Source organism: Rattus norvegicus, chromosome 15, assembly GCF_021556685.1.
Source record: "Rattus norvegicus strain SHRSP/BbbUtx chromosome 15, alternate assembly SHRSP_T2T, whole genome shotgun sequence".
NCBI classification, from domain to species: domain Eukaryota; kingdom Metazoa; phylum Chordata; class Mammalia; order Rodentia; family Muridae; genus Rattus; species Rattus norvegicus.
The window spans coordinates 89,661,082-89,733,170 of record NC_141548.1 but is presented as its reverse complement, the minus strand read 5'-3'; the positions used below and the strand labels follow the sequence as shown (position 1 = coordinate 89,733,170).

At 37.3% G+C, this 72,089-nt stretch overlaps 1 long non-coding RNA gene across 1 annotated transcript; it reads right to left on the bottom strand.

Annotated features, from left to right (window-relative positions):
• Positions 1 to 32,426: 32,426 nt before the first annotated feature.
• On the bottom strand, positions 32,427 to 71,584 carry LOC148001120 (uncharacterized). Its single transcript, XR_015639148.1, has 3 exons — positions 71,423 to 71,584; positions 53,812 to 53,948; positions 32,427 to 32,916 (listed from the first exon to the last, which is right to left on the bottom strand). It is a non-coding gene; the product is annotated as an uncharacterized LOC148001120 (long non-coding RNA).
• Between the last annotated feature and the right edge of the window lie 505 nt (positions 71,585 to 72,089).

Below are 72,089 nucleotides of genomic sequence, written 5' to 3'. Positions count from 1 at the left end.
CAACTGGTGAGAGAACAGGTTAGACAAGAGATTGGTCCAAACCCAGTCCTCATGGATCAAAAGCCCCCTTCCTGACCAGCACCGGCACTGCCCCCGGTTGAACCCCCACTATGGCTAAACACCACTCAGAACTCCCGGGGATATCTTGACAACTCCCTCCCCGACTAGGGACCCTTCCACACCGGCCCCTTGGCTGCTAGGAACGGGGACCGGCTAATCAACTTAGTGACCGGGGCATATTTGGCACTCAATTATTCAGAACCTGACAAGTCCCAAGAATGCTGGCTGTACCTGGTCTCTAGCCCGCCCTATTATGAGGGTGTGGCAGTCATGGGGAATTATACTAATCAAACCATGGCCCCGGCCAGCTGCACAACCCTCCCTAGCCATAGGCTGACGTTGCCGGAAGTCTCAGGACAGGGGCTCTGTATAGGGACCATGCCCCCCACTCACCAGGTCCTCTGCACTATCACCAAGAGGATCCCCACTGGAAGCTACTACCTAGCAGCTCCTACAGGCACCTATTGGGCCTGTAACACTGGATTGACACCTTGTATCTCTACTGCAATCCTCCGCAGATCCTCCAACTACTGTGTACTGGTAGAAATCTGGCCTAAGGTCACCTACCATGGGCCCGAGTACATATACTCACATTTTGAGGGGCTGACTCGATTCACGCAAGAACCCATCACCATGACCCTAGCTCTACTCTTAGGAGGAATCACCTTAGGAGGAATGGCTGCAGGTATAGGGACGGGGACCACCGCCCTCATCGAGACGGGTCACTTTCGTCAGCTACAAGTGGCCATGAATGCAGATCTAAAAGCTATTGAGGAATCCGTGAGTGCATTAGAAAAGTCCTTAACATCTTTGTCTGAAGTAGTCTTACAAAATAGGAGAGGGCTAGACATGCTGTTCCTTCGTGAAGGAGGGCTATGTGCTGCTCTAAAAGAAGAATGTTGTTTCTATGCAGACCATACAGGATTAGTGAGAGATAACATGGCTAAGCTCCGAGAACCCTTGGCCCAGAGACAGAGCTGTTTGATTCCCAACAAGGCTGGTTCGAGGGGTGGTTTAACTGATCCCCTTGGTTTGCTACCCTGGTGTCCACCTTGATGGGACCCTTAATCATCCTCCTCCTAATCCTCCTCTTTGGCCCCTGCATTCTAAACAGATTGATGCAGTTCATAAAGAACAGACTCTCAGTCATTCAGACGCTTGTTCTCACCCAACAATACCAGAGGGTAAGACAGCAGGAAGAGATTCCTTAGAATTCGATTTGAGTAAAGGATTTTACTCAAGTCCAAAAGAAATGGGGGAATGAAAGACCACCTCCATGAGTCTTAACTCAGAGCTGCAACAGGCTTGAACAAGCCCAGGCACGCCCAGATACCTAGGGCCTAGTCACCGTTAAAACTAACAGACCATAAAAGGAAAGGAATACAGAACAGACTAGGAATACCAGATCTGACTCACAGGCCACCTGGCAGGAAGGGATAAGCCCCTAGCCCCCGACATTCAGGACGTCCCAGCCCGCACGTACTCTCTTACCATGTTACAACCTCATTCGAATATGATTCAAACCTGCCAATGTGTGTAGCTATACCTTATTACCTCATCATGTGAAATAACCAATCATATGTGAACATGTCTATATGCCTCGTTTAAATCCACCAATCCCCGTAACTATGCATCTGCTTCTGTACGCCCGCTTCTGCTTCCCCAAACCCTATAAAAGCCCCATGCTGGAGCTGCTGGGCGCGCAAGTCCTCCGAAGAGACTGTGTGCCCGCAGGTACCTGTGTTTTCCAATAAACCCTCTTGCTGATAGCATCCGAGTGGCCTTGGCTCGGTCATTGGGCGCTTGGGGTCTCCTCCTGAGGGAAAGGTCCTCTCCGGAGGTCTTTCAAGAGGAATGGGACAAACAGCAGTTATCATTCACCTTCTCATTTTTCGTAATCATGCTGCCATTTTCTCTTCATCTCTTGAGCCTAATAAAACCACAATTTCATCAAATGTACTAAAACTCTGTTTCTAGAGATGCATACAGTGGCAAGTGGACGGTTCTGTCCTTCTTCAGAGACCGGCATGTCTGCTTCTTCTGAGTACATTATCACTGTACAATGTTCTCTCATGTGCTCACAAAGGATTGCCCAAGAAATCTTGGTTCCTTCTCAGGTAACCTATGCATGGGTTTTAATACAGATCTCCATCTTTCTTGAATATTTTGTGCCGATTTACTTGAAGACAAGGTCATGCCATATAGAGATGTCTCATTTAACTGGTTACTGTGATTTTAATGTACGGTTTTCCATTTTCTATGTGTCATATACTAAATAAAATGAATTCTCTCAAAATAGGCCAAATGTGAAATTAATATGTAAAATAAATTGTTTTCAATAATTAATGTATTCCAAGTCTACGGTTCCAAGTTCATGAAAGTCTGTACTTTCAAGACTTTGAACACCTGAATAAAATTAATCCCTCCCTCTTTATTCTTGTCTGTTTTTTTTTATTTTGTCCTGTGTTCATTCTTTGCGCTAACCAATTCCTTCACTGGGCTTATTCCTGTGAGACACACACCTACACCCAGGGACTGACTCTAGTCTTCAGTGCATAGTCCCACAGCCCGCATACCTACAGCCAACTCATGACTCAGATCTGTATATCCACAAGAAGGAACAAATAAAATTTATTATCCCAGTAGGAATCTTCTCAAATAATGATTCCCTTCAAAGTTGTATTTACCTTCAGGTTTCAAAATCTCTTTCACTATGTAAAATATATATATTAAATTTTCATATTAAAATATGTATATAATTATTACCTAATCTTGAAATCATCATATTAAGGAGTACAGTTCATTGAAGGACTTAAAAATGTACATGCTTTTGATTTTAAACCATTAAACAATATATTGTAAGATACAAACTAACTTGTACTCTGAGGTATTCCTCAATTAAAACATGAAATCTGTTCTTTTACATAGTCAAAATAATGTTTTATAGAATTTCTTCTTAATTTCCTCATAGTAACACAAATAAGTACCAGAAATATACTACATATTCATGCTTACTTACATTAAACTTTTTTCAGTGAACATATTTTTGAGAATAACAATAAAACGGTAAATGAATGTCTCGAGAGATTGTGCTACAATAATTTAAGTTGGAGATCTGATATCAACAATTTGTTGCTGGGGCTGGCAACCATCTTCTCACCTTTGATCTTTTTAGGCAAAACGCACTTTAATCTTAGATCGTGTTCTTGGCACATTGTGTACAGAGGTTTACATATGCTACTGTTAAAAGTGTGAAGGAGTTTCTTTATCAAATTCATATAAAGTTCCCAAAACATCTATCATCTCCTTGTTTTATCTTTGAATACTGTGTTGAGAATAGTTCCAATGCGACTCCCCTGAAATCACATTAAGAAGTAAACACTAAGTTAGGTGTCAGTAAATCAGATTTGCTTACAGTAAAGATGCAAAGGGGTATGATACAGTCTGTCTGTAATTGAAAAACTCAGGAGTCGAAGGCAGGAGAATTATATATTTCGAGTTTGAAGGCAGCAAATACTACAATCTCTGACGAAACCTGGATCACAAAGTAAGAAACAGTCTCAAACCCTTAAGAAAAAAGCAAATGTCACGCTATTGTACCATGACCTATCTGAGTTTCATCTTTGACTCAGTATTTATAAATACAACATTAAACTATGGTTTATACAGTAATTCTAAATCTATGCTCAAACTTTATAATTAGAAATTATTTAATTTACAAGTGTACACATTTATGATAGCCTCAGATTAAGGTTATTGCGTAATGATATTTCCATGTATGCTCAGAGTTGATAAGATGAATCACATTAGAGTACTAAATAGGTCATTCTGCTACAGTATAGTAAAACTTTTGTGTTCCCCTTTGCACAGGGGCAGGCTTTGAAAGTCAGGTACTGAACTACAATCTTAGGGAAATTCCAAGGAGATAATCTCTCACAAATATTCAGTAACATTTAGGTCCAACACAGAACATGTGAGAGTCTAAAAAAGGAATAAATGTCAAACTGACGGGTAAGCTCCAGAGACACCCACTCACTTCCTATTTTTAGCCATTTTCAGAGATAAAAGGTTGCTAAGAATAGATGCCTTCTTTTGGCAGTCCTCATTTTTGAATTAGCTAGATATCCCTTTACCCTTTTAAAACACATTGTAAGACTTGTTCTTAGGGCACCTCCTTTTGTAATGTAGATTAGGATCCAAGGTGTAAAATAGGTCTGTTGATTAATAAATGATTAGAAAGACTCTGGTAAATGGTGGGTGGCTATTATAAACCAGTTACTTCTTTTTCACCCAAGATGTCTGTATCTTGAATCTTGTAATAGTTTTCCGTCCTTTTAAGTACATTTGGAAGACAAATAAAAAGGAAACAAATAAAAGCCACTTAAGTCACTGCGATGGTAATATCTTCATCCCTCACATGCAATCTCATTTGTTAGTGGCAATCTCAATTTGGCTAATAATAGAGCTTCCCATTTGCTACTATAAAATCTTGCAGAATATAAAAAGATATTTAAGAGAATCACTGTGACAGAAATTAGAATCCAGGTTTCTGTTGGTTCTGTTTTTGTTTTTGTTTTTTGTAGGTAAATGCAGATGTTTACTATGGGAATGAGGTCCACATAAACTTTGTGCCTTGGGACAGGAACTTTTGTTGATGTCATTTACATTGCTTCCCTTCTCTACGGTTCACTTTTCACCAATAAAGTTCTCTGAAACCAACTACTTGTCTAAAATAGTCCATGAATAATTCCCCCAAAAAGCAGTTCGTAAGGTTTAAGTTGTACTCCACTCTGTGCAGAATAACATAATTAGCTGTCCTTCTTCCCAAGTGGGGTGTAAGTTGTCCCTACAGCTAACATAACCAGTGTCTGCACCCTGCGTATGCCACCCCTCCACAGTCAGTGAAGAACCATTTGTGTTTCAAACGTTCGTAGATTATAACACTTGTAGTCTAATCATGTTTACACATGGTTCAATGCCGTGATATAATGGCTGTGCCTTTCACTTCACTATACTGTAGTATGCAGTCCCTGTATATCTGGCATAATTGGAGGAAATATAATATGGCATTAGATATTTTATGAGACAAGCATAGAGAACACAATCATGCAATCTACTTTTTTTAATCTATTGCTGTTGTTTTAACCTCTTATTGTGCTGAACATAAACAAGCCGTTGTTGAAGGTTTGTGTGTATGTGTGTGTGTGTGTGAGAGAGAGAGAGAGAGAGAGAGAGAGAGAGAGAGAGAGAGAGAGAGAGAGAGAGAGATTATGTTTGTATGTGATTTGTATTTTGGTATTTTGCATAATTTAGACATTTAGTAGATATCTAATTCTTGGAATGTATGCTGCACAAATAAGGGACTGTAGCATTTTCTTTCCTACAATCTTTATATGGTTTCAAACTCATGAGTAAACTTTGTTCTTCTATCAGGAACTTTATATTGGTGCTTAGCGAGAGCCCCCTGCCCTTGCAACCTTTCTTTCCTCATTGCTACTGTTCTCCATGTTATCCTTAAGTCATTCCGTGTTTATTGTTTTCATTTCCTGACTTGGGACCACATGTCTTCTCAGTAGGCTGACACAAATCCTTTAAAATAGCAAATATTTAGTTTAGCATGAGCATTATTAGTATTATTTTCCAAGGAATACTGCATTTTTATCTGTCATTTTATATGAGATATCTTGTTTGTCTAAGAAGTCAAATCCCTGAGGGTAGGAAACATTCCATGTATTAATATCTACATAGTTTCTCCTACTCTGTTTGAGTTGAAGAAAGCCCAAGGCTATGCATGAAATCAATGAATATATTGCTGATTATCATATTGACATTGTTATTTTTATGATTATTTATTTTGATTTACTAATGGGTTGAAGCAGATGATAAAAACATTGGTAAACCTGAATTCCCTGAACACCATTTAAACCATAAAACAATAAAGGTTTCATTGAGAAAAAGTCATGCCAAAATAGGACAAGATTGACAAATAGTATTATATTCATTTTTTCTTAGTCTCTTTTACATTCCGGTTGTTATCCCCCTCCCATTCTGCACTCTCACAGCTCCTCATCTCATTCCTTCTCCCCCACCCAGTCTCCAAGGTCTCCAAGAGAATGTCAGCATTCAGCCACACCCCCTACACCTCACCAGACATTCCTACTCCCTTGGATATCAAGTTTCTCAAGGGTTAGGTGCATCCTCTCTCGCTAAAGCCAGACCAGGCAGTCCTCCCCTATATATGCGTCTGGGGCCTCAGATCAGCTGGTATATGCTGTATGGTCAATGTCTGAGAGATCTCAGTGGCCCTGGCTAATTAAGACTGCTGGTCTTACTATTGGGTTGCCCTCCTCCTCAATGTATTTCAGCCTTTCCCTAGTTTAACACACCTGACTTCAGTCCATTGGTTGGATGTAAGTATATGCTTCTGGCTCAGTATATTTTAACTGTACATATTAAAAAATATAGATGAGTTAGGGAGATAAATAACTTTGTAAAGTATTTGTTGTGCTAATGTGGGAATCCAAGTTCTAATTTCACAAAGAAAGGAAAATACAGTGTTATATGCACTGTTGTGCAGGGGGTGAGTGTTGAATACTTTAAAACCAATTTGATTGAGAAAGACAAACATAACAACCCTTTCACTCCCATGGTTGGCTATACATTTGCTCCTGTACCTAAACACACACACATGCGTGGGCACACACACACACACACACACACACACACACACACAAATATGGAATAAACAGTTATTTAATGTTATTCTTCCTTGGTAATGGGTCATTGGTAAAGATAAAAAAATAAAATCATTTCAAAACACCAGATAAATCTGTTTAAAACTTTAGTTAAAGTAGAAATATGTGAAATATTTCCAATATGATCCTCACACGTGAGTTGATAGTTATTTCTTATCACTGTATGTTCCAGTTATTATTCTTCATAGATAAAGCAGACAAAGATATTCAAAGACTTTTTTTTAACTAAGAAAGATTACTGTTCTGAAATTGCCTCAATTGCCTCTAAGGGAATATGAAGTGAAATAATTAAAAATCATATCATAAGCCATACATGCAGGTGCTCTCAGCTATCGGGTGACCTCTACACTTTGTGGAGCTGTGTGGTTTTTTTTTTTTTTTTTGTTTGTTTGTTTGTTTGGTTGGTTGGTTGGTTGGTTGGTTTTTTTTTTTTTTTGGTTTTGCTTTTTTATTTGTTTTGTTTTGTTTTTTTTTTGTAATGTTCCCTTGTTATAGAGCAGTAGTTTTTAACCTTCCGAATGCCACAATCCTTTGATAACTCATTTTGTGGTAACCCCCCAACCATGAAATTATTTTCATTGTGCTTAATAACTGTAATTTTGCTACTATTATGAGTCATAATGTAAATAAATATCTCTTTTCAAAAGATCTTAAATGAACCTGTGAAAGGGTTGCAAACCACAGGTTAAAACAAAGAACCACTGCTGTAGAGACAAGTTTCTTTGAGCAAAAAGGAAACCTATGGTTATCTATAGTATGAGTTAAAACTTAGATAGCATTAGAAATTATACTATTCTAGAATAGTCACAGTAGCAGATTCTCTTCTAAGATCAATGTCCTCACTAACCATGGTGGGTTAGCTAGGTTTCTAACTCTAGGCATGATTTCCTCATGTTGAGGTCCTTAAATCCAATTAAACATAAGCATTATTGGCAACATGTGAGAGCCACTATTGTGTCATGAGGAATTTCTTGCCATAACTGATCATTGTTTGTGGTTCGTAAGAGTCACATATAGGTGACTTGTTTCCCTCCCTTGGCTGCTTGTGTTGTACTTTCTGATACTATAGAAGTTAGGCCACAAAAAGGAGGCTTTCAGGTTAGATCCATTTCAAATCCTGCAGATCCTGTGTTCTAAGTATTCCGTGTCTTCAGCAATAGGGTCTTTCAGCTTCAACCTCTGAGAAATAACCATGAGTAATAGAGATAGCCTATATTATCTTCAGAGTCATTTGGATGACCCTCCAAAAGTTTTCCCATGCATAGCACTGGGTATTTTATTAGTTTATCTTCTTGGTGGAGGACATTTTCCGCCAGAGTCCTAACCTTGTTGAAGATAATTATTTATTGTATATAATTTTAGGTGAGTATAAAATAATGTTTATTTCAAATTGTATTGAATATCCTTGGTTTTATTTGTGCCCACTCTGTCCTTCTCCTTCTTTATTGACATCCTTCTTCCTCCATTATTGAAACTTTCCCCCCTATTTCCCATTTTCCTCTTCTTGTCATCCATATCCTGCTACTCCCCTCTCAAACCCTATGTTCATCAGGAACTTACATCCTCCTCTGCACCATTTATTTAAATCTTCCAAGATCAATTCAAGCTATCTGTAAAGGAGTAACACCTGCAATGCTGACTACAGTCCAGTGGAAGTCTAATATCCAAGAGTCTTTGGGTAAAGATTAGTACTGACATGTCTCCTACCCTGGGGATAGCCTGGAGATGAGTCTCATCACAACAGTAGAAGAAACCCATTCAAACACAGGAAGATGACACAGTAGATTAAAGCAATTGCTGTCAAGCCTGCCAACTTTAGTTTAGTCCCAGGAACACACATGGCAAAAGGAATGATCGATTGTGCCAAAATGTTTTCTGACCTCAACATATATGGAATACATGTGCACATGCATGCATGCGCATGAGTGCACACATACACACACACACACACACACACACACACACACACACACTCATATACACATACACACACTCACACAATGTTTTTTTTTAAGGATTGGCCAAATCACTGACAGAAAGATCCCAAAGATGCTAGAGAAATGATGTTTACCATAACACTCATAAGTAATATTTTACTGAACAAAAAAGAGGTCTATAAAGCCACACAGATAATAAATATCAATATATAAATAATAGTGATTGATAGATATGATAATTCATTGTGATGAAAAAGAAGATAAACTGATACGTAATTGAAGCAGATTGCTTATCTAAGATGCTAAGAGTCATGTGATTTATTTCTAGTATGATACAAATCTCTATTTGAAGATTATACACTACTATAATCCAAGTGTCACAGGAAAATCATGTTCAGTTTTAGCCATGGCTCCATTGTGAGTTTGAGACAAGCCTTAGATACATGAAAACCTGGCTCAGAAGAGGGAGGAGAGGAAAGAGAGATGGTAAAGGGGAGAAAAGGTATTGAGCAAGAGGAGCAAAAGAAGCAGGAAAGGAGAATGAAGAAAACAGAAAAAAGTTATTAATATATTCTGTATACAACAATATAAACTATTGGGATAGATAGAAATAATGGACCTCACCCTGACACTGTGGCCAACTCTTTTGGCCCCCAGTTCTGGTAGACACCATGTGCTCAGGTGCAGAACACAGCAGTCAGAAGAACAGAGATGATCTGTTCCATCAAAGGTTAAGTAAGTTCTCAAAAATCAAAGCTCAAAACTGGTCAGAGGCTCACGAATGTCTCATAGGTGAAATAGGTCACTAGAAATCTGGGCCACAAGGATCAAAGAAGAAACAGAAACCAGGGAACAAAACACTCATCTAACAAAGAAAAGCTCAGAAACCAGCACATAGACCTGGTTTCCAGACAAACAATCATCCCAAACTCAGATGCCTAAGCAGCAATGTAAGAACACAGTCAACAACAGCCGAGGCAATATGAAACCACCAGAGCCCCTCTGTCCTACGACAGCAAGACTTGAATAGTCTAATGCAGGTAAGGAACAAGAAAACTATCTTAAAACCAATTTTTTCGAAGATAGAGATCCTTTAAAAAAAAGAAATGAAAAAAAAAATCCCTTAAAGAATCAAGGAAATCAATCATGTCTTGAAGAGTCTAAAAAACCAGAGATGCCAGGCCAGAGTACTATGCCCAGCAAAATTTTCAATTATCACAGACAGAGAGATTAAGACATCACATGACAAAACAAATTAAAACAAAATTTATTCACAAATACAGTTCTACAGTTGATGCTAAAAGGAAAACTCCAACCCAAGGAGGTTACCTACATGAAAAAAGAAAACAACAACAACAACAACAACAAAAACAACAACAACAAAAACACATGGAAATGAATAATTCCATACTAGCAAAAAAAAAAAAAAAAGACAAGAAGCAACACACACACACACACACACACACACACTCAAAATAACAGCAACTAATAATCATTGGTCATTTACAATTATCAATATTAATTGTCTCAAACTCCAACCTCCCAAAACCACAAATTAACAGAATGGGTGTGATAACAGGATCCATCATTTTTCTGAATACAAGAAATGCACCTCAACATCAAAGATAGACATTACTTCAGAATAAAGGGCTAGGAAAAGATTTAACAAGCAAGCTTCTGTGGCCATTCTGATATCTAACAATACATACTTTTAATGAAAATTAATAAGAAAGTGATAGGGAAGGACACTTTTTTATTAAATATATTTTATTTACATTTCAAATGTTATTCCCTTTCCTGGTTTCCTGTCCATAAGCCCCATATCCCCTCCCCTCCCCCATATGAGTATTCCACCCATTCTACCCACCCTGTAAAAATCCAGCAAGATGAGATCTCAATTCTGAACTTCTATACCCCAAATGCAAAGCCACCCACATTCATTAAACTAACAATGCTGAAGCTTGAATCATACATTAATAGAGATTTTAGCACCCCATTCTCACCAATGAGCAGGACATTCAAACAGAAATAAGCAGAAAAATAATAGAACAGACATTATGTCTTGAGTGGGCATAGATTTCTACAGAACATTTCATCTAAACATGAAATATAACATTTTCTCAGAACCTTATAGAATCTTCTCAAAAATTGATCACATAGTTAGTCATAAACCAAGTCTGGACACATAATAGAATACTGAAATGACCCCCTGTACTTTATCAGACCATCATAGATTAAAGCTAGGCTTCAAGAACAGAAACAACCGCCTACTCTGTCCTGGAAACTGAACAATTCTCTACTGCTGAACACTGGATCAAGAAGAAGTAAACAAATAAGAATAAATAAACAAGCAATATATCCAAAGTTATTAGACACAATGAAAGCAGTACTAAGCAGTCAGAGCACTAACTGCTTTCATAAAGTAATTAGTGAAGTCTAATTTTGGGGATCTTAACAGCACACTTGTAAACTCTAGAAGAGAAAGAATAAACACACTGAGGAGGAGGAGACAGTGAAAACAAAACCAACACTCCCCTCAAAACAGACAAAAAAAAACAAGGATCAAACAAACACAAAACAAACTCTGGCTGAAATAAATAAAATAAAAAGGAGTCAGTGAAACCAAAAGTTATATTTTTAAGAAAATCAACAAAATAAACACTTATCCAAATTAACTGAGGCAGGAAAAAAATCCAAAATCACAAAATGAGAAAGAAGAAAGTGGATTGTGATGGTTTGTATATGCTTGGCCCAGGGAATGATGCTATTAGTGGGTGTGGCCTTCTTGGGGTAGGTGTGTCACTGTGGGTGTGGGCTGTAATATTCTATCCTAACTGCCTGGAAGTCAGTCTTCCACTAGCAGCCTTCAGATGAAGATGTAGAACTCTCAGCTCTGCTGCACCATGCCTGCCTGGATGCTGCCATGTTCCTGCCTTGGTGATAATGGATTGAACCTCTGAACCTGTAAGCCAGCCCCAATTAAATGTTGTCCTTGTAAGAATTGCCTTGGTCATGGTGTCCACAGCACTAAAACCCTAACTAAGACATGGAGAAAGCAGCACACACAGAGAAAATCCAAAGAATGAACAGGTATTACTTCAAAACCCTGCACTCCACAAAATTGGAAAATATAAAAAAATGATGATTTTCTCAATAGATAGATATCACTTACTAAACTTAAATTGAGCAGATAAACAATTCACATAGACAAAAATAAAAGCAATCATAAAAATTTCACACCACCACCACCAAAATAATAATAATAATAATAATAATAATAATAGTAATAGTAATAATAATAACAAAACAACAAAACAAAACAACAAAAAAGAACCAGATGGTTTTACCACAGATTTTTAATGCATTTTCAAAGAAGAGTCAACTGTAGTTAGGGACATCTCTAAAATGGGACAGTATCCTAGAACAATGGAAACACTCAGGAATTAATGAGGGTGACCCGAACTAAGACTCCTAGCATTGGTACATATGGAACAAGGAGCTGACCTCTGAAAGTGTCTTTGAAGACCAGAAACTAGAGGTTGAAGAACCCAGAGATACATGATAGAATGCAAAATGTGTAGCAGATGATAATGATGGTTGAGGAGGAGGAGGAGAAGGAGGAGAAGAAGAGGAAGAGGAAGAGGAAGAAGAAAGAGGAAGAGGAAGAGGAAGAGGAAGAGGAAGAGGAAGAAATGATCCCTACATTGCCATCTAGCCCAATTACCATTAGAGAGGCTTCACTTGGGAAATACCACTGAAGAGGAAAAATGGTTGTATTATTCAGATGGGGCAAGGACACCACAAGAAAACTCCACCTGAGTCAAACCAACTGAGCCCACATGGCATCACAGAGACCAAATAGCCAACCAGGAAGCATGAATTGGAATGAACAGGTTCTCTGTAAATATGTTAAGTTGTATAGCTTAATCTTCTTGCTGGACTCCTAACACTGTGAGCAGGCATTATCTCTGATTCTGTTGCCTGTCTTTGGGACTGAGTTGCCTTGTCTAGCCTTAATAGAAGATGATGAGGTGCCTAGATTTACTGTAACTTAATATGTCATGACTGCTTGATACCTGTGAAGACTGACCCTTTACTGAAGAGAATTTAAGGAGATGTGGGTGGGGAGGACAAGAAAGGGTAGATGAAAGATGGGGAGAGAAATTGAGAGGAGAAAAGGGAGAGAAAACTGCAGGCAAGATGTAAGTAAATAAAATTAAAATTTAAAAATCATAAGAAAAAAGGAAATAATGAACTTAAAATCACTGTGGTTTTGAAGACAGTGTAATAAGAGATTAACACAATAATAAGCAATGGGTGGTAAAAAATCTTTATACTAAATATTAATGCAGATAAAATATTTAGTTACTATGCATATGTCTATATGAGACAGAGAAAAACTTAACAGTGTAATCAAAGTTTAAATCTTGGTCAATAAATATGTTGATGGTCTTGATATTTTTATTACATGAATTATTTTAATTTTCATATGATCAAGGAAATGATAAGATGTGTTCCATGTAATGTGTACAAGTGAGATCACAGGGGTCGGATGGTATCTTTTCCATACATTAAGCTCAGGAACCTGGGTACAAATTATTGCTGTTAACAAATACTACACCTTTATATGATACACTGCTGCCGTCTGTGCATTCTGCATTATCGCTAGCCCTCACCAATTTTATTTTAGTTTGTTTTCATTTTTTCTTGAACCAAATTCTTTTATCTTTCTTGAATATGTATATTATATGCTGTTACCCTGACATGACTTTATATTATTACCTCTCACAGTATTGCTGACAAGTTATTTGGAATTGTCTTTCTTGACACGGACTCTTCCTAGAGATATATGGATTGAAAGATTGAAAATCCTCGTATCTATTATGTTTTAATTCAAGTCCATTGTACATTTTCCATGAAAGGCTTTATTTTCCACGTATATTTTTACTAACTTCAGTAATTTGTAAACTACTAGGCAGTGTTGGGGAGATGTCTCCGTTGGCAAATATCTGGGAGCAACCACAAGGTGCTCCTTTCCAATTCTGTGTACTCATGTATCCAAACATACATGTGTCCATCTGTAACAGTAAAACAGGATGTGAGAGCAAATTTTTGGGATCCGTGGAAGTTGAACACTGGCAAATCTCCACATTTGGTGAAACTGACTTCACTGAGAGATATAATCTGAAAAAATAGGAGGGAAGAAACCCACCATAAGCTTTATCCTCCACATACACACCTACATGTGCACACTCAGACACACATGTACTGCACATTCTCAACACAAAATGTTGGGAAAAAAAGATAAGAAAAGAGAAAACACCTGGAATTCAGAACAATATGAGATTTTGAATAAGAATGTCCTCTTTAGGCCCAGATGTTTCAATCATTGGTTCCCAATCAATAGCGCTCTGTGGCTCAGTTTAGGAGGTATGGTTTAATGGGAGAATTATGTCATTGGTGCTGGGCTTCAAGGTTTCAAAGCCATGTATCCTTTCCAAATACCTCTGTCTCCTTTCTGCTTGTGGCTCAAGATTTCACATCTGAGCTACAGAAGGTGCCAAGTTTTCCTACCACTGGCCTTCCCTGTTGTGATGGATACTCTTTCCTCTCGAAACACAAACCAATATAGAGCCCTCCTCCCATAAGTTACCTTGGTCATGGTGTTTAACCACAGCAACAGGAATGGAATTAAAACAATAACTAAAGATTCAATAACTGTGGTTGTTTGAAAGAAAATGGCTGCTATAGACTCAGAGGCCTGGCACTATTATATGGTGTGGCCTTGTTGGAGTGTTGCCTTATTAGAGGCAATGTGTCACTAAGGGTGAACCTTAAGGTTTCAAGTGTTCAAGCCAAGCCCAGGGTCTCTCATCCTGTTACACGCCTGGCCAGATATAGGACTCTCAGCTACCTCTTAATCACAATGTCTGCCTGCACATTTCCAAGCTTCCCATCATGATAGTCATGAACTAAACCTCAGAACTATAAGCCAACCACCATTAAATGTTTCTCAATATAAGAACTGTCATTGTCATGATGGCTTTTCAGAGCAATAGGACACTAAGAGACTAACTTTAATAAAGTAATTAATACATTTATAGCTTCAAGACCATTTTTATATTAGCTATTATGCTTTATAACTGATATAATTTTAAGGAAGTTAATTTTCTGACTCATGAGGTATATCCTGTGTTAGGAGCACAGAATTATTTAATATGCTTTACAGTTACTATGAAGAGTAGAATCTAAACAGAAAAAAATTGCATCTTACTAATTTTGTATTTATTCTTGATCCATCTTCCCTTCAGTTGTAAAGTAAATTTCTATGTTGAATAAGGTATGCTGTGTGGAATCCTTGCAGATACTCTGAAATATATTCGTTACATCATCCACTAATTATCAAGTAATAATGTCTAATTAACCATTCTCACACTCAAAGGGCAATGGTGCACTGAAACGTCTATCCTACAAATCTGCCATGATTTGCACTTATGTTCACCAGTTTCCTTGTAAATATGCAGGAAGTTAAGTGAGCCAGGAGCATCAGATGTTCTTGACTGCAAGGTTTTGACTTCACCATATGTGGTCATTCCGAACCAGTGGGAAAACCCAGGCTCCTTGTTGCAATGGTAGTGATCCAAGTCACTGAGAAGAACTGAAATCAAATCAGTAAGCCTTTGCTTTCATCAAATTTGCTTTTATCTTTACAGACCAAAAAGAAATCAAAAGTTAAATTTTTAATAACTATTATAGTAATACAACACCCCCGCAAACCACATACACAGCAAAAGAACACAGAGTTGAATGAAAAAGATAGATCCATGCTTACTATTAGACTATCACAATCCCTTACTCAACATCTTCACATGCACAAGGATAAGAGACAAAATTAGAGTCAGCAAATGCAGAAGTTACTTATTTTATTCTGCCCTTTGAGATTTGAGATTTGCAATACTAAACTTTTTAAATTACCTAGCGTCCTGAGTTCATGGAAATGTAATCTTTCCACATACTCAGATTGTTTCTGCAGTTTCTCTAACTGAGCGAAGAGGTAAGGGAGGTAATAGACTCAGGCTGTTCAAAGCATGGATGTTGCGAGATGATACAGAGAACATCCACAGGCAAAGATGACTGAAACAGAAACAAAAGAAATGAAAACAAAATACAAACACTTTTTTTTTTGCTTGTACCAAACCATTAGGTTCTCGAAATGTGGTTCACAGATGAGCAATTAGTGAAAGATGTTATTGGCTATAAGGCCATTTTTTTTCTTAACGTACAAAGGTTCTCTTTATGTCTTTTTTAAAAGGTTGTAAGCATATTGTGACAGTTAAATACATTGTTATTTGGCACTGTTCCCAGGTGAGCCTCATTACCTGGGTTTTCTACTAAAATACTAACTCTGAATGCCATTTTCGGTAAGGATAACTTATTGTCAGATAAAAATAATAAAAGTTTACGCATGGAGCTTCTGGCAACATTAATGATACCACAAATAGAAACATCAGTGTTATATAATTGTAAATGAAAAAATAAAACATTTTAAAAATTGTTGAAATAAAAATTTCAGGGAAAAACAGCCACTCTGAATTTATCCAATATTAGTATCATGCAAATGCATTTATATTGATTTCTCAAGCTTTCATCTTCAATTTTTGTAAATGAATTACATTAGTAATTCTGAACATTAACAACACCATTGTACACAATGTGAGAAAGCACAGACCTTTTCAATGAAACTGAAATGTGTTACAGGGTTGAACAAAAGCTTTCTATTGTTCCAAACATGAGAACGTGTACATCTAATAAATATATCTCTTAAGATATGTCAGAAATCAAATGCTGTTATGCACCTTTTTTTTGCTATAACCCATTATTCCCTGTTCATTTATTTTTATTTCTCTCCTCTGTCCTTTTTGCTGTAAAGCAGCCCAAAATTTCTCGAAGTCTGGGAAAGCATTTAAGCAGCCCCCCATAATGTTATGCATTGTTTACATGGCTTTCACAGCAATTCCAAACACTTTTTGTATATCTATACCCAAGGTGCACCTTACAACTATAAAAGATAATAAGGCTATAGAGATGCACAGTGCTAAATGAAGATGGTTTCTAAGCTCAGGTAAATAAGTAGGGTAACACAAGTGTCTCTCTGTCTTATGTGTTAGTCCACACAGTGGCTATATGCTAATTTTTTAGAACAATGCCATATATATATATATATAAATATGTGTGTGTGTGTGTGTGTGTTTATATTTCTAGGTTATATAGTTAAACACAGGTAATAACCCTGGAATTGATATTAATACGTGAGGCAGAGGTGGATCATGTACTCAGTAGCTTTAGTTTCATGATATGGAATGTTTATGTGTAAAGGGAGAGCATTAATTAAAACTACAGATGAGAATGTTACTATAGGATTAATGTGACAATTTTGTTACACAAACAAGTGGTTATACTTCTAATGAGGAGGGCAATTGAGAGTGCATTTACTGCTAATACAAGAGAGAGGCTGGACTGAATGTAGAAAATTGCTTAGCCAGAGAGTTTCCAATCATGGGGAAAATGGTGATAGAGTTGCTTTTTAAAATGTAGTGCTAATGTGAAATTATGAGTGATGAAAGTTTCTAATTTGGATTTAACATGGCATGTGTCTGCGTGTTTTAAAAATGGCCAACAAAAACAAAAATAATTGCCTTTATAAACTTTATATTCTTGATTTTACAACCTAAGCAACAACTTGAACAAATGGGCAAATTAAATCAACTCTAAATCAAAGAGAGTAGAAGTAAGTATATTTAATGACTTCTCAAAACTTCAGCTAATTTGATCTAATGACTGAACATCTAGGAAATAGAGCTAAGAGAGTAAAAGAAAAGAAAACTACCTATTAATTAAAGCCTAATTTATAGCTCGTTTTAAGAGTACACATGTTGCTTGTCCATTTCCAATCCACTTACACATATCTTATGTAATCCATTGGGAATAAATAATGAGCAACCTTTGTGTCAGGACCATTAGAGTCAAGACAACAGAAATAAAGGAATTACCCACAGCAATTCAAGCATATTGTGCTTCCTCATTAATGCTCTTTAACATATAAAAATAATTGAAAGAGAATAAAACACAATATGCACATGTAAATGAGGGAAAACAAATTCATTATTTTTCATTTCATGTAAGTTTATTGTTTTATGCTTTAGCTGCCTAACAGGGAAGCATCATAACTAATGTGCTGTCAGTGACATCTTTAATGGTCTCATTGATTCCCCCTACTATTATTGCATAAAGAGCTTGAGACACGGGAAAGAGCTTAACATCATTAAAAAGGGTTCTCTTTTTGTGTCAGTTGTGATCATGTCTAAAGCCTTAACAACAGAATGGAAACAGGAAGTGGTGATCCCTATGATCACAGTCTCGATGAGGATTTTGAATGAAAACATGAACAATGCCAAATTCCAGATCCAAAACACCTGTCTTAGTTAGGGTTTTATTGATGTGAAGAGATACCATGACAATGGCATCTTTTATAAAAGAAAGCATTTTATCAGAACTGGCCTACAGTTCAAAGGTTTAGTCCATTGTCAAGATGGCAGGAAGCATAGTGGTATTCAAACAGAAATGGCACTGGAGATGGGAGTTCTATATCTGGGTCAGCAAGCAGAAGGAAGTGAGAGAGAGGAACTGGCATTTGAAATGTACTGGTTGGTTTTGTGTGTCAATGTGACAGAAGTTGGAGTTATCACAGAGAAAGGAGTATCAGTGGAGGAATGCCTCCAAGAGATGCATCCAGCTGTAAGGCATTTTCTCAATTAGTCATCAATGGGGGAAGGCCCAGCCCATTGTGGGTGTTACCATCCCTGGCAGTCCTGGGTTCTATAAGAAAGCAAGCTGAGCAAGGCAGGGGAAGCAAGTCAGTAAGAAACATCCCTCCATGGCCTCTGCATTGGTTCCTTCTTCCAGACCTGCTTGAGTTCCAGTTCTGACTTTTCTTTGGTGATGAACGGCAATATGGAAGTAAGTGTAAGCTGAATAAGCCCTTTCCTCCCCAACTTGCTCCTTGGTCATAATGTTCTGTGCAGGAATAGGAACTCTGACTAAGATATGAAACTTCAGAACCAGCCCCGCAGTGACACACTTTCTCCAACAAGGCCATGACAAGACACAACAATAATACACTCCCTAGTGACCAAACATTCAAATCTATGAATCTAAGTGGGACATTCTAGTTCAAACCATTGCTTTCCATGCCCAGGCCCCACAGCCTTTTAACCATCATAATGCAAAAATGCATTCAGTTCAATGTCAAAAGTTCCCACAGTCTGCAACATTCTCAGCCCTGTTTAAAAGTCCAAACTCCAACGTCTCTTCTGAGACTACGCTCAAACTCTTACCTGGAATCCTCTACAAAATAAAAATTAAAAAACAAACAAACAAAACAAACAAACAAAAAAAAAACAGATCACAAATCTAAAACATAAAAAGGTGCTGGATATACATTACCATTTCAAAAGGGAGGAAAGAACACACTGAGAAAATACTATGGAAAATCACCTGGGTAATTTCCAAATTCTGCAGTTGGACTATTCCGATCTTCAACTTCTTTAAAGCTTTGATGACTGCAACACACTTCTCACTCTTAGGGTGATCCCAAACCCTGTCAGTAGCTTTCCTCAGTGGGTATCCCATGATTATGGCACGTCCAACATCTTCGTGTCTCTAATAAAATCCAGGCTCCTTCACTCTCACACCTCCATGCAGTCACCCCTTCCTCAATGGCTTCACTTTGTCATCAAGAGGAATTCCATAACCATTTTGGTTATTTGGGTCTTTTGTTTTGTTTTGTTTTTGTTTTTGCCAAAGGACATACTTTATTAGCTCCTGAACTCTAGTTTTCCTTCTCCTGCACAGTTTTGATTCCATGTAGCCATCCTGTCTGGCGGGCAGCAATGAGACTCACTTTGCGCCCAGCAGGGGTATATCTTCGGATAGTGGAAGGTTTCCCAGTGTGCTGCTGGTTACCACCTCCAAAGGGACGCTCCACCAGATTCATGACAACACCCCACACAAGTAGTCAGCATTTCCTCTTTACCTTGTACTTGTGGTAGGCAGGCCTTAACCGCTTTCTTGTATTCTTGACTCTATACCCAGAACCACGTGGTTGAAGCCGCCAAGTTCTGCTGCTTGCTGGAGCTTTAACGTGATCCCCTCTTTTGAAGACATTTTTACAGTTTTCCGGGTTTGATAGTTTCCTTCACTTTCTAAGCATGGCTGCACCAGAACTCACTCTTGTAGTTCATGCAGACACTGAACTCAAACATCCACTGGGCTCTGCTTCTCTGTGGCTAGGATTAAAGGCCTCTGCCACCACGCCTTGACCTAAACATTTCTTCAATTCTTTTTCACAGGTTTTAAGTAAAGCTGGGTGGGAACTTACCCTGAGATAACCACTCTCTTTATTCCATTTAGCATACATAATGTTTTTATTTAATCTACTTATTTCCCTAAACAAGGTACTTAATTCCATTCCATTCCACAGTGTCTCTTAAAAAATGCATTTTGTATTTTTCCTTGCTTGACTTGCTCCTTTGCATTACAGCCTGTATAATAGCAGCCACTAATTACTAAGCAACACAATCAACACTAGGCTTTCTGAGAATCTCCACTGTCGAAGATGCTAATCTATAACTCTTCAGTTGAGCCTTAAGCAGATATTTTGGACAGGGGCAAAAAACAATAACATTCGTTGTCAAAATATCACAAAAGCATTCTCTAGGTCACGTGACAATATTCCTTCCCCTCGACAGTTCTTGAACAGGGTGGTTGTAAATCTATATTGCTCTCAGTACCACTGTCTTTTCTAGACCTACTATACAGCCCATTAAACCCTACCTGAAACTTTCAACTGCTTTCCTCAACCAAAGTCTCAGAGTCCATATTTCTCCAAACCAATATATGGAAAGGTTTATCATAGAAACAATCGAGTGACTGATACCCAGCTCTTTTCTAGTTAGGGCTCTATTGTGGTAGAGAGATAACACCATGACCATGGCAATTCATATAAAGGAAAATAGTTGAGTGGAGATGCTTACAGTTCAGAGCTTTTAGTTCATTGTCATCATGGCAGGAAACATAGCAGCATACAGGCTACATAGTGCTGGAGAAGAAGCTGAGAGTTCTATATCTGGGTCAGTAGGCAGCAGGAAATGAGAGATAGGCATGGTCTGGCTTGAGGCAACCCCTCCTAATAGTGCCACTCTGTGGTGGCTAAGAGTTCAAATCTATGAGTCTATGGGGACCATGTTTATTTGAACCACCACAATATTATATAAGAGAAATGTGTGTATAAAGGAAAAGAGGTTACATGTTAAGCAGCTCAAATAAACAAATGCTATTTAAAGAAAATAACATTAACTATAATCAACTATATATTAAACATTAAGAATATTCTGTGACACCTTCAGAGATGTTTACCAGAAATACAGATGCACTGATTTTTATACTTTAAGAGAAAAGAGAATGGGTAACTTTTAAGCCTCCCTCTTCCTCTCCTTCTCCCTCTCCCTCTTCCTCTCCCTCTTCCCCTCCCTCTCCCTCCTCTCCCCCTCCCCCTCCCTCTCCCTCTCCCTCTCCATCTCCTTCTCCTTCTCCCTATCCCTCTTCCTGTTGTAACACTTCTATCTCTCTAATAATAATTATTTATGTTTCATTAGCTTAGGCCTTTCACTTATTATATACTGCCCAACCAAAAGTTTGTCTTGTTAGAAACGATAAGTTGTGTATGCTGAAGTTGCTTTGAATATCCCTTAGTACTGTGTAATTGATTAAAACATTTTATATTATGGGTACACTTAATGCTTACTTTGCTAAAGCATGTTACTTATTACATAATTGCAAATCCATTAGTATGTCCTCATTACATTAGTTTAGATGTGAATGTGATGTCCTTCTGTAGAGCCTCTGATTTTAATTTCTCTGTCCCTTTCAAACTTTTTGTGTGCCCTTTATTATATAAAACCAGGATTACTTATTTGACAAGGTTTTTATTATTAATTGCTACAAGTTGAGAACTTGATACTTCATTTCATATAACAAATTTGATTTATCGCTCAAGTCCCATTGGGCTTTTGTTGCACCTGCTGATCTCCTTACCATCATACTAACATAGGCAACCTGAATCATTTCTCCCAACAGTTATGTTTCACAAGACTTGGTCAAAGTTCAAGGTCACTATTCTTAAAAGGAGCATACTTGATATTCTTCATTGTTCTTCTTTGCAATCATTGGAAAAGTACAGAGCTCATCATTCCTAAACAATGTAGCCACTACTACCTTAGTGGAGTAAGCTTCCTCTATTCCGTTGAGGGTGGCATTCCAAATGTCCTGATGCTTTCCTTCACCCACACAGTGATTGTACATTTTAATGCTTCTTGTCTTTTGTTATCATTGTTATTATTTTTTTTTTGGTCAGTGAACAACCAGGAAAATATGGAGATCCTTCACAATACCTGCACTATATGTAGGTGTCTATGCTTAAACACTAGAAATTGAAAAGGTTCAACTGAAGGACATCATAAACAATATCTGCCTCTGGAATAACCTAGTGAATGGTAAAATAAACAGAAGCCACTGGCCATTTCTTAGTCTTCTGCTTCTATATGTGATAAAACATTCTATTAAATTTTTGGTGTTAATACTGGCATGTGACCTCAGAGCATTATACTGTTCAGCAGTCTGTTGTTTTAAAATAATTGCTCTGTTCCAAAGTGCTGAAAGATTGCTAAGAGGAGTATTGTCATGACGGCACATATGACATTAAACTCATTCCTAGTATCTTGTGAGGATAATTAAACCCACGGGCATAAGACTCTTTATTAAAAGTCACTATAATATGTTATGTGATATATTTTCACACATATATAAACCATTTCACAGCAAATTTACTGTGAAAATAAGATATTTGAAAACTTATCTCGTCTCTTAAGATATTTCTATCTACTCATACCACTGAGGGGAAAAAAACATAGAAAGTTAGTTGCAAACTTATATCTTATACTGTACACTCTGAGTTATTTTACTTTGAAATAAGTAAAAGTCATAAGCGTGGTTTTAAGGCACAATTACTAATACGAGGGAAGTGTAATCATCTCTTAACTTGTAATAACTTCCACAAGCTACTATTTTGTTCCTTTTACTTTTTGTTCATTTTTCCATCTGAGACATTTGCACAACCTCTGAAAAATAACTTATATTACCACTCATTTACCATTCAATGATGACAAGTTGCTAAATGTCCTAAGGCACTGTTCTGTCTTTTAAAAGTCTTACTTTTTATAAATACTCATGAGTTTCAATGGAGAAACATAAATGCATTTCATAATCAGCTTGTTCTGTAAACCTGGATGGAAATTTTGGATTTAGCTTTCTTAAACCTCACCACCACTAATTTTGCTTTGCATTCACAGCCTTCATTGACTCTATATCATATTATAGCTTACCGTGACACATGCACAGCTCATATAGACTCTAATTGACTCATCTCTTTTTATAACAAGGAAACACATAGTCGGCATATTAGGAAATCCTATTAACTGGAATTAAATGTTTCTTGTAGCATGCGTCTAGAGTTAGTTTTCAATAATATTCATAGTTCAGATCACAGTTCACTGAAGAATGCCAAACCTGTGTTCTTGTGGTATGAATAGTCTATTCACTGAAAGCGATCTGTTTCTATTTATACTGAAATGATCTGTCAGTTTGAGACCTAGGAGATAAACGTACGTGACAATTGAAATAAAGATTAATATTTAAAAACTATTTAGCAACAATAAAAAGTATGAGGAAATGCACCGTGAAAGTGTTTAATCAATTTAAATGCACCATGCAAGTATGTGTATTATATTCATTTTAATAACTATATAGTTAATAACATACATTATGGAACCTATGATGTAATTGTAGGTAGTAAAAAATATCATCTCATCCCTTCTGACTTTAGAAGATTGTGAACAATGAAACATGCACGGCAACCTTATTAATCCAAAGAACAATGATTGAACCCAGATTATAATGATCACACTTAGGACCGTTATAGCAATTGTGTCTAGGGGCTGAGACTTGAAGAAAATCACAAAGGGTCTATATGAGTATCTGGTATAGCAGTATTTCAGGCATCCTAATAATATTTTGTTGTAAAGAAATATTAGGCCAAGACAATTTTTTTAAAAAATATCTGCTCTTCTAACTTCCTAGGTTGTATTGACAGGGTCTGCATTTTCTTTGTCTTAAATCTTCTAGGTTCTCATCAATTTAAATGATTATTTTTAATACAGTAATAATGCAGTTTTCTAATAACAGTAGGGATCCAGTAGTCATTGCTGAAGAGATGGTTCAGTGACTAAAAGCACTTGATGCTCTTGCAAAGGCTTGAATTTAGTTCCTCATATCAATTAGACCACACATGCTTGCAACCCTACCTTCATGGTATCTCATACCCTCTTTTGGCCTTTGAAAAACAAGCTCCTGTAAAAATGTGGCATGCAAGCACACACAACATGTAAGTGAGCATGTGCATACACACACACACACACACACACACACACACACACACAAATATACAATAAATCTTGTACAAAATCAAGTAAGAAAAAAACAACTAAAAAGTGAGAGAATAAGACCGGAGAGAGAGGGAGGAAGGGAGGGAGGGAGGGAGGAGAGAAAGAGAGAGAGAGAGAAGCAGAGACAGTGACAAAGACAGAGACAGAGACAAAGACAGAGACAGAGAGAGGGGGAGGATTTCCTAATGTAACGTGCCAAAAGCAAGTGTTAGCAAACTTTCAGTTACGCAGACGTCATATGGGCGTTGATGTAGTTGTAATATAATAGCCATTAGGGCCGAGATTTCTCAGACTTTTCTGTTCATTTGTGTGGTCCTTGGTCAGTAAGAATGAGAAAGTAATGTGCAATTTTTGTCTGAAGAAAGCATGCTTTCATGAAGTTTTGGGGGTCTTTCAATTGGCCTCCTCCTGTAGTCTATAATCTGGAATCCATTAGAGAACAGAAGTCACTTCACAGCTAAAATTCCACTAAGTACAAGAGGAAGCTGCCACATTTCGTCTGGTTTGAGCAGAAAATGGCCGTGTTCACTCTGCTGCTCTCTCTAAATTAAACATACTTCTGCAGCAGACTCCACCTCATTGTGGATAGGTACCAAAAAGGATGGAAACAGTAGGAAATGTAGTCAGTGCTTTAGGTCATCTTGGGGCAGCTCCTGGATTTGCCTCTCTCCACGGGCTCTGCTCTTTATCAGGATGCTAAAGGAAACTTTGATGCTTTCTTATAGTAGAACATGATATCACCTTTCTGTTGTTGCATGCACAGGAGTGTTTGGTTTGTGCATTTGATTGTATTAAGCGGACACAATTGTGAGGACTGTATTAGCAAAACTCAGGACTTATAAAAGTGCCACTTTATACAAAGTTTCACAAAAGAACAGTGAGAAATCAATAGAAGAAAAATTAATTAAGTCCCCATTCTTATTCCTCTTTCACTTCCCATTCTCTCAAAAGTAAGAGTTTATCATGCACCTATCAGAAATAGCGCCATGTTTAAAGGGTGGTTTGTTTACTTGTTTATTACTTTTTATGGATTCTTTATCCATTTCAAGTTATGCAACTCAACTTCACTCATCTTTGCCTCCACTCATACCCGCCCTCCACTCTTGTAACATCCCCTTCAACAGAGAAAAAGTAAATCTCACTGTGGAAGCTGTAGTGTGTCACAATGTGTCCCACAGTATAGGTTTTTGTCCACATTTCTTTGCTTGCAAATGTTCATTGCAGTGACTCATTGGTCTGGGATGAGGTTGCTGGATTCTGCTTCTCATCAATAGTGTGTCCTCACTGGGACTTCTCTAGGATATCCTGCTGTTGCCCGGTGTCATGGAGATCCTGCAGCTTTGGATGTGTAGGACCAGCCCCTTCACACACTCCAGCAGTTCATTGATTCAGATGTTTCAGGTGAGCCTGTTCAAAGTCTTGTGTCTGGACCTTGTATCTGAACTGATTGGCCCTCTGGCTTTCCTGCTTTTATGTCCTTGAGATCAGCTCACCTATAATCGCCCCATATTCCCCACATCCAGGGCCAGCTCTCCTCTGATGACCCAGTTTGGACCAACTCTTCTGCCCACTTCTAGTGGCAAGGGCAAAGGGGAAGAGGGATTGCTCCCTCATAGATGCCACTGTGCAGCAAACTAGAGGCAGGTAAGCATATAAGGCATGCTCACACGCTACGGGCCAGCTCTACACTTAACCTACATCCAGATCTAGGTCTACTATGTTGCAAAGCAGGTGAGGTGCAGTGTCTTCTGTCCCAAGTTCTGTAGCTAGACAAGGGCAGAATCAGCCCTCCTGCTGTCACATCCCTAGGATGAGCTCTTCTTGATGGCCAGGTGAGAGGTGGGGTCAATTCTGCATAGCTCTCACGCATCTACATGTCCCTGGAAGGCAGTCCAGACCAGGAATGTCTGCCTGTCCTTTGGTGGTAATGGATTCCTGCTTCTACAGGGATACAGAACTAAAGGTTGCCCTCGGTGCCACCACAGACCAGGACCCCACCATGGTCCCAAGTGGCACCACCATCAGGCTTTTTCTCACTCTCTTCAAGTCTTCAGTTTTATCTTTATTTTACCCCATCCTTCTGTTTCTCTTTCTGTTGTATTTCTCCACCACGTACTTGCTCCTCCTGGTGGCCCTTGGGGTCTGAGTGTCTAGGCTCATCTCAGCAGTGGTCTCAGAGATGCTATGCCCCATTCAAGCATAACACATGGAAATTCACAGGTGTCATCTCGGGCATGGCCGGCCCCCTACTGACTCACGTGACACAGCAGTCAATCTACAATACCTCTAGGGCCTTTAAAGTGTATTTGCTTAAGAGCTATCATTTGCTAAAATTGAACTGCTGTCAGCATTCATCAGAGACTCATGAATGATCAGTTTGTTGCATAACAGATTCATTTAAAAAATGCCTTTAGAGATAATAATGCTTTTTAACATGTATAATTTCAAGAGCTAAGTTTCAATATTTCAGTATACTATTTATCATGTAGTGCAAAAGACCGTCCCCATAACTTTTCACCTTTGATACATGTATACACTTTCTTGTCAGGCAATTTTGATGACAAAATAATAATGATGAGCCTTTATAATCCCACTGTGAGCTTCCTAGACTGAAGAAAAGTAACACAAATGCATTTTCTTCCTGGTAGCTTCAAAAAAATAAGTATCTGGAGCTCCCTACCAGAGACTACCACTGGCAAATCCACAGTAGGAAGGAAACCTACAGAGCTGAGCTCACTGAAAAGGTGAAGTTCTCAGTGGGATGTGCTGTTTCTTTAAAAGTCAGGAGGGGAATTTCAATCAGATTGTTTTCCTGGCCTAATGTAAAAGGACAGGAATAAGTGGCCACTGATGGCGACACATCTGACATTTTACCAGAAAATAGTGGTTTGCTTGGGAAACTATTACATTAAGGTCAATTTTGTCTCAAATATGAAAAATGGTGTCTTAAAATCATAATGGTCTCAAAAGCATTATGATACATTAGCACTGCTAGGAAGAAATTTGGTGAAGGTCTACGTGAAAGAACAAGTTAGTTTTAAACATAGCAAACATGGCGGGACCTTTTGGCTGATGATCCTCGGTTGGGAACACTGAGAAACACAGATGATTTGGGGGAAAAGAAAATTTCAGGAAGAGACACAGAAGTGGTGAAGGGTGGAATTGAAACTACCACGGTGGACTGTAGATGAGGGAAGGATCTAAGGTGTGACTCCTTGGATATATGCATCATATACTGTTTTCCGCCTTGGTTTTTTATAGCACAGATGTTTAATAACTTGTGACAGACTATATGTAAGTCACCTATGGTAAAGCTTGAATTTCTACCAAATGATTTACATTTTACTACAGGACATACATTTTCATACTAAACACCCCTCGGTCTTAGATAATTCTTTGATTATGTGTTTCATACTCTTAATGTACGTAGTAACTCTACAGCTGCCTTCACACAATTTTATTCACTTTTAATAACTTCGTTACTTATACATGTTTTATTCTGTGACTTTTCTAATGAAATACAATGTGCTATGTAGGTATAAGAGATGTCCTTTTTTGTAATTAGTAACTTGTTCTAAAGATTTTCCTTTTATTAGAAATTTTCTTTATTTACATTTCAAACATTATCTCCGTTCCTGGTTTTCCCTCTGGGAACCCCCTATTCCATCACCTTTCCTCCTGTTTCTATGAAAGTGCTCCCCCACCCACTCATCCACCTCTTCCTACCTCCCCACCCTGGCATTCCCCTACACTGGGGAATCAAGCCTTCACAGAAGCAAGGTCTTCTCCTTCCATTGCTGCCTGACAATGCCATCCTCTGCTACATATGCAGCTGGAGCCATGGGTCCCTCCATGTGTGCTCTTTGGTTGGTGGTTTAGATCCTGGGAGCTCTGGGGCATCTGGTTGGTTGATATTGTGGTTCATTCTTAATCAAAATTATGTGATAGGAAAGCACTTTAAAAACTGTAGCTATATACAGGCTGTATGTATTCTAATGATTTTTTCTTTTCTTATTCTAAATATAATGTACAAACAAATAAATTCCTTAGGAAAAACTTCCTGTGTCATGCTGACCTCACAATTGTCAAGTATGTTTTGGCTTTTCTAAGAAGTCATTCCACAATTTTAATTTCCATAAAGACTAAAAACCTGTAAAAAAAATAGAGGAAACTATTCTTTAAACTTTATCGCTGATATTATCCCAACCACCACAGAATCATGTTCAGTGAACGCTAACAGAATAGAATGTTTTGGTATGAGTATGTCTGATAAGTAATTTTTGCAAGATGGGAAATACAACTTCAATCACACAAAGGTAGTTCATTTTGTATAAAATAACATCTCCTGCTTCTTCATTATAAGATACAGTAAAATGAATATAACAAATGTTGATTTTGCAAACGGTGAAATACAGAGAAGCAGGAAGAGATGCCAGTGTGGTGCTGATGTAGAACAGCGAGTCCGGAAGGGAGAGGTCTCAGTGAATGCGCATGCGTATGTAGGAAGCATCCGTCCCTAGTGCTGTGACTGCTGCTGACTGCTCTCAGCCACTCAGAACTCACAGTGCTGTTCTGTCCTCTTTGAGGTTTCTGATACAACACTAAGGTGTGGACTAAGTGGCATTTTGTCATGTTTTATTTATGATGCTGAAAAGAAAAAGTAATTTCTGCAAAGTAGATTGTTTTGTTTTGTTGTGTTTGTCTATTTTCTTTCTTTCTTTTTTTTTTTTTTTTTTTTGCCATGTAACAAATTGCTTGAAGGATTTCTGCGAGAGGTACCTAGAGGTGAGGGCAGCTTCTTAATTGTAAAACAGTCGCTCATGCTCAAGCTTTCTGTTGATTTAAAATCTATTGCTCAGCACAACCCTGACTATAATTGCTGTAGAACATGTCCTTAAGATAATAAGAGCAGGTAGCTATGTGAATGAGTAGCACCAAAAAACAAACAAACAAACAAACAAAAACAAACAAAAATTTGTTTACACCTGTGAAGTTATAGTTATAAATGTCACACTCAGAATAAAGACAGACAGACAGCAGACAAACAGAAACACACACACACCCCTATTCTCCTATTCACATAAGCCTATTTGTCGGTCCTAAATGTAAACTTATCTTACCGAACACAAAAAAAATTCAACTCAAAAATAATTTGCTTTTCATTAGAGATTTATTACATTTGAGGAGACTCCCAAAGCAAGGGGGTTTCTCTTATAATTGTCATTCTAGACCTTGAAATAGTACTTGGCATGTAAGTTAGGATAACATAGTAACATATATGACCTCCCTCCCCCTGTACCTTCCCCTGACTTTCTCTCTGTCCCTCCTTCCTCCCTTCTTCCATTTTTCTGTACCTCTCTTCTTCTCTTTCCCATGCTTGTGAACCAGGATCTCCCTATATGAGCTAGGTAACCCTTAAACATATACTGCACAGCTATTGAATACTGAGACTTACAAACACCTAACACACATTTTGTTCATAATAGGTAACAATTGACCAGATTAGTAAAGAACCATCTCAAAGGGAACAGTTACTAAAGTTTAGTAAGTTTTTTAATTTTTAAAATTGATATTTCTTACTGTTAATTTATCTATATCCTTATCTTTCTCTGGTTTTGTTGACATGTACAAATTTTTCAATATAATGCATTCAATAGTTACCTTTTCTTATGTGGATCAACTTAGTCTGATCAAATGCGTAACCATCACCTTCTTGTCTGCCGTCATGCTTCTAGAGGTCTCTCTCTCCCTATTTCTCCCAAATGTCATCTCTAAAATCAATATTAAATAATTAAAAATTAGTCTTTGCTTATTTAAGAAAAACAGCTGGTAACAGCCTTTCTATGTCTAGTTTTTTTGTTTGGTTTTTTTTGTTTGTTTGTTTGTTTTTTCTTGTTTTGTTTTGCTTTTTATGGAAAGCAGTGATATTTGCCAGATTCATCCAGTTTTCAGAAAATGTTAGAGCTGAATTTATGGTCGAATAATAAATATTCCATTGTGTGTAGGTATGTGTACATGGCCTCTTTACCACTTCATCAGCAGAGCCGTACTGAGGCGATAATGAGTGTTGTTGTTCAGACATTTCTACCATATGCTAATCTTGACTCTTAATTTCTGATGGTTTGACTCAGTGACGTTCCCAACAAGTTTTTGCATTTCCTTGCTGATATCAATAACTGAACTGGATGTCCCCACATTCCAGTAGAGTACTGATTCATATTTCACTTATGACTAAGTATTGTTGGACAAGTTTCATGTATTTATTGATCATTTGAATCCATTTGAGAAGTTCTTTTTCAAGGCATTTTTCCAATTATTGATTGTATTAACTTTTTATCTTTTCACATTTTTTGAGTTATTTTTTTGGACATGAATCTCTTTTAGTTTGAATAAATGGGAGAGAGCTCCACCTATCCTGTCTGGTTTGCTGACAAGAACTTTTTGTATTTCATGAGCCTTCGCTTTGCTTTGTTCTTAAGATATAGAATTAATCTAGGATGAATTGCACATCAGCTGTCCCATACTCATCCACAGTACACGAATACATGCTGCCCTAAAGGGACAACAATGAAAAAATTATAATGCCAAGCAGCATCAACTGTAACCAAAAACAGCCAATATTTTCTTCTGTCAAAATGCTTAAAAATTATATTCTGTCCTTTTCCCCCAATTTCTTCATATAAGCTTACCTTCCACTGTCTCTGCAAAGGGATTCTTGCTAGATATGGCAATATGATAGTTGTGTTTATACAAGTTACCATAGTATATTACAATGGATGCCTTATAAATATATAAAACAACAACTTTTATTGAACTGAGCTCTTACTGTAGGGATGAACTTTGAACTTTCTCTGCCATTGTACTCTGTAAGCTTTTACCTTTCAAAAATCTTTATTCTGTAGGAACTTCACAGCTGTAACAACCTATTACACATCTTTAAGGATTTTAGTTAGTAATACACTTTGATAAGCTTTGGCATGACAGTTTCAGTTTGTACTTTTCCAGATGTAGAAATAAACGTTATTGGAAAGAAAATAATTCAGAAGATAATTTCCATTGATTTTAAGACGTGAATGAAATTGCATATGATTCTGGTTAACAAATGCTTCAATATAATAAATAATTGTCTGTCGTACATTAAAAATAAGGAAAGAGAGGTATTTAAAGAAAATATCGTTCTGTGTCTCACTGAAAAGAAAATAACATTATTTTGATATACTTGTCAATGGTACTCAGTCATTTGTGCCTACAACAGAACATAGAATTGTGTCTCATAAGCAAATTAGGACAAACCTACCTGATGGAGGATTTCAGTGTTGATATTTCTAAAATACCCCAGAAAAGAATCATAAAGTAACTATCTTGGCATTTTCTTTAAGTAGTCTGTTCTTACAAGTTGTCTGCTAACATCTGTTCATATTACACATTCAAAAAAAAAAACCCTCCACAAATCAAATTTCTCCTTAAAGTCACCAATTCATAGGAAAATAGATATTTAGGTCTAGTTCACTTGAAATGAATCGTGAACTTTTAGGTTTAAAGTTATTTATCTAACTATAGGTTCGTATTTTCAACAAATACATTAGCTAGAAAAGAATGAATTGGAAAGTAATCTGAGTCAGTGAATACACCAACATGGTAAGCACAGTCCCTTCTCAGATCTTACCTCTCCACAGAATGAAAATGGACAATAGTAATAAAACATATATCTATATCATAAAAATATGAATCAGAGTCTGGGGAGATAACAAGAATGCTTGTTATCAATCATAAGGAATTTAGCATAAATTCCATCACCCAAGTAGTAGGTCAGGTATGGCTTGGACTGTGAAAATCACTGGCCAGCCCCCCTAGCCCAAAAGAAAAGCCCAAGGGCAAGCAAAAGAACATCGCAAAGAAATAAGGCAGAGAATAATAATGAAAGACACCTAGTGTCTTCTGGTCTCTGCGCGTCTGTGTGGACAAACACATGAACAAATCCTGCATTCACACAACTATGGCCCTACACATGCAATGTGACAATTGCTGAGAGAAATAAGTATTCATACAGGAAAGAAGATTCTTAATTTTTTCCTTTATTTCCACCAGGTGTAAGCAAGTAAGTTTTGTTCAAATGCTGTACAGCAATAAGTATGGTGATTTGCTTTAATGGTTGAATAACCCATTCTAGTGGATTTTGTAATAATTTTATGTTAATCTATGATCCCATTGTTAACATTCTTTTCTTCTAAATAATTAGGCTCATTTGTCAGAGTAATCTTAAATGTTACTTTAGGTTAATTAATGTAAATTATATTAAGCAAACATAGAACCCCTTGTGAATAGCCAACCATATTTTCAAATTAGAACCTCAATTAAAATGTTATGGTTTAGTAATTACAGAGTCATGGAGTCTCCTATAGTGTTCCCAAGTTATTTTGAAGGTATGATATTTATTGACGTTCTTCATATCTTCCCATGTATCTTCTTCATTGACGTATTAAGAGCACTTCTCCTCGGTCTCCAGTTACCATGGGGAGTCCATGTTCACCGATGATTTCCTTTCTCCTGTAAAACATAAGATTTCAAGCAACAGAAGCATCTTCACTTAAACATATCAGCTAATTTTTAGAGTAAGTCCCTTCAAAACAGTCAAGTGAGTATCAAGAGACTTTGCACTCGTGTGTCAGCAATTAATGTTCACTGCCTGTTGGTTTATTCTGCCTCCATCCCCTGTCCTTATCTCAGTGAAGCTGTAATAAAATGGCTGCTTACCTCTGAATGAATTCTACCTTGGGGAAAGTGAAATTAAACAGTGGTTTATTTGGGTGTCAGACGATGCCTCACATTTACCTATAGCCATGTAATTACTGAGCTATGCCTGTTGAAGCACATTAAATTCTGTGTCAATACAAATGTATACATTAAAATGCAGTAAAATAATTTGAAGTTTGGAAAAAGTATTTTAAGGACATTAAAACCCAGTGACTTCACCGTTTATCTTGCTAGATAGAGGAGATAACTCATTTTGAAATTTTAGATGAGAGAGTTGGAATCATTCTATTTACTATCTATAGAGAAAATATAATTTAATCTCTGATATAATTATGAAATAATTATAATTGATATAATTGAAGATATGATATAGTTATATAAATATATCTTACACTATATAAGCATGCATATATAGTATATACAAATGTATTTTATTCTATAGTGATAAACTATTATATGTTTCAACCAATAACAGATTGAAAATATACAAAGATGAGGTTTTGCTTGTACTTGTGTGTGAAGAAGGAGCTAACATGTGCTGTGTTCACCAGTCAGACTTTTACAGACTTTAGCCCTGAGACTCACAGTTAAGTATTGAAGTTCTATAAAACAGCAATCACAAGAGTTTTCCTATTAAAATATAAAAATATCCCCTGGCAGTGAACAAGGAGACACTTTGCTGATGGTGTTGTTCTTACATCAGTCAGGGGCAGGGCAGAGAGCAGTCCTTTTTGCATCCTGCCTCAATGTCTGGCTTGGTAGCCAAAGCTGTCTCATGTCTTGGCATCATAAAACTCAACTCAAATCAAATCAAACACAGACACTACAGCACAGAAGAAAGAAGACTGACGGACACCTGCAGACTGCCACAGACTCGCTCCCCAGAGCAAGGGCAGGCAGACCATAGACACCCGCTTGCCACCTTCAAGCAGCAAGGATAAAGGATGTCTCCTAGAGACCTGTCAGCCATGTGGAGAGCTACAAGCCATGTTGTCAGCCTGCATCAGGAGCCACTGTAATGTGGTGAGCACTTACGGGAGAATCAGAATTGCGGTAGAGCAGCTTGAGCATTATGAAGAGAGACGGAAATGGAGAGGCTGGAGAGGAGTAGCCAGCCCTGAGCTGGCACTGAGAAGTATGTCTGAGTCTATGGCTTCCCAGTGGCCAGGGTCTGTGTCAACTCCCATGGTTCATATGACCAATAGAGAACACAGGGAATCCTTGCTTGGGGTGGGAACCATGTAGACATCCATGAGCTGTTAATAACTGGCCATGCCTCTCACTGGATACAACATCCAAAGATCTGGTCCCCATCTCTCACAATCAGCAGCACTTAGGAGAGCGGGCCTTCTACCTTGCCTAAGCAACACAGTGTTGCTGGTTCTAGTAACTGGGCTGTGGTGAGCCTGTCCCAGGGTGTAAACATGGGAGAGCTGACCTTGCCACATGTCTGCCATGGAGTGATGATACTTACCCTCCAGCCATTTCTGGCAGTAGGAAAAGCTGCACACGGGATCATGAGTTCTGGAGAACTAGCACTGCCATTCTCTAGGCTCAGCTCTTGAGAATGCTCCCTGCATCTCCCCTGGTCAGCAAAACAGAATTGACCCTTGTGGTACGATTGGTGGTGGGCACACGTGAGCTCGCCCCCAGGGCAAGAGTTCAGGAATTGACCCTGACCCTGCCACTGATCTGCTGTGAGGTGGCCTGAGTGTGAGGGCAATGCCCTCTTCCTCCCGACATGACTTTCCATCTGTAGTACTAGAAAGAGCTGACCATCCTGGGGTCGTGAGAGAATGAGAGCTAGCCCTGCTCACCTCATTAGCTGTAGCACTAGGGAGAGAGGGCCAGAACCTTGGCCCAGTGGACCTGGCTTTGGGTTTTAGGGTAGGAGAGGTAAGCCGGCCCCAAAGGCGTGAAAGCAAGAGAGATGATTCTGCCTCTTGTCAATGGCAGCATTGAGTGGCTGCCATGGTTTGAATATGCTTTGCCCAGGCAGTGGCACTATTTGGAAGTGTGGTCTTGTTGGAGTGAGTGTGGCCTTGTTAGACAAGGTGTGTCACTGTTGGAGTGGGTTTTAAGACCCTCATGCTAGCTGTCTGGAAGTGAGTATTCTGTTAGCAGCCTTCAGATGATGTAGAACTCTCAGCTCTGCCTAAACCATGCCTGCCTGCTGCCTGGATGCTGCCATTACTCCTGCCTTGATGATAATGGACTGAAACTCTGAAAAGGTATGCCAGCCCCAATTAAATATTGTCTTTTATAAAACTTGCATAGTCATGATGTCTTTTCCCAGCAGTAAAGCCCTAACTAAAACAGTGGCCTAGCTGGGGCAGTGCCAGAGGGCTTGCTCCTGTGATCCAGACAAAAGACAACTGGCAGGCTGACCACCTCACCATCCACCCAGGCACAAGTCCAGGTCTCTGCGTTGTCGATCCTCAAATCTATACAATGTGTGAAGAGTTGGGATACAAGGCCAGTCCTCTTGTTCTAGGAACATGGGTTCTCCATGACACAGGGCAACAACAAGATAACCTGGAGAAGTCCCAGTGAGAATACAATGTTCATGGTACCAAAGAGGCCAGAGATCTAGATCCATGCCAGTGATGCATTGCAGTGAACACTTGCAAGTAAAGATGTGTGGACAGTGACATACACTGTGGACACTCTGGGTCATACTACAGCTTCCATAATGAGGTATTTTCTGTGCTTGTTGTTGTTGGTGGTGGTGGTTGGTTGGTTGGTCGGTTGGTTGTGTGTTTTATTTTTGGGAAATGTTACAAGGGTGAAGGGTGAATATGAGGTCATGTGGAGAAGAGTGCCCCAGGATATGAAACTCACAAAGAAAGAAAATATATATATATGTATATACTTAAAAACTTTTATTATGTTTATTGTGTTACACATATCTTGCATATATTAATACATTAACTACATAAAATATACATATTCATACTTTCACACTTGCAATTCACTTTTACTTTATATAACTTAGATAAGGATTTCCCCATTGAAAAACAAGATGTGTATGTCATGTATGTGCAATAATGTTTAAAATGTCCACTAACGTGTGCAAAATAAGAATACTATAATAGAAATGATTACAACCACAGAGTGAAACAATAATACCTGTAATATGTTTTAAGTTGTACAAATAGTAAGATATAATCGCAGTAGTAAAATGTTATGGATGAATTAGACAAGATGGATGAAGCAAAGAAGTGCAGGCCGACAGGAGCCGGATGTAGATAGCTCCTGAGAGACACAGCCAGAATACAGCAAATACAGAGGCGAATGCCAGCAGCAAACCACTGAACTGAGAGTAGGACCCCCGTTGAAGGAATCAGAGAAAGAACTGGAAGAGCTTGAAGGGGCTCGAGATCCCATATGTACAACAATGCCAAGCAACCAGAGCTTCCAGGGACTAAGCCACTACCTAAAGACTATACATGGACTGACCCTGGACTCTGACCCCATAGGTAGCAATGAATATCCTAGTAAGATTATCAGTGTAAGGGGAAGCCCTGGGTCCTGCTAAGACTGAACCCCCAGTGAACTAGATTGTTGGGGGGAGGGCGGCAATGGGGGGAGGATGGGGAGGGGAACACCCATAAAGAAGGGGAGGGGGAGGGATTAGGGGGATGTTTGCCCGGAAACCGGGAAAGGGAATAACACTCGAAATGTATATAAGAAATACTCAAGTTAATAAAAAAAAAGGCAGGGTCCATCCAGTATTAAATATGACACTTAAATATGTTTTAAATAACAATATATGAGAGTTTGTTACTATTATACTAAGTGAAACAAAAAAATGTTTTGGATGCAGGAATCAGAGTACTACAAATTAGACTTAGGGGCTTTACAAAAGGGAGAGCATGGGATTTTAAAGATATCAGTTGAGGGGCACAAGAAACTGGAAGGGAGAAAGTGGGTGTGAATATGATTAAGATTCTATTTTATGTGTATAAAATACTGAAAGAATAAAAAGTCACCAACAAGTAACATCTTAGAAAATAGTTTAAGATGTGAAGATTATCAGCCATGGTTGACAGAAATACTGTGGTCCATTATTAATACTTCATATTTACAGTGCTGACTACAAAAGTTTGAGGTTTCCAGTCCTTGATCCATTAATAATGTGATCTTCCCGTTCAATTTTTTCCAATTCAGATGTAAATGCAAACTACCAAATTCCTCTGTGACATTGGTTGGTGTCTCCTATTTTTAAAATGCAAAGTTAGCTAATGTCACCATTAGTGAGCATAATATCCATATCCTTTTAAGTAGAGCATTATTAACAAATGAAGAGCATGTGATAATCAAATATATATCAAGACTAGTGTAAGATTTATCTATGTTACTAATACCACAGATATTGGGCGAAATATGTTCTCATTAGTAAATTGAAATAAAACCAATATTGAGCACAAGGTAAGTTATCAAAAAAGGGAGCATGACTAATACTTCTGTGTGTGCCCTGTAGCTAGAAAGACAGTCATGGATGAGTCACAGTAGAGGAAATGCAGCAATATGAGGCAGCAGACAGTTAGTCAAAAGACTGAGCTGTGATGTGTTTATCTAAATTACAGAATGTCAAAGATCAGTCCCTGTGACAACACCACAAATCTGTGAAAGTATCATTCTAGATACTACCTTTAAGGAAGTTCTGGTGAGATTTACTTAGAACACTGATTTACTTAAACCATGGAAAATTATTTATTTTTGCAGTGATCATTTTATTAAGTATAAGTGTTTGTTATGATCTAGTAGTCAAAACATATCTAGTTAATATATGATAAAAGGATTACATGAGTGAATTATTTCCTTACATATATTAATGAAAAATGCTTCTATTTTGGTTTTCCTTACATGTTCTGATATTTAAATCTTATAAAGCCAAAAAATTATACCTATTATAAATAAATACAAATATGAATTTCTTCACATATATATATATATACATATATATATATATATATATATATATATATATATATATATATACATGCCATACAGTAGGGATGATACATAGAAATCAATTCTACCTACAAGTTGTTCTTTCCTGTCACATAACTAATTGAACGATTTGACATTCACTTTTGAGGTAATCGTAATACCACAAAAAAAACTGAAAAATAATGGTTTCTTCATTGCTGTTTTCTACTTATAAAACATAAATTGTATTTCCCTAAAGTGTTTGTAATAAATGGATGAGAAACTTTTAATATGGTTGTACTTTATTATTTCTGCCTGCATTAAAATGCATATACTTTAAAAATCACAAATAAGGACACAATGAGAAGACCAAACCTAAGGATAATAGGTATAGAAGAGAGTGAAGACTCTCAACTTAAAGGGCCAGTAAATGAGACAGAGAGATAGACCAGTGGAATAGAATTGAAGACCCAGAAATGAACCCACAAACCTATGGTCACTTGATTTTTGACAAAGGAGCCAAAACCATCAAATGTAAAAAAGATAGCATTTTCAGCAAAAGGTGCTGGTTCAACTGGAGGTCAACATGTAGAAGAATGCAGATCGATTCATTCTTATCACCATGTACAAAGCTTACGTCCAAGTGGATCAAGGACCTCCACATCAAACCAGATACACTCAAACTAATAGAAGAAAAAATGGGGAAGCATCTTGAACACATGGGCACTGGAGAAATTTTCCTGAACAAAACACCAATGGCTTATGCTCTAAGATCAAGAATCAACAAATGGGATCTCATAAAACTGCAAAGCTTCTGTAAGGCAAAAGACACTGTGGTTAGGACAAAAGGACAACCAACAGATTGGGAAAAGATCTTTACCAACCCTACAACAGATAGAGGCCTTATATCCAAAATATACAAAGAACTCAAGAAGTTAGACTGCAGGGAGACAAATAACCCTATTAAAAATGGGGTTCAGAGCTAAACAAACAATTCACAGCTGAGGAATGCTGAATGGCTGAGAAACACCTAAAGAAATGTTCAACATCTTTAGTCATAAGGGAAATGCAAATCAAAACAACCCTGAGATTTCACCGCACACCAGTGAGAATGGCTAAGATCAAAAACTCAGGTGACAACAAATGCTGGCGAGGATGTGGAGAAAGTGGAACACTCCTCCACTGTTGGTGGGATTGCAGACTGGTACAACCATTCTGGAAATCAGTCTGGAGGTTCCTCAGAAAATTGGACATTGAACTACCTGAGGACCCAGCTATACCTTTCTTGGGCATATACCAAAAAGATGCCCCAACATATAACAAAGATACATGCTCCACTATGTTCATAGCAGCCTTATTTATAATAGCCAGAAGCTGGAAAGAACCCAGATGCCCTTCAACAGAGGAATGGATACAGAAAATGTGGTACATCTACACAGTGGAATATTACTCAGCTATCAAAAACAATGACTTTGTGAAATTCATAGGCAAATGGATGAAACTGGAAAATATCATCCTGAGTGAGGTAACCTAATCACAGAAAAACACACGTGGTATGCACTCATTGATAAGTGGCTATTAGCTCAAATGCTTGAACTGCCCTAGATGCACAGAACACATGAAACTCAAGAAGTATGGAGGGGCTCGAGACCCCAAAAGTACAGCAATGTCAAGCAACCAGAGCTTCCAGGGACTGAGCCACTACCTGAAGACTATACATGGACTGACCCTGGACTCTGACCCCATGGGTAGCGGTGAATATCCTAGTGAGAGCGCCAGTGGAGGGGGAAGCCCTGGGTCCTGCTGAGACTGAACCCCCAGTGAACTGGACTGTGGGGGGAGGGCGGCAATGGGGGGAGGGTTGGGAGGGGGGCACCCATGGGGAAGGGGAGGGGGGAGGGGGATTTTGCCCGGAAGCCGGGAAGGGGAATGGCACTTGAGGTGTGTATAGGAAATACTCAAGTTAATTAAAAAAAAAAAATAAATAAATAAAAAAAAGAAGAAGTATGACCAAAATGCGAATGCTTCACTCCTTCTTTAAAAGGGGAACAAGAATACCCTTGGCAGGGAATAGGGAGGCAAAGATTAAAACAGAGACAAAAGGAACACCCATTCAGAGCCTGCCCCACATGTGGCCCATGCATATACAGCCACCCAATTAGACAAGATGGATGAAGCAAAGAAGTGCAGACCAACAGGAGCCGGATGTAGATCGCTCCTGAGAGACACAGCCAGAATACAGCAAATACAGAGGCCAATGCCAGCAGCAAACCACTGAACTGAGAATAGGACCCCCGTTGAAGGAATCAGAGAAAGAACTGGAAGAGCTTGAAGGGGCTCGAGACCCCATATGTACAACAATGCCAGGCAACCAGAGCTTCCAGTGACTAAGCCACTACCTAAAGACTATACATGGACTGACCCTGGACTCTGACCTCATAGGTAGCAATGAATATCCTAGTAAGAGCACCAGTGGAAGGGGAAGCCCTTGGTCCTGCCAAGGTTGGACCCCTAGTGTACAGGAATATCGGGGGTCAGGAAGAAGGGTTCATAGGGAGGGGAACACCCTTATTGATGAAGGGGAGGAGGATGGAATAGGGTGCTTTTGTCCAGGAAACTTGGAAAGGGAATAACATTGGAAATGAAAATAAAAAATCCAATAAAAATCACAAATAAGGTATTTCAGAATGTCTAAAATGTATGTAAGGTAATAAGTTAAAAGAAAGCATTTAGCTGTTGATGCAAAATAGTTGGAGGACTGTTTTTCATAGGTTGTAGGCACTGAATTGCAAGAAAAATGTTGATTCTGACAAGACTTTTGGAACAAAAATAAAAGAGGTACTGACATTTTAGTGGAATCACGCTATGACATTGTAGCCAGGATGTCTGAATTCCTGAAGGAGAGCTTAAAACACACCACCATCTTTGTAGACAACACTATGTGCATTTAAATACATATAGACTCAGTTCTATGCTGGCTGTTATATATTTGATAAATATCTATATATCTAGTATAAATATCATCTACCTTAACAATGTGGGTGTCTCACTAGACATCATTATATAGCCTAATTTGGATTTTAAAATACAAATAATTTATACACTAAATACTCAAAGGTTAGCTCAAACCTTAGCTTTGCACAAAATTATAAGCTTTCTGAGGTGCTGGACAGTGGAACCATGCAGTGTGTTTGACTATACAATAAATCAATTTATAATTATCACAGAGAAGCCCACACCTGGCACTGTATTTGCACATATTGAGCCACGGATATCTCTCGTGGTGAAGTTGGTTAGGCAGAACACAATACATGTTTCTATTCTGCATTCCATTAAGGCAGATCATCCACCTTTTGACTGTATTAATAAAAACAGAACTGAACAGTAAAACTCCAACAATGAATATACACTGACTATAACTCCTATGAGGCAAGCTATTTAAAACGTAAAAATATAAAGGATATATTTTACTGAACATGAGTAAAAGTAATATAGAAATCAAATGTCCAGCAAAATTAAATGTAGACGCACATGCCACTCAGTCACTGGTTTGTCTTGTCAATAGCTCAAAAATTGCTGCAAATTTGACTTGGGTTTTGTTTATATAGGTGTTTGTAAGCTGTAGTATACTGCTGTTGTGGAGGTAACAAAAGAAAGCAGAAGTCAGAGGCTCCAAATCCGTTTCTTAAATCCCACTTGCAGTATAAGTTAACATAAAACTAAACACACATTGAGACTATCAGAAACCACTTACTTCAAACAGTGAGTAGATCAAGTGTGAAGGAAAACAAAATGAAAGACAATTTATGTAATTAAACCCACAAATTACATGTTGGATTGCTATATAACAATAAAATAATCTCAGAATTAACAATCCCAGAGATAAATGGCTAATTTGAAACTTTAATAATATCTGTTAGTAAACCAGTTTCCCAAGATATAAAAGAAAACAAAAACAAAAAAACAACAGCAAACCTCCCCCCAATAATTTAGTAGGTATCGCACAAAGGGAGAAGGAAAGAACAAAAAGAAGAAAGAAATGAGAATGGGAAAGAAGGAAGGAAGAAGGGAGGAAAGGAGGAAGGGAGGGAGGGGCAGGGAGGGGGAAGGAAGGATGGAGGAAAGAAGGGAAGGAGGGAGAGAAGGAAGATCAAAGGACTGAAGAAAACAAAAAAGTGGAAAGATGCCAGCCAGCCTGTTACCTCCAGGTACAGGTCAACAATGTCCTCTCTAGGAAACTCATTCCTCCACGATCAACCAATAGGAAAGCTTGCAATACTCAATTTTCCAGTAAGTCATTGTCTAATGCAGCAGAAGACAAGGGAGTTGTAAAGGAATCCGGGCAGAAGGAACTATCTGGAGAATATGTGGAGTCAGTAGATATTAACAGATGCAAACACGGGTGAATGAATGCAGTACTAAGAATTATTTGTTTGGCAAAAACCTGGAAGAATGTTTATGAGAGGAATGGAAATGTGTCCTCAAGTGGATGAGAACACAGTGGGGATCTTTCTTTTGGGTTTGATTAATAAGAAGTAGGCCTGGGCCACACTCACTGACACTTTAGAGCACAGATGCCATAGAAAGCTATTTGGAATTATGTTAACAGTCATAATGTAATTGAAACATCATAATGTCTCAAATACTATTAGCAACATATTTGCTTTCTTATAGGCTCATTAAATTCAGGAAAACACGGAATTCAAATTAACAGAGTTCAAATGTTTAAATGAGTCCTCAGTAGGCTGAACAGCCTAATTGAATTTTTTTCTCTCATTGTCCTTGAATTTCCTATCAACACAGAGTCCATGTTTTCTCATGTCCGCCTGCATGTTGGAAAGAAGAAACTGAGAAAAGTTGTGGTCATGAGGGGGTAGTTAGAAAAACAATTGTGCGATAGTAAACATCATGTACAAGCATAAATTCTGGATCCACTTTTCAAGAAAGTAATTACATTCTTCCAAAATGCCATTGCTATGTCAATATACTCACAGTACTGCATATGACAGAACTGAGGGAAAACACAGGATAATAAGGAGATTAAAATTTTTTCAAATGTATATAAAAGTCTCACTCTTGCTAAGATATTAGTGAGAAAACTGCAGGTGATTCAGAAGTTATTTTTAAAAACAGAAATTCTAATTTTGTCTATCTTTCCATTTTCAGTTTTAAGGGGTTTAAATAGAGATAGTGTTATCAGAGCTTATTCATTTAATCCTGCAAATTTTATGTTATTGAAATTACAGATGATTACCTCTATCTTAAAAATATCTCTATGGGTATGGATTAAATTCATGATCATGTGCATTGTAAACTTTTCTTACTTTTGCGCTACATTTCCACTCTGTCTAGATTTTGTTTGCTGAGATGATTTTTGTTGCATGTCTTACTTTAATGGCCATCCTCTCTCTGAATTATGAGTGATAATGTGTGTATGTGTGTCTTTGTACAACCTTCTCATATATTTGGGTTATGCTGGTGTGTGTGTGTGTGTGTGTGTGTGTGTGTGTGTGTGTGTGTGTGTTTGTGTGGCTATACTGTGTATAATTTAAGTTCTCTATGGGCATATAAATGTTAAGTATGAAAATGCTTTCATACATATATTAAAAGGAAATAATGAATAACATGTGTGATATTGTTTCTGTTTCATTTATCTATTCATACCTTTTAGGTATGAATGAACTTGAATTTAATCCTGTCTGTGTGTACATTGACACATAAACATGCATGTCGTAATAAATATGGCATGCAACAATGTATTTATTTGTAGTTTCATTTGTGCTTCTAATTTGTACATTTGAATATAATTTTACACATCATAGAATTTAAGAATTTATACTTCTAAACGTTCTATTTTATTGCCTCCTTTCCAATCAACATTCAATATTTTGGTATCTGGCAGGGTAGAAGTGTCTTTTTTCTTATTAATTATTGTATTTATTTACCTCCCAAATGTTGCCCCTCCCAGTCATCCCTCTGAGAGTTCTTTGCCCTATCTCCCTCTGAGAGAGTGCTTCTGCCCAACTCCTCATACCCCTTCTCTGGGGCATCAAGTCTCTACAGGATGAGGCACACTTTCCCACTAAGATCAAACAAGACAATTCTCTACTACATATGCGGAGTGGGAGTGTGGTCCTGACCAGGCCATATTTGCTCTTTGGTCAGTAGCCTACTTTCTGAGAGCTCCAAGATTTCCTGCTTAGTTGACCTTCCTATGGGGTTGCCATCCTTTATTAGCCTAAAATTACAGCATATCCATGATAAAATCCACAGACCATAAGAAATTAAACCAGAGGGAAGACCCAAGTGAGGATACCCAATCCTATTTAGAAGGGGAAAATAATCACGGTCCGGTGGCAGAGGGCAGAGGGGACCTGGGTAGGAGAGGGAAGTGGGAGGAGAAAAGGGGTTGAGATCAGACATGGAGGGAGATAAAAGAGAAGTTCAAAGGGCCAGGAAGATGAACACAAATATGCAGTTGCTAGGGGTGCAGGGTAGAGGGAGCCTCTACAAAGTCCAGGAGACCTGGGATGGAAGTTCCCAACCCAATGGCCATGACCTTAGCTGAAATGCCCAACGACGGGGAAATGGAAACTGAAGAGACCTCCTCCAGTAGACAGACAGGCCTTCCTGGGAATGGAAAGGGTCATCAACGCACTTCCATAAGTACTTGACCCAGAAGGCTTCGAGAAAGCTAACTGTACTTTTTAGGAGAAATTACTCTTTTTAAACCTTTGGAGATAAGAAACATATACTTTTTCTTTGTTCTTATCCTATTACAAAACAGAATTACTTCTTCAGTCCTTTTCTTTTTTTTTGGGGGGGGGTGGGGTGGGGTGGAGGGGGAGCTGAGGACGGAACCCAGGGCCTTGCGCTTGCTAGGCAAGCGCTCTACCACTGAGCTAAATCCCCAACCCCTACTTCTTCAGTCTTATAGGATCCTTTTACGTATCTTTCAGGAAACCATTTTGCTTGCAGTTGTACCACTTGTCTTTCTGCTCCTTAATTTTGTTTCTCTGACGTGGATGCATCACTAGAAGCTGGACTCTTTTAACTGTGTCAGTGGATGCTGGAATGCACTTAGATCATTGAGTTTCACAGAATTCCATTTTCTTTAGCTCATTCCTAACTCCTATCGCTTTGCCATAAGACATGAGGTCAGCCTGGACGATTCCACTTTATTGTAGATAGGCATTGCTAGCAAAATTGTACTTGCCAAGTTCATTTCAGTGATGAAACAGAAATAATTAGAAAACGTTCCACACATGCTTAGGAAATAAAATGTTTACAATGGACGTTGCAAAGTAAATCAAATCAGAGCTTTAACGAATAATGCAGTCCCATGTTCACTTCAGAATTTTCACAGTAGTCTAGAAATGATAATAACAGGTAATACTCAGCTGACTAATGGGAAATTAGTGGTAATGAATATATATATATACATATATATGTGTGTGTATGTGTGTATATTTATGTATGCATATATGAATATGGAGAAGTTATTCTATTAAGTGAAGCAAGCCATGTAAAGAAATACATGTTTAATATGTATATACATATTTCTGGAATATATTCCAGATCTCATACAAGTAAAGAAAGTCCAATGGTTACACCAGCTGAATAATGAAGAGGCAAGACAGGAGTGGTAAAATATTGATAAATTATATTAGGTTATTTTTAAAGAACATGACATTCTCTGTGCTAGTAACTTAATGAAAATAAAGATAGATAAGGTGCTGACATCATACATAGTATGTAGAATTTAAAAGGGATTCTCTTAAAGAGAAAATAAATTTTGAGGAAATAGATACATTACATCTAATTTAAACACTGCAGAAATGAATACCTGTATTGATGATATACTTGTACACCATAGATATGTGGAGTATTATAGGTAATTAATCATAAAATTAATCACATGTATATAAAATGCTGTATTCATAGGAAGATGGACATATCAATGTTCTTTAATTCTGACTACAAACATCACTGCTTCATGTCAAGGCATCTCATATCTCTCCTTTAACTTGTGCAGGATGAATGTCAAGTGATAAATAGATACATTTTGCTACTTTGTGGCTTTGAGGATATTGGCCATATATGCAGCAGAGGCTGTGCATGTGGCAGCTACATAAAGCTGAGCTGCTATTCAGTGATAGGCTGTATAACATAGTAGCTTTAATTTCTCTTCTTCTCTAGAGTATATTCCCTTTTACCATCTCTACAGCTTAATTATGGAGTAAAATGCCTCCCAATTAGCCATTTTAACGTGCCAATTAACATTTTGTCTCCCACAGAATTATATATTCTATCAAGATGTTTCACCACTAGGTCTAGTTAAACAGTAATATCAAGGAAATTAACTGAAGATACTTACGTTTCTCACAGCAAGAGAGTCACTCCTGGCTTCTGGAGATCAGAGGTCAGTAAGACTAAAACTTAAGAGTACAAGTTTTGCAAAGTATTTCTACATAACTATAGCTGATAAAACCGAATGTATTTTTGTTCATAAACGATAAAACAGCAAAAGAAGTTAGAGGATGGGTAGGAAACTTAGGAAAGGAAGGAAAAAGGAGTGAGTGGGAAAATGTAAGACTATGGAAATAAGAAAAGAAAAGACAATTTGGAGAACACACCACATGTTCACATTGGTTAAATCATCTGTGTGTTTGGAAATATTGTATGGAATAGTAGTAACCCTGTAGAGTTACTTCCTAACCTTGAGCTGAATGAAATGTTTGATGAAAGTATGTTCTCTATGAATCTTTGCATTGACTTAAAATATTCACAGGTGCATATATACTTAGATACATGTGTCAAGAAAAATACCAATAAAATTCCGATCTCTTTCTTTGATTCATCAATTTGTTTGTTTTTATTTTTGTTTTTTTGGAATGTCTGATGAGGTTGTCAATAAAATTTTGAATTCACTCAGCATTTTTCACAATATTTACTCTGCAGCCCTCATATTAAAAATAAAAATTGACAAGAGTAATGTTGGGGCTTTCTGTTAAAATAATTCTGTTACATATATTTTTGTTTCTTGCAAAATGCACATTTTTGATAAAACCAAAACAGTAAATATCTAAGACTGTAGAAGTTTTCCATCAGTAGCCCACTTACCATGGATATCATCACAACCTGAACACACACACAAAAGAAATAACTCCCCAATCAAACAGAAATAATTTAGTCCAGTTATTTAAATGTCATGATATTGTATCATTATCTCATATTAATTGCCGATAATAAGATATAAGCTACAGTATATTTTGAAATCAAAATAGAAATTTATAAGATATTCCTCGATTCTCAAAGGGAAGTTAGAAATTAGCTTTTTAGGGGCTCATATGTAAGCACACATTATTTTCAGACATGATCATAGGAAAGCCCCCTGCAGGCAGGAAAGTGATGGGACAGGGGTTGGAGATAAATGAAAGAGTAAAAGAAACATAATCACAATGCATAATGTGAATGTGTTACATTTTCAAAGAAAAAAATTTATATCCCTCAAGATATTTCTATTTACTATTTTCAAGAGTGTTATATTATTTGTGACATACCAATGGTATAACTTAAAAGCATAAAAATTTTACTAAATTATTTGCCTATCTTTCTTGCCAGCAGCTTACTTTAATATCAATTTAAATTCTACACAATGATCCTAGAAAGTAGAGAATCACTCTGTAAAGAGGGACATTTGAAATGGAAATAAATAAAATAACCAATATATTTTTTAAAAAATTAATTCTTTTAACTCTGTCCAGGGAAAATAACTTCAAAATTTTAACTATCCTTCCTCTCTCTCAAATCTAAATCCCCATTGTCAATTCCAGCTCTGTATCACTCTTTCTCCTGTGTCCTTCTTTGCCTGATACCCCCAATTCCAGTGGATCACACAGATCTTTCCTTCCAAGATTCTTTCCCCACACTCACTGCTTTCTCTCAGCCCACAACCTCACCAGACACTACCTGAGGACCTGCAGGATAACCTTAGGTAAACAGGTAGGCTAACTGCAGATTTCCACCAACTCTTCCTCTCCCTCCCAACCCCCCCCAGACCAATCCTCAGTCTCCTTTAGCTCTATGGTGGAATACTGTTGCAGTAACCCCTTCCTATCTGACCCACGTTTCCAATGATTCTGTGTACATTTTCCTCCAAATTTTCTTCCATAAACTTTTTATTTTTCAAGTCTCTAGAAACAACAAGCATTCTCTGGGAACCTGACATCATGAGATAATTTAAAGAAGATATCAGAAATGAATATAGATCATTCACGCTCGTGGACTGTAGGGTTGAAATAGCAAACATGGCCATACTATGGAAAGCAATTATTCAATGCAACCTTCATCAAAATTCTAACATCACAATTTTTCACAGAGCTCGACAGAACGTAAATACAGCCTGCTGACTTATTTTAGTGTTGCTGCTATGTATGTTTTTAGGATTTTGAACATTAAGTCACAAACCAGCAACAGAATCCCAAAGTGATCATTACAGAGAGTACAAAGATGTAGTTGATGCTAAAATACATATCTTCAAAGAAACAAAAAACAAAATCAAAGTAATTAATGAACATTTATCTTAGCTTTAAGAATTTAATTAAAAAAATACTCATGGGGATGAAAGACAGGAGAACTTGGTTGCAGAGACAAGAGAAATGCTGGAACCTCATGGTCTAAGTAGCCTGTTTTATTGAGCAATGAACAAGAAAGATGCTTTCTCCAAACACGGTGAGCTGTGAGATGGTCTTTAAGATTGTTTTCACATATATGTGCTGAGTCATGCATTCTTTTACTCTCTCACAGGAACACATGTACCATGCACACATACATGCATGCAAAAGTTTACTTCTATAGGTTATAATTAAGGATCTAGTCTAAGCAAATGTACAAAACATAAATGTATGTACACAGACACACACACACACATACACACACAAACCACATTTATTGTATTAGAAACGTTTTCACAATTCTTTATCCTCAAGTGGAATGACATCCGTCTGAAAAATAACCTTTGACTCACATACTTGAGGGCCTGGGATCAACACTGAGCACTATTAGATTATGAGCGATAAATCATGAACAAGATATAAAATAACAATAAAAGAAATGGTTTTAAATGTGTCACCATCTCTGACCGGTCCCTCTCTCCTCTCCTTTGTTTCATTCTTCTCTCCTCTGCTGCTCTGGGCTATAGACTTGGACAACTGTCCTGCCACTGTGATGTTCCTTGACCTCTAGTCAGAAAGCATTTCTCTTGGAGGACATTGTTATCTTGAAATGCTTAGAATGTGACAAGTTAATAGAGCTAACACTGATTTCAATGTGTTTAGATAAATGTCCAGAGTGCTTCCATGGCAGCTACCAATCAAAAGTTTAAATGCTATTACTGAGAGTTTCCCTATTCAATTAATTGTATACAGTTTACCATAATAGACATCCAGTACTTCCGTTTTTTACTGTTTAATAATGTTATATTACTAAATAATCTGCTTCATAATATGTATGTGCTTTAAAATCTTCAGACATATATATATATATATATATATATATATATATATATATATATATAGAGAGAGAGAGAGAGAGAGAGAGGGAGAGAGACTGATGAGATGTCACTCATGATAAAATGTTTTTACTTTTTCTGTAAAGAATGTCAGATATATACCCGAGTATAATCATTTTTACTGAAATAAAACACATTTTCATTACAGAACTTCATGCTTTTCTGAAAATGTATGTCTTAGCCACTGTTCTATTGCATGATAAAAGCAACTCACAAAATAGAACATGTAATTACAGACTCGCTTACAGTGTCAGAGGTTTAGTCCACTTTCCTAAGGACAGGAAGCATGGTGGCATGCATCCTGCTGGAATAGTAGTGGATTGCTGAATCCTGAAATACAGGCTGAGAGGGAGAGAAACAGAGAAGGGGGCTGGGAGAGAGGGAGATGATAGTGGCAAAGACGGAGTGAGAAAGAGAGAGACAGGCAGACAGACAGAAGACAGACACACACACAGACAGACATCTTGACCCTGGGTCTGGGATGAGCTTTTAAAACTTCAAAACTGTCCCATCTTTCACCCCCCCACCGCCCCCCTACCATACCATACCCCACTCTACCCCCAGTGATTCACTTTTTCCAACAAGACCACACCTCCTAATCTTTCTAATTTTTTTCAAAGATTTCCACTCCCTACTGATTAATCAATCAAGTATATGAGCCCATAGGGGACATTCTTATTTGAATCACCATAGTATATATTTAAAATCTTTATACATTATTATTTATATAATATATTAATCAATGAAATTGAGCAGTTTATTTTTGTTAGTATTTAATCATTACTCTGAATGAATCTATGTGTCAGTGATGTTCAATTTGATTGACTATTTTTGCATATTCCTTTAGGTTTTAATGGACATACTGATATTTTATGAGATATTCAATGGGACTGGTTTTGACAAAAATATATGGCTTCATGTTGATTGTACAAATCGGTCTTTTTCCCCTTTCCTTTAACATATGAAACTGATTTCATAAATTTAACAGGAAAAGTCCCTCCAACTGAATTATATGTGCTCTGTCGTATTTTTCCTTCACACCCATTAGAGATAGAAATAAATGTCTTACTACATAGTCAAAATTTATAAACGTATTTTTAATATCCAGTATTAGATAAGTGAATTCACATTTCTTTGTGAAATCATCATTTCTATTATTTTCTGAGATTCTCATACAGTGCATTTAGATCATATTCACATTCACCTGACTTACTCTTTCCAGAACCAACCCTTCTCTCCTCACCCAATTCTTTTCTTCCTCATTTAGGTCAACTTGTGCTGAAAAAAATTCTTGGCTATGTGACATGTAGCTGATTTATCAGAGGCTACACTCACAGAAAACTGACACCTTCCAAGCAGCTAACACCTGCCAAGACCTCCTCCTCTAAACATGAGACTTCCTCTGTTGGGGCTTGCATAGCTTTTGTCCATGCTCCACAACTCCTGTGAGTTTGTATGTGCAGCGGTCCTGCTGTGTCCACAGAAGGGGCTCCTTGAACCCATCTCTTCTGGCCTTTAAACTAATGTATAGAAAATTTTACTGAAGACAGAAATGATAAATTTGACCAATGGAATTGAATTACTCATTCCATCATTGGGCTACAGTGTATACCTTGCTTGTGGTTAAGCATACTTCTGAAGCTGTAGTGGACGCTAAAAAGACCTTGTCTTCTCAACATTTATTTTCATCTGAAATCCCTAAACATCTCTCAAGATCAGAGTAATATTTGCATTTCTTTTGGTCATCATCCACTGCTGTAGTTTGGATGTTATTTTGATATAGTAGTAACACGATAGTACTAAAAGTACTCTAATAAAGCCTAATTAGATCTTGAAATTTTAGCCAAATTATACTCAATTACAGAATTTTTAAAAAGAAGAATCCTGAAATGGCTCCAAACCAATCCACTTTCTTTGCCAATAGCCTGATATGGGAAATTATTTAACTTTATGAGATTACATAGTAAATATGTGTAACTAGATCAACATGAGTGAACATTATTTGAGAACAGTTCCTTTCCTCTTGCCTCTCAACACTGAAAAGCACATAGCCTTGTTATTTCAATCCATGAAAAGTTTCCAGGAGAGTAATTTAAGACAAGAAACTTGGTTAAGTGTTTTTATGCTGTTAAGTACTATGCTCTTCTCAGAGGGAATCCCACAGGAAAGTCAATTTTCATGCATTAAAGGGCATTGCCTGTTTCTACAGTTGTGCTGCTTCTCGGAAGGGAAAGGACATGGAATCATCTTGAGATTTCTTTTTTTTTTTTATTATCCCCAACTACACTTTAAAGTTTTTGATGCCATAATACATTAAAGAGTCATAAAGGAACTAAAGAGAGCAGAAATAGGAGGCAAGAAAGAAATGGGGCACAGGGAACCCCCAGGCAGCAGCATCTACTGACGCCGTTCAAGTTCAGTACTATGGAGAAACTGCAGAAATAGGAAACTGAAATTTAGAAGACCTCAAAATCTGAATATATAAAAGCTAAGTGTGTAATTGATTTGGCTGATCAGTGAAGTGAATCCATTGTAAGCATTTAATAGTTTTCTGACTTCATCAGCTTTAAAACATCTCTCAGATCAACAAAAGTAGAAATAAAAAATTTTTTAACTTACTATAAATTTTGAGTTTGCTGAGATGTATACAATGTATACATTTCTATAACAGCTGAAGTTTCAACAGTTTATTTATCTAGGAGCAGCAAACGAATTATTAACAATAAACAACAAATAAAAAGAACCACGAATACTTACATAATATTTTATTGGTATCAGAACTAACTGACAAAATTTGGAAATAAGGTAAAAAATGCATACTGTTATATATTAAAATTAAGAATCATGTAAAAAGTAATTCACTGCTTGCATTTACATATTTTTTAATTAAGATATCCCTTGATACTCTAAATCTTGTGCTGCTAATTTTAGACTTTTTGAGAAATCTCCTTTCCTAACTCTAAATTACTGGGGTTTATTTTTTCTAAATTTATTGCGCTATTGTGTCAGTCATAATTTAGTAGTTATTTTAATAATCTTAAGGTGTCATTTCAGAAGACTAGATTTAGACTTTAGTGTTTCCCAGAATTTATGTTAAAAAATGTAAAGATCAGTTTCAAGGACTATTGATTTATATTCATCTTTATATATTTCCTGTAGTATCCATATTTTTAGAGTATTAACGTAATGTCCTAGAAAATATGAAAGCTTTAAAAATACACAAAGCTTTTATCCTGGGAATCATGATGTAGCACAAAGTCTTTACAACAAGTTAGTTATTCAAATATCTTTTCAATTTTTCTTTTTAACATTTATTATTGTTATTACTATTATTATTATCATTCGTGTGTGTGTCTGTGTGTGTGTGTGTCTGTGTGTGTGTGTGTGTGTGTGTGTGTCCTTAGCATGTGAGTGGAGGTTAAAGGACAACTCAGTGGGGTTGATCCTCTCCACCTATGTTTATGTGTGTTGTCACAATTTTATGTGCAATTTCAGGCTTGCATTACTTTTACCTACTGCCACCCTGGCCTCTTCTCAGTTGCCATTTTCCCACTTGCATTGCTAAATATATGTAAACTGGTATGCGCATATTCAATTTTAAATCATTTTTAGAAACGTGTAGAATATTTTTCCCATTAATTTTCATCTTCTATAACATATTAGCATCAATAGAAGCGTTGAAAGTAAATACATATAACTTTCTAATATTTTTTCCACCAAATATGTAAAAGTGTTGAATTTTTTAGTCTCGATATGTGTGTGCTTTTACTAACCAGAAGAATTAAAAGATTTCTAAGCAGGCCAATGGAAATTCTTGGTTTAAATGCGTAGTAAACAAGCGTCCACCTGAACCTGACGCTACACGCGATATTCCTCAGCTTCACAATTGTGGTCATTTGCTTCCTGAAGTAGTGATCTTATCCTGAACACACCGCAGTGCGCAAGAACACCTTTTTTCATCTTTATTAACTTGAGTATTTATTTACATTTAGATTGTAACCCCTTCCCCTTCCCTTCTCTATGGGTGTTCCCCTCCCCATCCTCCCCCCATTACCGCCCTCCCCCGAACAATCACCTTCACTGGGGGTTCAGTCTTTTTATAACATTAAAAAACAATCAAAGGTCAGGTGGGATTATTAGAAGTACACAAATATGAAATCAGAGCTGTTTAAGTCACTTACGGCAATACATTATTGCATTTTAATATTCCGTACGGAGAAGCCTGGCACAGCCGGTAAGGAGAGAGGTGAAAGCGTTGGAGTAGACCTTTGGCTCTTCTGTGTCCATAGTGCTTTGCGGCTGCCCTCTGAACCACCGCCTGCAGGAGGAAAGTACATGGCACTTCAGGTCACTAGGAACAAAAATTAAAGCTGAAAACAACAGCAAGGTCAGGCATTTTCTACCTCGATTCCTTTTTTTTTCTCTCTTTTTTTATATCTTGTGCTAATACCCGCTAGGAAGGAGTTAGAAACCTAGTAAACGTGTCTGCTGATGGTCCACTTGCCCTTTGTGGATAAGCAGTTTGAGCCTGTAGTTAAGATTCCACTGCGGTATGAAAACTGGAGTCACTTTCCCCACTGCCAGACATGAAAAAAACTTAAATGTCTGGACCCTGACTTTATCAAAATGTCACTCCTGTGGGGTTATAAGAACATTTTCTCCTTTATTTTATTCTATTTTTCTCATTTATTTATTTATTATTATTATGTCTATTTATCTATTTATTTATTTTACTTTTCTAAAGTATAATAGAAATATCATTAAAGGATACTTTAGTTTACCGTAATTTTGGAGGAATCTGAAAAAGATTCTGTAACCCATAATATGACATCTATATTGTAAATCATCATTTTAACTTCTTTCAAATCTACAGACGTCTATGCAACTTTTACAGACAATACCAGTCAAATCTTTCTTTGAAGTTTATACCGTGCTAAATAAACTCTCATTTATTTTTTTTCCTTTTAACTGAAGACAAGAACCAAGGACTCTCATAAAATTTATATAGAATAATGAGTTTCATTATGATATTTTATACATGGGTATAATGTCCTTTGATAATATTCACTTATCTTCTCTTGTAAGCCTTCATTGAGTAATATAGAGGCCTTAGAGTTAACCTGGCATCCCTTTGCAGTAAATTTTTGAAAGATCTCTCTGCGTATCTGAGATACCTTGGGAAACATCAATTATTCAAGTAAAAACCGACTGAGTCAGAATGTCCCTGGAAACTTGGGACCCATTTAAATTTCCCAGCCACTTCAAGTGTAAACGAAATTTAAATTGTGGCTGGAAAAGCATTATTTCCTTCATTGATCAGCTCATCAAGGTAAATCTGTTTCTAAGATGTTACAGCTCTTCTAATGTTCATTAGTGTCTTGCCTGCATGTATACAGCCACCAAACCCAGACAATATAGCTGATGCCTGAAGCGCATGCTGACAGGAACCTCATATAGTTGTCTCCTGAGAGGCTCTGCCAGAGCATGACAAATACAGAGGGGGATGCTTGCAGCCAACCATTGAACTGAGAACAGGGTCACCATTGGAAGACTTAGAGAAAGGATTGAAGGAGCTGAAGGGGTCTGCAACCCCATAAGAACAAGACCAACCAACCCAGAGTTCCCAGGGACTAAACGACCATCCAAAGACTAGACATGAACAGACCATGGCTCCAGCTGCATATAAAACAGAGGATGGCCTTGTTGGGCACCAAAGGGAAGAGAGGTCCTTGGTCCTGCCAAGACCAGACTCCCCACTGTAGGAGAATGTAAGGGTGGGGAGATAGGAAGGGGTGGGTGGTTCGGTAGGGAAGAGGGGATAACATTTGAAATGTAAATAAAAAAATGTCCAATAAGAAAATATCCAATTAAAAACAGATGTTACACCTGGTGTGTATTCATTGCCATGACTGTTTTCTACAATTATAAAGAAATGTACTCATCAGAAATTCATGACATTGTTTCTGTCTCTAAGAAGATGTATTCTAAGCACCAAGTTAGGCATAAAAAACTGAAGAGGCTAGGTACTTTACATTTTGGTGTGTGTTGTTCTATACATCCACCTTTCCCCCTTAGTGACCAGGACCTTAGTGGTTAATGCTGCCCATCATAAATTAGTCAAATACTATTTGGCTGTGCTGTGTTTGAGTCACAGTCGAGCGTTCTTTCTCCATCTCAAATGGCAGCAGGATCTTTTGCTCGTCATTGAAACAGTAACAATAGCAACGCTGTGCCATTATCTCTACAGAAGTGTGAGCAACTCTTCGTTCTGGAAAGCCATACCCAATTAAGAATTGAGTATGAGCCTACAGAACACAGGATTACCAGGCACAAGTATGATCAATCAAGTATACTAAAAACAACAGTATATTAGCTGGTGCCAGTACTTGAGTCAATGCCAGTTCAAATGGGCCACTCTGTGACAGTATATAACTTTTAAAACAGTTTTAGAGTATTTTTCTGACAGAAAAAAATATCCGCACTATGTACAAATAATTTCACCGATACTTATTATGCTAAAATTTTTATTAATTTAATAATTTTAATTACTGTTATAACACATTATTTTCTTTTCATGGAGTAAAATAATACCTTTGCCTGTTTTGGTATACTGGTCATGATTGTGCAGATAAATTGTTAGCTTTGCAAATTTTTTTTTAACTAAACATGCATCTACTAGTTAAGTGTTGATGCATATTAAAAAGGGGAAACTACGAAAGGCAGAGTCACATTTAACTGTCCAAAAACATCACATGAAGAGGAAAATTACTACAATTACTGAAAAAGTATGTAAAAGAGAAAGGCATTTAATTTACTGTGTTGTAAAGTTTAGACAGTCTTTCAACCATACTGCAGAAGAAAAAATAAACAGATAAATGAGATGAAAGAGAAGTAGATGTTTTAAAATTATTATCATTTCTCATACACACTTTCTTAATATAACCATTGCAACCATCCCCAATATAAAGACCCAAATATATATCTCACTAATAGAGTATGTATGTATGTATGTAGCATAATTATTAAATTAGGACATAGTTTGAATAGGCGTTGGGGTTGTAGTAATACCAATGTGTATAAAATTTGAAAAGAGAGAGGGGTAAAAACAATGTAACGAATGTACTCATGTATGAAATTCTGAAAAAAAATTTTAAAAAGCAAAAGAAAAATGTTAGCAGGATAGAATGTTGCTTTTGTTAGCACAGAAGCCAAACACAAATAAATATATATTCAAAAATAGTTTCCTCTATTAAAGAGAAATGTACTTGTTAATATAATTCAGAAATTCATCAAGATTAAGATTTTTTATTATGCAAAATGTCCCTCCCAATGCCAATTGAAGTTGATAGTAATAATATTCTACAGCAGTAATATTCTATGGTCACTAGCACAAATATTTAGGAAGCACTCTGACTAGCACACAACATTTATTTAACAAAACCCTGGTAAAGACTATTATCTTCATAGTCTTTTTTTCCTGCCCAGCTTTACCATAGCAGATAGGGTTTTTCTTCTGTAGAAGTCAGTTGCTTATACACCTAGAAGTTCTGTCAATATTATGGCAGTGGAACATGTTGACTAGTGTGGTGTTACAGTTAGATGTAAGGACAATAGGCAATATGAGTGTTGATAAAATTCTTGTTTAGAAACCTATAGAGATGACCTTTGCTGGAATTATGAAAGACAATCTGGAATTATGGAGCTTCCAGCTCAGTCCCAGCATGCTTTCCTCATTTACTACAGCAAAAAACTATGTAATAATGACTTACCTTATATTTCAAGTACATAACAAGCAATGGTGTCAATAGTCTTTCTGCTTTGAGAAGTCTTGGGATCCTCCTTAGCCAACAGCACCCAGAAAGATGGGCCTTTCCTAGTATTGTAGTGTTTCACTGAATCATCGTATGTTTAGCGAGGGGTTTATTTTCTATTCTAATATGAATTTTTTGTTACCTGTGGTGGTTTGTATATGCTTGGCCCAGGGAATGTCCAGTGCCATTAGGAGGTGTGGTCTTGGAGTAGGTGTGGTCTTGGAGTAGGTGTGGTCTTGTTGGAGGAAGTATGTCCTTGTGGGGTAAGGTTTTGAGGTTCTCCTCCTAGCCACAGGGGAGCCAGTCTGCTCCTTGGCTTCCTTTAGATGTAGATGTAGAACTGTCAGCTCCTCCTGTGCCATGCCTCCCTGAATGCTGCCATGCTCCCTCTTTGATGATACTGTACTCAATCTCTGAACCTGTAAGCCAGTCCCAATTAAATGTTGTCCTTTGTAAGAGTTGCTTTAGTCATGGTGCCTATTCACAGCAGTAAAATCCAAATTAAGGCAGAAGTTAGTACTGGGAATGGGGTATTGCTTTGATAGTCCTAACCATGCTTTTGTTTGGATGAATGTGGATTTTGGGAAATTGGATATGGAAAACAGTGTGCTCTTTAAATGGTGTTTAATGGACTATCTAAGCAGGATAATGGAAGACTTTGTTGTTGAGGGTCATTTCAGTTATGAAAGTCTAGCTCAGGAGTTTTCAGTGTAAAGGAATGTTCTTAGTATGTAGCCTAGAGACTGTTTTGTGAATTTTTTTGTGAAGAATGTGGCTGGGTTTTGCCATTTTCCAAAGGGTCTGCCTGAGGTTAAGTTGAAAAGATTTAGTTTAATTGCTTCAACAAAAGGAAGTCTCAAAATAGCCTAGTATAAATTCTGTTGTGTGGTTACTAAAGTTCACTCTTAAGATGAAAATCTTTTTAATAAAAAGAAGCAAGCTTACAAAGAAAAAAAGAATACAAAATGTACTCTTCAAAGAGTAGAAGGGCACCAGGAAGTGTAATGGAGCTAATCCACTGTTCAAGGGAGTGTTGACTTTGGGGCAAGATCCTACTCAGCTAAGTTTAAGTCTACACACAGTATTACATGATTTTAATTGCAGGAGACAGAGGGAAGCAGACTCTTGAGTTCAAGGACAACCTGTTATAGAGCAAATTCCAGATAAAGAAAAGCTTAGGTCCAGGATGGTGATACACTCCCTTAATCACCACAGTCAGGAGAGAGATCTCTGAGTTCAAGGTCAGTCTACAGAGCAAGTTCCAAGACAGCCATGCTTAGGCAGTGAAGGAAACCACTGGAAACAGAAAACTGGTGATAATATAACAAGGGGCCATGTTCTAGTTCCAGAAAGCAACACAACTCAACAGCTCCAGTCATTCTGCTCTGGCTTTAGAGTCCAGAGGAGACTACTGGGGCAATTGAGGTTGGTTAGCTGAAGCAAAGAAATTAGCAATGATTAAGAAGAGAGCAGTGTCACTGAGATGAAATCTGGGAAGTATTGTCTGAGAGCCGAAGGTAGCTGTGTTCCAGAGATAGCCAATGTTGTACCTTGTGCTCCAGCTGTACTTAATGATGTATAAGAATCGCCCATGTGGTTCTGGTTTTCAAGATGTGAATGGGGCCATGGAGAACAGCTGAGGCTTAGCACTTTAAGAAGCCAGGAAAGGCCACTGGTGAATGTATAGGCTCAATTGCAGATGAAGACCCAGGACTGAACTTGTCATGCAAAGAAGTTGAAGCTTGGCACCATGAAGACAACATAGGAGAGGCAATTCTTGAAGTCTAAGAAACCACTAACAACATAGCATCAGTGAAGTGGAGTGAACCAGAGCCTAGAGTACCTGTAGAGGGCAGAGCTTCAGAAATGACCTAAGTTCTTTTGAGAAGCTTAGAACATCGTGTGTGAATCCCAGACATTGGAACAAGAAACTATAATGTTGACGTTGCCTTGGAGACCCCAAGATGTTAGAGATGCCAGATCCATTGGGATATCTGCCCAGGAAAGCTGCTAATAGGTAGTGGAACCAGTCCAGGAGAAAGAAGTTTGTTACAGTTCACAAGATAAAAGAAGTGAGAGATCCAAAGAGTGCTTTGACATCAGACATGGAGAGGGTAGAGTTTGGAGTTTGCCCAGATTATTTTTGATCTTGTTTGTTCCAATATTTCCTCACAATGATTTGAAACAGTAATGTATATCCTGTGATGTTTAAGGTATATGCTCTGCTTTTTTATTTTGATTTTATAGGGTATTAATATTAAGTGATAGAGTGGATCTCAGAAAAGACTTTTAACTTTGGACTTTTAAGGTTGCTGACACTGCTATAGACAACGGAGACTTTTGATGTTGGGTTAAATGTAATTTGCTTCATGATAGTTTAGGTTTGGCCCCCATGGACTCCTGTGTTTGAGCAAGATTATGGGAACAAGGAGTAGAATGTGATGGTTTGTGTATACTTGGCCCAGAAAGTGGCACTATTAAGGGGTGTGAACTTGTTGGAGTAGGTGTGGCCTTATCGGAGTAGATGTGGCCTTGTTGGAGGAAATGTGTGCTCCTTGGTTTCCTGTAGATGAAGAAGTTGAATTTTCAAGCTCCTCCTGTGCCATGCCTACCTGAATGCTGCCATGCTCCCACATTGATCATAATTGACTGAACCTCTGAACCTCTAAGCCAGCCCCAATCAAGTACTGTCTTTTATACGGCCTTGCCTTCACAACAGCAAAACCCTAAGTAAAGCACACAGACTAACAGAATGGACAAAGCAAGCAGGCAAACAAACAAACAAACAAAAAACATCCTTTTATTTTCCTCTCAATTAAAAAAAAACACAATATCAAGGACAAACATTAGCTCAGGGTAAAGGGTTAGAGAACATATTGCAAGCAAATTGGCCTAATAAGCAAGCTCCTATAGTGATTTTAATATTTCACAATATAAACTTCAAACCAAAATTTAAAAGAAATGTGGAAAGATACTATATATTCATCAAAGAAGAAATCCACCATGATGACATTTCTACATGTTAATCACAGTGGCACATACTTTTGTCAAAGAAACCCTACTACAGTTTAATTGATCACTACACAGCAAAAGACTCAAGACCCCACTCTCAAAAATGAAAGTAATCCAGACAAAAATATAACAGAGAAATGCTTGAGCTAACAGATGTTATAAACCAGATGGATCTAACAAGTATTTACAGAACATTTGTCCAAACACAAATGAATATACCTTCTACCCTGGACCCTAGGGAACTTTCCAAAATTGGAAAATGCTCAGACACTAACCAAACAAATCTCAACAGATACAAGAAAATTGAAATAAATCACTGCACCTTATCCAACAACCACGGATTAAAGTGAGACACCAAAAACAAAAGCATTAGGAGGTTTAGATAATCATTGAAACTCTCTCTTAATGAGACCCTCTACTAAATGAGAAATGGGTCAAGACAGAAGTAAAGAAATCAAACTTCCTAGAAATGTATTAAAATGAATACACAGCATACTAAAACTTATGTAACAGAACAAAAGGGATGCTAAGAAGAAAGTTCAAAGCATCAAATGCCTACATAAAATAATTGGAGAAATCTCTTACTAGCAAGTTAACAGCCTACCAAAGCGCTAAACAAAAAGAACTAAGTATATCTAACAAAAATAAACAGCCAGGAAGAATCATGCTCATGCCTGTGATCAATAAAATAAAAAACATTGAGAACAAGAAAATCAACAATAGACATAAACTTTTCCTATATTGACTAAAATGCACAGAGAGAATATCTAAATTAAATATAATTAGAAGTGTGAAGGGAGATAAAATAGACATTGAGAAAAGCATTAAAAACATGTACTCAATGAGATTGGCAAATCTAAAAGAAATGAATAATTTTCTTGATAGACAAAGTTATCAAAGTTAAATCAGGATGAGATAAACAATTTACAAAATGTGTAATCCCAAATGAAATAGAATGACTCATTAAAATTCTTCCAACCAATGGGACCCCAGGGCTAGATGGTTTTAGCATAGAATTCTAGCATACTTTCAGAGAAGAGTTAACTACAATACTCCTCAAATTATTCCAAAAAGAATAGAAGCAGGAAGAACACTGTGAAATTCATTTTCTGAGTCCACAGTTACCCTAATAACCAAACCATATAAAGAATAAAAACAGAAAGACAATTACAGATTTTTTTCCTATGCTCGCAGACAGGAACCTAGCATGACTGTTTTCTGAGGGGCTTCATCTAGCATCTGATGTTCAGAGACCCACAGTCAAACAATAGGCAGAGTTCTGGAGTCCTGAGGCAGAGTGGGCAGAGGAATGAGGAAGCTGGACTGGTCAAGGACACCACAAGAAGAGCTAAACTAACCTGGACCCATGGGGCTCACAGAGAGTGACTACCAACCAAAGAGCATGCATGGACTGCACCTATCCCCCTACACGTATGTAGCAGATGTGCCTTGCCTGCCATTGGATCCCTTGCCCCTAGCTGGTAGGCCTTCTCTGGCCTCAGTAGAAGATGTTATTAGTCAAGCTGAGACTTAATGAACCACTAGGGAATTATGCCTTCCTCTGAGAAGGGGAGGGAGCTAAAAGGAGGACGTGAGAATGGAAATAGGAGGAGAGGAGGGAGGAATGGCTGCAGTCAGGATGTAAAGTGAATAATAATTAAAGAAACCATATCTACCAGATTTTTTAAAAAAATAAGTGAATAATAATTAATGAAAAGAAACCATATGTACCAGATATTTTTAGAAATGGAGTTTGCAATGTTTAGAGTTTGTTTTCTATAGCTAGAAATAATCAAATGTGACCTAACACTCTAACACATTCACTATGTTTTTTTGGTTCTACAGACTTCTTTGTAATGAATTTCCCATATTACCACACCATATTAGAGCTATACTTTAATAATAATAAACCATGCCAAATAACTTTTTAATCTTTATTCCTATAGTCATTTATAGAAATTATTTAAGCATCATTTTAATGGTCATAAAATATTTTTTCTGTTTAACAGGTGCCATAAATCAGCTTTATTTTCCATAATCAAAAGAAATGACTCATTTTGGAAATTTAAAATATCTACAGGAATTCAATACTATTTTGTTGGCTCCCATGGCCCTTGACCCTAATGACACACACACACACACACACACACGCACAGAGACACTTATGTATGTATGTGTTTGTGTGTGTATGTGTATATGTATGTGTATGTGTGTGTGTATCCTGGTACACATTCTATCAAAGTTTCTGTTTGCTTGAATGTGGGAAAATTTAAAAGTTACTTACACTGTGGGTCATGTTGGATCTTGCTGGTTCCAGCATTTGTCTAAGAAAATGTTGCTCATTTTTATGATGAAGTTAATTAGCATGTTGTATGGACTTATGACAATAAATTCTTTGTCACTGAAAAAATATTCAATTTATTTTCAACAAATCTTTAACTTTGCCTTTGATGTTTCATGAAGTTATATTTTATATTTTAAATAAAATTCATCTTATAAAATAGAAGTATTTATTGCACAATGATTTTACTATATCGGACTATGAAAAAACCCATAGGATATTCTATATTGTTTTCTTCTGTTATATTTTATGAAAAAAAACTCCGTGGTTTGTATCTAAATAATAACTGACTTTGGATCATGCATATTCTAACTTAAGTTATCTAATATCTGATTAGAAAAAGACTTAAATTCATTTTCATAATATGTAATTGAAATATTCAGCAGTATATTTTTATTAATCACTTTATTCATTTATATTTCAAATGATATCCCCCTTCCTAGTTACCCCTCCACAAATCTCCCCTCCCGTCCCCCTTTTACCCTCTCCCCTTTGCCTCTATAAGTGGGCTCCTCCACCCACCTATCCTGTTCTGCCTCACTGCTCTATAATCCCCCTATGCTGGGGCATCAAGCCTACCTCTCATTGATGTCAGATAAGGCCCTCCTCTGCTACATATGTATCTGGAGTCCTGGTTCCCACTGTTTGTACTCACTGGTTGGTGGTTTAGACCCTGGGAGCTCTGAGTGGTCCAGTTAGTTGACTTTGTTCTTCCTGTGTGGTTGCGATCCCCTTCAGCTTCCTTAGTCCTTACCCTATCTCTTCCATTGGGCTCTCTGGGCTCAAATAGATGGTTGGCTGTGAGTATCTGCATCTGAATTGGTCAGGTGCTGGTAGAGCCTCTCAGGGAACAGCCATATCAGGCTCCTGTCAGCAAATACTTCTTGGCTCAGCAATAGTGTCTGGGTTTGGTATCTGCAGATAGGATGGATCCCCAGGTTGAGGCGGTCTCTGTGTGGCCTTACTTTCATTTCTGTTCCATTTTTTGACCCTGTCTTTCCTTTGGACAGGAACATTTTTGGGTTAAAAATTCTGAGATGCGTAGGTGGCTCCATTCCTCAACTGTGGGCTGTGCCTCTCTGTTAGAGGTGATCTCCACAGGTATTCTCCTTTGTTAGGAATTTCAGCTAAAATCATTGCCATTGGCTCCTGGGAGCTTCTTGCTTGCCTGGAGTCTGGAACTTTCTAATGGCTTCTCCCAATTCCCAGTCCCCCACTGCTACATATTTCAAGCCATGCTTTTTTTTAGCTGTTGATAATAAGTAACATAAGTTTAGACATACACAGCATGAAATGTACAAGAACAATATCTATTCATTTTATTGAGAATTGAAGATACTTCGATTTCTTTCTGAGAAGAAAATGATATGCCAAGTAGAATATCATAAGCTCAATTAAATTATATGTGCAAATGAATGCTGTTTCTGGCAGTTGTCAGTATTTGCCGATTTGGATACTTGGTTTCAGTAAGTACCCATAGCTACAGTTTTAAGCTGTCCCCTCTTAGTTATTTTCCTCTGTCAGATGCTTCACTCTATTACATTAAAACATTAATATAAGCAATACACATTTTATTAGACGTTAGCTCTTTTCAAGCCTTTTCACTTAGATGCATTTTGCAAATAAAGACATGGATTGACAGAACGCCAAGTTCTTACAGGTACCGCTATGATGTTAGTCCCTTAAAAGAAGACAGCCATTTTTCCTTTGTGCTTCAGAGAGTGTCTGAACATGGTTGCCAGCCAGGTATGTCTGTCTCAGATGCACACTTTCCTCTGGTTTCTGCTCCGTGTTAGTTTCTGAGTCTCTAGTGTTCCAGTATTGATGGTCATAAAATTGCAGTCATTATTCATGTCTTCCAGAGCAACGGCGAGAGCCGCCGCTTTTCGCAGGAAGGTCAGTGAGGCAGCTTGGAGAATGCAATTCTTCTTTCTGCTTGAGGTAGGGAGTGGATTAAAAAAGAGCTGAGTCAATTAAATTCAACAAGGCTTTAATGAACTCTGACCCTATTTGAGACTCCTCAGAGTAGGAACTGTACACGGTAAAAATATGAGTAAGATGGACCCTTTTGCCCTGACGTAGACTAGTATAAGTAGAGCTGGAGTTGGATTTTAAAAGAGTGGCTTTTCTACTGGATTGAAGCAAGGCATTTAGAAAGAAAACAGATGTTCTTATTATTACATACTGGCTTATGTTTACACTCTTAGGATTTCTGAGTATTAAAAAGTGATGGAAAAGTAGCATTCTCATAATAATTAGAAAAAACAGACATTGGTAAAATATTGAACAGAAGTGAGAATCATAAACGAGATGAAGAGTAAGATGCCAATGGCATCTGGAAGGCAGAGAATAGGCTTAACAGAAAACAGTGATGATAATATTTTTCCATGTAGTCACATTTAACTTAGGAAAATCCAGTGCATACTTGGGGAATCACAAACAGCAAGAGAGGGTTTACAGCCACACAATTTCTTCACGAGGTCTTAGCTAGACAGATTTTTAATTATTTGCCTTGTTTCATATAATATTTCATTCACACCCCTTTATTCTGTTTGCCTTAAGTACAACATAATACGCAGCAAAAATGGGTTTCTAAGTTGTACCTATCCTTTAGAGGTTTTTCGTTATTGACAACAGTGTAAGTTCTTGTACTATCACGCTTTCATTCATGGTTTTATTGTGTTAATTTTGTCTCATTGTACAAATAACCTAGCAAAGATTTATGTTTTCATCTCTTTTTAGATAAGGCCCTTATTTTGTTCAAGGTTGTCTGTTTAGCCTGAGAAGGCTGTGGTACATAGCCGATGATCAATAGTGTTTTCATATCTACAAATTAAAATTCTCACAAATGTAATTGCACAAATTAAGAAAATGGATTCTGACAATAATTTCACTACTTTGTAGAGAATTTCTAAATTACAGAGTCAGCGTTTGAAGTCATGTCTACTTCTAAATCTGCAGTCCTTTGACTACGCTCAAGTGCCTTTTTTTTTTTTTAACTTAAATGATTGAGGCGTATTACCGCAGGTTCATGGAAGGCATTGTTTAGTTCCTTTTAAGGAAAGCATTTTAAAAAGGAGGGAGAATGACTTAAGTGTTTTCACTTGTTTCTTCTACAATTCACAAAATCACTAAGAGTGCGAGAATCAACTGAAGCATCATCCTAAATTAAATTACATGCCACTGAACTAGTGAAAGAGAGACACTTACAATTTGCTGAAGTGGACTGAGCTCAGGGACCCTGGTGGGGGAGCTGGTGGAAGGGCTGGAGGAGTGGAGGGGGGATTGCAACCCAATAGGAAGAGCAATGTTGGCTGATGGGACTACCCAGTGCTCCCAGGGACTACACCACCAACTTAGGAGTGTACAGGGTGCGATCCATGGAGATACATATCCATGACAAAGGATGGCCTTTTCTGATATCAGTGAGTGGGGAGGCCCTTGGTCCTGTGGTGGTTTGATGCCCCACGATGGAGCAATGGGGTGGGAGTGGTGGGTGGGTGGGGGAGAACCCTCATAGAAGCAAAGAGGAAGGAAGAGAGGGCAGGTGTGGGATGGAGGTTTGTGGAGAGGTAATCAGGAAGTGGGATATCATTTGAGATGTAAACAAATAGCATGATTATTTCAAAAAAGATTGCTGAAGTGACACATGGATCCTAATTCCCAGCAACAGGATGTCAGAGGCTAGGAGTGAAGTTTGTCTATTTTATAAATCCTGCCAAACTCTTTATAACCCTAAATGAGGATGGTATTTGAGAAAATGAGCGGTTGCTTTTGCGTACAGCCAAAATGACTTGGGTATATTTACACATCTTAAACGCTGTGGAAAAATTATGTACAGAGCGTAACTTTCTTATTTGAATTTTAAAGAGCATGAGTAAATTGCAGCCAAGGTGCATGCTTTTCGAAGTGAAACAATGAAGAATTGGCACCCTTATCAGTGATGCTTCCCTTTTCTACAGGACCCCGACTCAAAATTTGAAAAGCAACCATTTCCCATATTTACAGATCAGAGCACCTACTGAAGGCACTTAGGTTACACCTTTAGACAATGACAGCAAGAAAGCCATTGCAGTCTGTGTTCATGCTAAGTGAGCATTTTCTATATTGGACTATTTAGATATATTCTTTAATTAAAATGCACGCAGTTATGATCCATTTCCAAAACTGTTGTTCGGTAGAATAAACTAAACTCCGTTTTTCAGAAAGTGCATCAAGATAGATGACATATTTCTTATAATAATATTTTAAGCTATTTCCATCCCTCTGGATCCGTAGAAATGTATTTAAATCAAAGTTAAAGCATGTTCAATGGAGATGTCAAAATATCATGACCAGATTTAGTTCACACAACGAAGTTTTTATAATTCCTCGAAGCAATATTAAGACATTTCAACGGAACGGGCAAAATTTTATTAAATGAACCCTGCTAGTTTGGATTTAATAGTCCTAAGAAAGACTTGGGGTTTCCTACATTTATCTGATTAAACAATACCACTGTTTAGTTATGAGTGATCATTTAAAAGATTTGCATACATTATGTGTGTATTTATTTGTTTTTCTCTAGACAATGGACTATGAGCTATGAAATAAACCAAGAAGAATTTTTTTTTCAATTTTTCACTTATTCACTTTACATCCCACTCACTGGCTGCCTCCTGTTCACCCCTTCCCACAATCATTCCTCCCATTCTCCCCTCCCTTTCTTCTCTGAGATGGTGGAGTTCCACTAGGTATTTCCCAACCATGACACATCAAGTCTCTGTAACTAGGAGTGTCTTCTCCCACTGAGGCTAGACAAGGCAGTACAGCTAGAACGTATCCTATGCACAGGCTTTTGGGATACCCCTAGCTCGAGTTTGTCAGCTTGTTGTACATCTGCTGTATCTATGCAAGGAGACCTAGATTCAGCCTGTGTATGCTCTTTGGTTGGTGGTTCAGATTCTGAGAGACCCAGGGCTCCAGGTTGGTTGACTCTCTTGCTCTTCTTGTAGAGTTCCTATCATCTTCTGGGTCTGCAATTCTTCCCCCTCTTCTTCCAGAACAGAACCCAAGCTCCAACCACTTTTTGGCTGTGGATGTCTGCATCTGTCTGAGTCAGCAGCTGGGTGGAGTCTTTCAGAGGATAGCCATGCTGGACTCCTGTCTGCAAGCCTAACAGTATCTATCGTTAATAGTATCCAGTATTGGCGCTTGCCCACGGGATTGGTCTGAAGATGTCCTTCGAGTACAAGTCAGTTATGTGTGGTTGATCTTGTGTTTGGTGTTAGACCGGAAGTGACAATAATCTAGGTGGTGTTGTTATGCTTTTTTCCCTGGCATATTGAGATCAGATGTATAGGCAAAGGAAGTAGGTAACTTTTTCTAGCTACATTCAGGCTAAGCCTAAGCACAACAGCCATTATTATTTTAAGAAACGAATATGCTTTTGAGTCAGTACTTATCAATTTTGTTCCCCTACAGCACTTTTAGAGAATAATACAAATGCCCAACATTCATTGCAATACTATTGTGTCTCAGGTCTATTTTCAAGACTTTTCTCAGTCACAAATGCATTTAAACCACACGTAATCACATTAAGTAGAAGTGATTTTCTCTTCCCTATTTTTTTTTATGGAGGCATTTATACTTTTCTGTGTATGCAGTGATAGAACGGCAATAAACCAAGATTTAGAATCAGGAACTCTAAAGCCAACGTTAAAGAGCTCCTACATCAAAATTCCAGGACACAGTCCACCGTCACGTTTTCTGTCACACTTTTCTTTTATCTTTCTCATTACACAGAATTTATGTTTTATATTACTATGAATTTTTAGATGGTATAATCAGCATTATTTTTCATTTGGGGGATTTTAAATACTATCTAGCTATGTCTACCTCTCTCTCTCTCTCTCTCTCTCTCTCTCTCTCTCTCTCTGACAAGCAATCAATTAATAGTATCATGTTTTGAACTGTTATCATTTCAAAGGCTTCAAATATCATTTTGTCATCTCTTCCTGTCGTTTAGCTGCCCAGAGCAGAGTTCACACTGACATGCATTTCAGGCTCAGCTCGACAGCGTTATGAAATTGCCTCTGATCTATTTCTCTCCATTTATTTATTCTATTTGTACAATGCCCTTCCAAATATTGTATCATACGTACTCAATTCCACTTATCAATTTCTATCGCAAATGTTTGTATAAATTAATTTGTGTTTTGTTGCTTTTCAAGATTATAATATACTATGTCATTCTTTCCACACAGTTGGTGTATATATTGCTATATTATTCTCGATTATGCAATTTGCTTTTACAATCTGTTACATCAATTGGTTCTTCCTTCTTTATTTTTATATTGTTATTCTGTTTCGTTCACTCTTCTACACCAAAAAAAAATTGTAAATTCTTGTGAATGCTTTCCCATCTTACTTCATCAATGTCCTCTCTGTTGGTTCTATCATTTTAAGCTCACCCAAAGTATACATCATTGAATCTACGTTTTATACTAAAAGCTCTTTCAAGGCTTTTGTTCATATTTACTTTGATTTCAAGGTTTTTCAGTTTAACAATAGTCATCGTTATCTAGATAATATAATTTGGTTGTTGCTATTTGTGCATTTCCTTCAATGGCTTGAGATTCCAACTGAAAATGTTGTCAGTTACATTGTATCTTATAACCAACCAAATTATAACTCTTACCGAAATTGCAAATTTACACATTTCTGAAAACAATCATTTATTCTATCTTCCTTTCATATTTGATCTTTGGAAACATTTGACACAGGTTTCTAGTTCACAAACCCCCCCCCCTTTTTTAGATTAAAATGCCTTGAAAGTTTGATATAGTTATGTAAATCAAGTCTACAGGCAAAGCATGTGGGAATCTGAGACAGGAGTATTGTGAGTTCTAAACCAACCTGAGAAAAACAGGAAGACTGCATCAAAATCTAAATGCCAAAAGAATAAGGTGTGTAATGGTAATGGCTCCCGCCATGTTTGAATTTAGGTTAATAGTGTTAAATACGCTTTTTTCACTGTTTTGTAAGTGAGTACTCAAGAACTTCTTGACCTTCTGGAACTTACTGAATATTTGTAATGTAGTGGCTTTTCTTTTGTGTGCTTATGTGTCTTTAAGTTGAATCTGGCATATAGACATCTTGTTGCCTTGGTATTTACATGTTTTTTCATAAAATCAAGATATCATAAATAAAAACTAAAGTCTATATTATATGCATGTATGATATTTTATGTCTCTATATTTCTCTTTCGGCACTCATACCTAGAAATATACAGACATAAAGACACACAAACATCTACAGATCGGGAACTGGAAACCTACTTACTTCAAAATATAAATATTGAGGGATCATGGGAGAAGAAATGGGAGTGATTGAAATGAGGAAAGGAAGGGGACAAAAAATGTGACTGCATTCTCATTATCATAAATTGTAAAATACAAGAATCAGTGCCATTCCCTGTCAATTAAAGCTCTCCTGATTGGAAAATGCTGAACACTTGAGGTATGTGAGAACAAAGGAGTAACTCTTTCTAAGGTTCTTCATAAGATAATTTAGTCACATGATTTTAGCCACATTATAGTTAGCAGATTGTAGAAATGTTTTACTCTTTTTATAAACTATATACTACTCTCCCTTGGGAATCTATATGTATTGTTCCTACTTGAACACTATTCCATATTCTCGGTAGCCTGGATAAATAAGTAACCGAGTATATTTCTATGGTCAGGTGGCTAAAACAAATGTATTTGCAAGCACTTATTGTACTATTTCTAATTTTACTTATAGAGAAACATGAGATTTTGATGAATATAATTTAATAAACTTTTGAAATGCTTATACTAGTCTTTTAAACTTATAATTTTATTTTTGGAACTCTAAAAAAAAAAACACATGGATTTGACTCTTACGTCAATGAGAAATTTAAGCACCTGTGTAATTTACCCTTACTAATGTGTTTTTAATAGGTTCAGGGTATCTTTTCTAGAGTGGCAATTTCAAAAAATCTCAAAGGCATGGAAATCTAAAGTGTGAATAGTTTCTCGGTAATTTGCAATACTTCACCGTCTGTACTTTTTCTTTTAAACTAGAACATCCTGTATCAATGACTACTTTAATACAACAAGCCATTTGTCAGGAATTCAAACCACTCTGATAGGAGACAGACTGTTAGAGGATCTAAATTCCAATTAAATGCACTGCTGAACTCTATTCTTTCATTTGAGAAACTGGGAATAAAAACCTCAGCCTGTAACCGTGTCTGAAAAGATGCCCCGAATGATAAGCATGTTCCTTAATTTTTAAACAATTAGATGTACTGAAAAGGCACTGGAATAACAATCTATGTTTAGAAATAAAACATCCTTAACTGTGAATGTTATTTACATGGAAATAACAAAGTACATAGCTACTTGTGTTACTTTAAGAATCATTGCCAGAGGTTTTAGGCTATAAAACCAAGAATATGAACTTTTAAATATGTCTCCCCATCCGCGGGACCAGGTTGGCTGAAGAAGTTGATCTTCCATGGTTGGAGATTTTGAATACATTGTTAGGATCCTTCAGGATGATGCTGACATGGCTGAAGAAGGAAGAATAGTGGTGAAGAGGACACAAATGTGAGTGAGTTACCAGAGAACTGTCACCAAACAGAGGAAGAGGTGCAAACATTCATCTCAGGGAACTGGAGGCTGAGGCAGGGAAATCGCCATACAGCTGATGACAACCAGAACTATATACCGAGCTCCAGGTGGGTCAGGGATACACTGCAAATCTGTCTCTAAATGATCACCCCTGCAAAGAAAGAAGAATAAAACAGAAGAACAACAGAAAAAAAAGTTTGATGAATAGTCTCCTTGGTCAAAGTATTAAAATGACATTTTATAATATCAATTTTCAAAATTTAAAGGGAAAGGGAAAGCATTGAAAGTGGAGTATTTTTAATACTTTTGGAAAATAGTGTTTCATAGGATATGAATCTTTTACTTGTTAATTATCTTTTGAAGGAATATAAATTATTTTATTATTTTGGGAGAGAGACATTCTGTTTAAAATTTAGATTTTACTTGGAAGGATTCATCAAAGTTTCTTGTTTGTTTAAGGTTAAATGATGAAAGTTCTTATTTATACCATTGGTTGGCAGTGTTCAAAGTGTCCTTTGTCTAGGTAGGCATATCTTGCTCCCATAAACACATTCACTTATCAAGGCATGAGTCTGAGGGTAGCTACATCTTTCTGTACTGTGTAGAGAAGGGTATGCCAAGCAATCAGTATCAAAACTGTGTTTGAGAAAACGGTG